At 46.1% G+C, this 72089-nt stretch overlaps 2 protein-coding genes across 2 annotated transcripts in view; both read left to right on the forward strand.

Moving 5' to 3' along the window:
- Nucleotides 1-30798: 30798 nt before the first annotated feature.
- Nucleotides 30799-39679, forward strand: LOC126525301 (uncharacterized). The gene is made up of 4 exons (XM_050173321.3): nt 30799-30881; nt 33325-33380; nt 34519-34608; nt 37613-39679. The coding sequence occupies exons 1-4, from the start codon at nt 30806-30808 to the stop codon at nt 39623-39625; spliced, it is 2235 nt and encodes a 744-aa protein (XP_050029278.3). The 5' UTR covers nt 30799-30805; the 3' UTR covers nt 39626-39679.
- A 31127-nt stretch (nt 39680-70806) lies between these two features.
- Nucleotides 70807-72089, forward strand: part of LOC129383145 (uncharacterized) — a 7902-nt gene continuing 6619 nt past the window's right edge. The window contains exon 1 of the mRNA XM_055067460.2: nt 70807-71057. Within this exon, the coding sequence (XP_054923435.2) occupies nt 70991-71057 (67 nt within the window). The 5' untranslated portion in view covers nt 70807-70990. The remainder of the gene's footprint in view (nt 71058-72089) is intronic.

Consider the following 72089-nt stretch of genomic DNA (forward strand, 5'->3'; position numbering starts at 1 on the left):
ACATCCCTCGAACTGTGGTTCCAATCAGATGGGAATCATTTTGGAGGTAACTGACTATTCAGCATTGTTCCTGAAAGCCTTACCAGGTGTACTAATGCGTTTGTGTAAATCAAGTAGTTGTGTGCGTGAAGCAACCGGACGTGTGTGGGAAAACATCAGCAGAACTACGATGACGGTGATGATTATCAAATGACGGCAGTAGCATTGTTTTAAATGTGGCCGTTCGAATGAATTTATACCACATGACAAATATTGGATTCTGCATAGTACAGAACGGGTATAAGCGAAATATTCACGGATACTGACGAGATCTACGAATATATCTCACACCATTATACGTATCTATGTCTCTGTCGTGTTATCTATGCTGGACAGCCAATTAAATTTCGCAAAACATGATCAACCTGAGGCGATCATGAAGTTGGTAGAGCATCACAAAAGCATTAGCTTCTACGAGGACGGCATAGAGAATGTGGGCCGATACTGTAGACAGAGATGCGTAACACAGCGTCACAAAGCGCGAGTTGTCGTGAGGAAAGACACGAAAATGGGACACGCTACGCAGGCACCAAACGTGTAAAAGAGCTAGTCAGCTTTGGCAATGAAGGACTATACATGCGGTGCAGGCCTAAAACGAGTTTCTTCAAAAAAAAATATTGCCTGCACTACAAAATGTACAAACTTGCTGCGTAATCGCACAGGGCACCTCCACGCTTCTTTCATTGATAAATACATCAAATGACGTGCTTCACTAGATAGCAAAGGCAACCCTCTGAACAACAGTGGGGACAATGCGCACCCTTGCTTTAACGATGGGCGAAGACGAATTGACCCACAGCGAGAACCGCTAACTACTATCTTGGTCTAGCCATTTACAGACAAAATCTTGGCCCTTTCAATAATCCTATATCCAACACTTACGTGCTTCAGAACAGAGAAAGATTGAGGGCCAAACCATATCAAACATTTTCGTTAAGTCAGTCTGAACCATTGCTGCTTGCGAAAAAGCTTTCCGCTGCGCACTGTGGCACCTGTCGTGCAGCGTGTATGTTATTCCCAATAATGTGGCCTCTAATAGTGCAATACTGATGAGAACCCACACATAATTGAAGTAATCCTTCGAGTAGATGCAAACATTCAAGTTCGTGTTTCTGGTGCAACATTTTCCACAATTATTCTTAGCTCTGTCCTTTTAAACAGATATGATACACGCCTCCTCAATCGCTCTCATTTGAAGCTCTTGCTTAAACTTTTCCCACTGCGGAATTATTTAATTTTATTTAGTTATCAATTACTGACGGCTGCCCATTAGCGGCCCAGGCAGGATTCGGTACAAGTGGAAAGTAGAGCAAAAGCAAACATACACTATTAGCCATAGCATAAAGTTACAAAATGAATACTGTCCATGACAAAGAGCAAACAACGTTGACTGAAGTTCAGCCACACCTTACAATTCACCAATGAGGACAGCATATATAGTTTATGAAAACTAAACAAAAGCACTCATGCCCGAACAAACAAAAAAGCAAAAAAATAATCACAATAACTGAGCACAATTGCGAACAGATTTTGAACAAGAGCTCAATGATTTATTCTACAGGTCGCTAAAATTAAGGCATGCTTAGCATACGCTGTGTCACATAATATTTCAAAGCAGTAAGGAATGAATCGATTGATGGCATGTTCACAATCGCTGCTGGCAAAGCGTTCCATTCTGCTATAGATCGGGGAAAGAAGGACAAGAAATGTGTATAAGTTCTTGTCTGAGACATTACAATTGTTGTCTTATGTTTCCATCTGGTTGCCGTGGCTCTGTTAAACTGCACGTAAGTATTGAAGTCTATTTTAGTCTTATTGTTGATTATATTATTACGATATGCTCCAGCGACGCTCAAGAAATGAGCCGCCGCGAGAACGACGACGAAGTTGGTCGGTGCGCGTGGCGCGAGCGAGTGTCAGCCTGGCTGCCTGGCTCCAGTGTAAATAGCCTGTAATTGGCCTCTTCTGTCTGTGTCTTTCCACACGCAACATTCTGGTGGAGGTCAGCGATCCCCGTCCTCACCACAGAACTAAGAAGTGGTCGGCACACCGAGCTTGTCACCATGCCTCCCGGTGACGCGCCCACCTCTGCAACGGCTTCGGCATGTCCCACTGCTCCCATCGTCACGGTCGCCCCACATCGCGACCCAGGTGTGTTCTCTGGCCTGGAGGGCCAGGATGTTGACGACTGGATCAAACTCTATGAACACGACAGTGCTAATAACAGGTGGGACCCAACGATTATGCTCGCCAATGTCATCTTTTATCTCGGCGGCACCCCAAGCGTGTGGCACCAATCACATGACGACGAGATAACTAGTTGGGACAATTTCTAAGAGAAGCTACGGGAACTGTTCGGCGACCCCATTGGGCGCAAGGCTGCCGCGAGAAAGGCTATTGCGTCTCGTGTACAGTCATCTACGGAGCCGTACGTTTCCTACATCCTCGACGTCTTAGCTCTATGCCGCAAAGCTGACGATGGTATGTCCGAAGCCGATGAAGTGTCACATATTCTAAAAGGCATCGCCGACGACGCTTTCAATTTGCTTGTTTTCGGCAACGTCTCGACTATCGACGCCATCATCAAAGAATGCCGTCGCCTTGAGCAAGCTAAGAGCCGCCGTATTACACACCACATCACACGGCTACCCAACACTGCTGCTACGTCGACATGTGAGGGTCGACCACGTCAGACCACCACCTCTGACGACGTCACCAGTATTGTTCGCCGCGAACTCGAGGCCACCTGTTCGCGAGCTTTCTCCACGACGCCTCCCGATCCGCCAGCACCCACCATTGCGATGATCCAAGCCGTCGTCCGACAGGAATTTCAGAACATGGGTCTGAACTCTGTGTGTTCCACGTCTCAACCCAACGTTTCCCGGTTCTCTAGCGGCCCTCCTCGTCCTCGGCAGTCCTTTTCCGCCACATCTCGCCGCAACCCGTCCGATTGGCGTACCCCTGATGACCGGCCGATCTGCTTCCACTGCTGTCGCATCGGCCACGTCGCTCGTCACTGCCGCAACCGATGGCCACCAACTCCTCGGACATACACCGCCGCTTATTCCCGCACCTTTGGACCTTCCGTTCCCTATACCAGCCGCCATGAATCCACTGCCGCTGATGCTCCTGCTCCGAACCTTCGGTACAGCCGCTCGCCCTCACCTCGACGCCATCAGTCTCGTTCGCCCCAACCCAGTCGCTTCTCTTCGCCGCCTATCGCCTCCCGGATCCAGCCGGAAAACTAGGCACTGCAGCTTCTGGAGGTGAAGCTGCTTTATCGACCCTGCCCTCAAATCCTCTGCTCACGTTACCCACGAACCGAAACCTTCTTGACGTTGACGTTGACGGCTATCCTGTCACGGCACTCATCGATACAGGAGCACATCTTTCAATTATGAGTGCTGCCTTCCGACGACGACTCAAAAAGCTCCTCACCCCAGCGTCGGCCCGCGTCGTACGCGTTGCGGATGGCGGTACTGTGCCTATCATCGGCATGTGTACGGCACGCGTCAGCATCGCCGGCCGCCACAGTCCTGTCCTCTTCACCGTAATTGCTCATTGCCCCCACGACCTCATTCTCGGCCTCAATTTTCTCTCCGCAGATTCTGCTCTTATTGACTGCTCTTCCGGTACCCTTCGCCTTGAGTTGTCGATGCTCGCAGAACCTTCTGACGCACCCCACTGCCGCTTACGTCCCACCGGTTTGCTTCGCCTGCAGCCAAAGTCAATAGCCTACATTGAACTGTTTTCTTTCCCACCAGTTCCTGATGGCGAGTACCTCGTCACTCCTCTCCCGACATTCCAATAAGGTATGACGTTACAGTGCCTCACAGTGTACTTAATATTACTGGGAACCGCACTCGAATGCCTGTCTGCAACTTTGGATTAGTAAAGCAAATTCTACCGCAAGGTATTTGCCTTGCCACCGTTGATTGTCTCGGCGACCAATACGTGGCAGCGTTAGCGACCGATCATTCTCGCGAGCTTCGCAGGCCCCTCGCGTCAGCCTCGGGTGCCGATCCCAATATAAAGAAAATGGTTGCAACGGACCTGTCCTCGGCGCAGGCTGAAGAGTTTTGCCAAGTATTATCGTCCTACCGAGATATTTTCGACATCGACGATCGCCCTTTAGGCCAGACGCTCGCGGTCAAGCATCGTATTCTTACTGGCGATGCTACGCCTATTCACCGACGACCGTATCGAGTTTCTGCGTCAGAACGCCGAGTAATTCAAAACGAAGTAAACAAAAAACTCGATAAAAACATCATTGAGCCTTCTTCGAGTCCCTGGTCGTCACCTGTGGTGTTGGTTAAGAAGAAGGACGGCACGTGGCGCTTCTGTGTAGACTACCGTCATCTGAACAGCATTACAAAGAAGGACGTCTACCCGCTCCCACGTATAGACGACGCCCTTGACTGCCTGCACGGTTCCAGCTATTTCTCGTCTATTGATCTTCGTTCGGGGTACTGGCAGATTGCTGTTGATGATATGGACCGCGAAAAAACCGCGTTCATCACACCTGACGGCCTATACCAATTTAAAGTAATGCCGTTTGGATTATGCAACGCCCCTGCCACCTTCGAGCGTATGATGGACTCCTTGCTCCAAGGTTTCAAATGGTCCACATGCCTCTGCTACCTCGACGACGTCATCGTCTTCTCGCCAACGTTCGACACTCACCTTGAACGTCTCACAACTATGCTTGATGTATTTCGAAAGGCGAAGCTGCAACTTAACTTGTCCAAATGTCGTTTTGGCCACCGGCAAATTACTCTTCTGGGCCATCTCGTTGATGCTTCCGGAGTACAGCCTGATCCCGACAAAACTCGCGCTGTCAGAGAGTTTCCGGTTCCGAAGACAGCCGCAGACGTTCGAAGTTTTGTAGGGCTATGCTCGTACTTTCATCGTTTTATTCAAGATTTTGCGGCAATTGCTAGACCCCTCACTAATCTTTTGAAGAAAGGCGTACAATTCTCGTGGGGTACTGCAGAAGCCGCCGCCTTCTCCGCCTTCTCTCGTCTCGTTACTCTTCTCTCCTCACCACCCATTCTCGCCCACTTCGACCCTGATGCCCCTACGGAATTGCGTACAGATGCCAGCGGTCATGGCGTAGGTGCCGTCTTAGCCCAGCGTCAGCGTGGCCAGGATCGCGTAATTGCTTATGCGAGCCGCCTCCTCACACCATCGGAGCGCAACTATTCCATTACGGAACGAGAATGCCTTGCTGTAGTCTGGGCGGTTGCGAAGTTCGGTCCTTACCTTTACGGTCGCCCTTTTTCCGTAGTAACTGACCATCATGCTCTCTGCTGGCTCTCTTCGCTAAAAGATCCTACAGGTCGGCTTGGTCGCTGGGCTTTGAGGCTACAAGAATTTTCATATTCCGTGGTGTACAAGAGTGGCCGCCTGCACCAAGACGCTGACAGCTTGTCGCGTTACCCTGTTGACGACTCTGACTCCTCTAATATTGCCAGTGCTTCTTGCGTATTCTCGGTATCCCAGCTGCTTCATTTCGCCGACGAGCAACGCCGTGACGCCTACATCAGAGCACTCATCGACCGTTTTGAGCACTCTCCGGCCGATGCTACTCTACGCCTCTTCGTCCTCCGCGACGGTACTCTGTACCGTCGTAACCTTCATCCGGACGGCTCTGAGTTCCTGCTTGTAGTACCTAAACACCTCCGCTCCATCGTTATAGAAGAGCTCCACGACGCACCAACGGCAGGACATCTCGGCGTATCTCGAACCTATGACCGTGTACGTCGCCGTTTTTTCTGGCCTGGTCTTGCCCGTTCCGTACGACGTTACGTCGCCGCTTGTGAAGTTTGCCAACGACGCAAGAAGCCTTCCCAGCTCCCCGCTGGTTACCTGCAGCCGCTCGACATTCCTGCCGAGCCCTTTCATCGTGTCGGCTTAGACCTTCTTGGCCCATTTCCGGAATCTACATCAGGAAACAAGTGGGTTGCAGTCGCGGTGGACTACGCGACCCGCTACGCCGTAACCCGTGCTCTTCCGACCAGTTGCGCAACTGATGTTGCGGACTTCCTCCTACATGATATTATTTTGATGCATGGTGCTCCGCGTCAATTGCTAACAGACCGTGGCCGTACGTTTTTGGCCAAAGTCATCGACGACATCATGCGTGCCTGCTCAATACGTCACAAATTTACCACCTCCTACCATCCCCAAACGAACGGCCTCACTGAGCGCTTGAACCGCACCCTTACAGACATGCTATCCAAATACGTTTCCGACGACCACCGTGACTGGGACCTGGCTCTACCTTACATTACCTTTGCATATAACTCTTCCCGTCTCGAAACTGCTGGCTTTTCCCCGTTTTACCTCTTGTATGGCCGCAAACCAACGCTACCACTGGACACTGTGCTTCCGTCCGCCACAGCTTCCACTAGCGCTTATGCCCGTGATGCAATCGCCCATGCTGACCACGCTCGCCAACTTGCGCGCAGTCGTCTACAAGTGTCCCAAGACAAACAGAAGCAACGCTACGACCTCCGTCACCGTGATGTCCATTTTGTGCCCGGCAGCCTCGTGTTGCTTTGGTCACCTTCGCGTAAAGTTGGCCTATGTGAAAAACTCCTTTCTTGTTACACAGGCCCATATCGCGTGCTCCGCAAAGTGACCGATGTCACCTATGAAATGTCACCTGTGACAACCAGGGACATCATCCACGTCGCCCGACTCAAGCCCTACAACTCTCCACGCGCCTTGGATATTTAACAGCACCGTGACGGTGCTTTTGCCGCCGGGGGGTAGTATTACGATATGCTCAAGCGATGCTCAAGAAATGAGCCGCCGCGAGAACGACGACGAAGTTGGTCGGTGCGCTTGGCGCGAGCGAGTGTCAGCCTGGCTGCCTGGCTCCAGTGTAAATAGCCTGTAAATAGCCTCTTCTCTCTGTGTCTTTCCACACGCAACAATATTGTAGAGAATTTGTCGTTGCGTTTCGAGTGTTGGAATGCCATTTATTTTCATGAGATTGCTAACCGTTATGTGCCCGCCGTATGCGTTGAAGATGAATCGTATCGCTCGTCTCTGAACACTTTCGAGCGCGTTAATGTCTGATTTGATATGCGGGTCCCAAACGACGTCAGCATATTCCAGTAATCGTCTTATTAGTGATGTGCAAGCGGCCAACTTGGTTTGAGATCTGCAGTGTTGCATGCGATGTTGTAGGAGCCAGAGTTTTCTTAAAGCCACCGACAGAATGCGTTTAATGTGACCTCTCCACTTTAAAGTTGAGGTAACATATATTCCTAGGTATGGGAACTAAGGCAGAGTTTTGAGTGGAACCTGGTTTATATTGTAAGTGTGGGCTAGCGAGTTCTTTTTACGAGTCATGGACATTTGGGTGCATTTTGATATATTTAGTTTCGTGAACAATGAACGCCAAGAAATCATTTAGGGTGAGCTGATGTACCGGGTGTTTGTATCTTCAAATACGCTGTGCAGTCATCTGAAAGAAACGACAGCTCATTGTTGAATAAAACTGTAAGTCGTTGACGCAGATAAGAAAGAGAAGCGGACCGAGTACCGAACCCTGAGGAACCCCAGAAATAACTGGTGCTAGATGCGAAGGAGTGTTGCCTATGTGAACATACTGTCTGCGTTGGGAAAGATAAGCTTCGATTGGGAAGTTGGTGATTTGACCATTATGTAAGAGACTGCGAATTTTTGATAATAAGTTAGTGTGGGATACCCGATCAAACACTCTTAAATCGAAAAAAATTATGTCAATTTGCTCACCTTCATCTAGTAGTTCCAGTAATTCACTTATCGCGTGTATAAAGCTGCGTTACTGTCGTTGTTACCTTCAAGCCTCTTCAATTTGATATATCAGATAGCAGTATGCACCGCGAGGTCGAGCGACAGGTGGCAGCACCATCGACGCGCTAGTGCGCGGATAGGCAAAGTTTCTGCACGGTCTCTGTGTGCACGGTCGGGGGCACGCATTGAATGTGAATTATATGGCCCGATTTTATGGCAATAAAACGCAGTGACTGCAGTCAATAATAATTTCATCTTCGACGCCGCATTTTTAGCGAAATGCACCGAAAGCTTCTCATTACCTGAAAGAAGAGCTAACTGCCACTCAATGTGGCACCAGTCGTGGTGGCGTAGTGGCTTTGGTGCAGCCATGCTAAGCCTGAGGTTGGGAGATCGAATCTCAGTCGCGGCGGCGACGTTTCCATGGGGGCAAAATCTATAAAACACCTTTGTGCCGCGCATTGGGTGCACATTAAAGAACCCAAGAAGGTGAAAATTAAGCCGGCGTGTCTCATAATCATATCGTGGTTTTGGCACGTAATACCCCAGTATTTTATTTTAATTTTATGCAGCAGTCGCACTAGGCCAAATAATGTATTTTTGGGGCACTTTATTAGGGCTTCTTGTGTATGTTTGGCAAGCGTTCTCACTGTTCTTCTAAAAGTGTCTTTCAGTGTAAATATTACCTCATTCTCAGCGAATCTTGCAATTTCTATAAAAAGCCAGCATTACTGTACAACGAAGTTAAAGCTGCAAGACAATGTGCTCTTCACGTGACCAATTTTAAGAATACGTCTCACTTTGTTTTTACCTCGCTGTAAAACTCAGAGTTAATGCAGTTCCCTCAACAAGGTAAGATAGTAAGTTAGCAGGATTGTCAGATTGCTGCAAACGAGGACATCGCTATCACAGGAAATAAAAAAAACGCGTAAATTTAGTATAAAGCCGCCCTTGCATGGTTGCGCGCAAAGGTTGTATTTGTTTGAGATGCTAAAATCATTAGGTTGCCTTATTTCAGGTAAGAATGGCTGTTGCTTTCTGGCCAGAAAGAAACTGCACCCTGAAGAGCTAAAATAAATCATAGAAACCTCGGTTCAATTGAATTTTGGGACGGTCTGCGTCTAGAGACTGCTGTAACACTTTAACTTCATATAATACCCTACTTTGAAATTCCTTTTCTAGAAGTGAGGTAAAACAGATATGCCCAGGATTTCGTTGAGAGGCAACGCAATCGCGCTTATATTGCATCAGAATCATAGAATGAAAGAACAGATCAGGCCACCGTTTAACCGCTAAGCGACAATCATGCAATTATCGCAATTATCACGATGCAGTCATCATAATATACATTGTGTAACTCGATAATGATTGCTTTGGGATTAGTTTTTATTTTACGTCTAAGTGATATCCATGCTGCCTCATTCATTTTGCGTGGTATCACAGAGATTGCAGGGTGATTAACAGACCGCAACGAGTCGCTTAAATCGTGGCATCCACTTATAGGTGCAACTCCTTGATTTCATAAAAAACAGGGAAAATGCTTTCAATGGTTTACTATACTTACAAAAGGCGACAATGAAATTGATATGTTTTTGGCAAACGGTGGGTGGACGGTCGCAAGTCGCGCTCAACACGGGCCGTTACTGATCTCCCTACAGCACAACAACGATAGCGTAAGGCCAAATGTCTGCATCCGTGGGAAAAACATTGAGACGCGCTTTTAGGGCCCTGCTACAAACAAGGAAGCAATGCTTTTTAACGATACGCTCGTCGTAAGCGCGCGTGTAAACACGTAGGGAGTAGCAGACGACACGTGGCGAAATCCACACCATCCGTGGTTCAGCCAGTGTCCGCCAAATGGTAACTTTATTCAACCTTGCAAACAATAGATTTTTCATTATGGCCGTTGTGTACGATGAAAGATTAATAAAGGAGTGAGGATTTCTTTGCTTACCCAACGAAAAACCGTCCGTGCATCCGTCCCGTGAAACGATCGCTTTCAAGACAGAGCCCGCAGCCACGAACAAATTTACCTTCGCGCTGCTTCTCGATTCAACGCGAACTAAGGGAGAGAACACAATGAGCACGAAGCTATCAGCACCAGCTGCACTCTCTGCCCCCATCGCCGATCGCTTTCAAGATGGGGGCCCCCACGACCGTGCCAAACGTAGCCGCCGACGGAGTATGCTTGATCATGGTTCATAACGACTCGACGCAGATGAACAAGGCGCTAAGCAGCGATAACAGCTGATTATGATCGGAACGTCATCACTGCCCCTGGCGTCGCCACCTGGAGTACTTTGGTTGCGTCATCAATTCACCTTGCGCTGTCGTCCGGAGCTATTCGTGTTGCCGCAGCGCGCTCGTTTATACTGGTCGGATCAAATTTTATGACATTCATAATGACAACGGGCTGCGTGGAGATCAGCAAGTGGCACAATGCTTACGCGTTATTAGACAACTCCCAGAGGAGTTTCTGCGTGACTTCTTGCGGTAGTGTTCAACGGAAAGATCGTCCGCAGTATTTGGAAATACTGCTCTAACAATACTAAAGCAGCGACCGTCATTGTTAATAAAAGTCTAGAAGTACAACGGAAATAAAATTTATGACAAGGACGGAAGATGCCAATATTTAGCCGCGCTGATGACTGTAACACGTTACTTGTTCCCGTCTATTGCATGGGCTACAAGTGCTGCCTTGTTAACGGGTTTATCTCGCAACGTTTATTTGGAGTACTCACTGTGAGTCTATGCAAGAGACAAATTCTTTCTTCCCCCTCCAATCTAATAGCCTCCGGTTGAATCAACTTTTCGTCAGATAGAGTCTTTCCTGATGAACTTGTAAAGCGTTAACTTTTCTTAGCTGGTTACTCAATTACGTGCCGTCGGCGTTGGCGTCCACTAAGGTGCTCCTCCAGCGTGCGCGAGAAAGCGCTTTCGATGATGGAAGCGCACATGACAACGCATGTGCGCTTCCACCAGCAACAGTTCGAACACGGTTTCTTGCAACACCACCAGATGGCGTTCCCCTCAGCGCACCAGGTGGAGGAAAAGAACTAGGAAGCTTACCAGCAAGTATGCGGCCTGTAGTGTGGGCAACACAGCAACAAAGAACGTCAACCGGAAAATCTGAGAGGCTGAAATAATCTCATGGGTGACGGAAATGGAAAAGAAACTTGCCATGACTAACTACTTAATAGGAAAAGAACGAAATCAGGAAAGAAATAATTTATAACCACTCAAAGGCAAGCTCGTTACTTTTTGAAGCGATATCGGGATGCCACTGTGGAACATATACTGTGGAACATTGGTCATGCTCCACAGTGTATGTGCGTAGTGCGTATGCGGCGCAAGAGCAGCCGCCAGATTTGACGTTCTTATAGCGGAGCTGTTAGCGTGTAGTTGGTCAGGATTTTTCGTGTCTCTCAGAGAAATATACTAACCGAAAAAAAGTCCACATCCCCTTTGGAATCAGGCATACAAAACACATCTCAGTATTTTTTTCAATAAATAAATGTTCGAAACAATCGTCAAAACCACATGACGGATGGTAAGGCGCCTGTGAACAATGCGAGGCACGTTCCTTTCGTACGCATCTGTTTTTCGGTAGAGATTACGGTTGCATAAGCTGCTGCGGTGGGAAAGGGGCAACAGCAGCATACGAATCAGTGAGCAGCGTCACCAAACTTCATATATAAAAAGGACACTTGCCTAACAACTCATTCTGTTCATTGCACGAGCGCTGTGCGCAGAGCACGCAAAGTTAAGAATCTCAAAGAGCAGCGTGACTACGATGAGTGTCGAAGTGTGCAAAATCGCAATGCTCAACAACGGTGTCGTGCTAAGACTAGGCAGAACAATAAAACATTTCTTACCCCCATCGACGGCATTTGAGTGGTTTTCTAACACCTTCGCTTAGCATGAACTTTCGCAAGGTCGGGATGGCGAATCAATTTTTCATTGAACACCTGTTTTTATCTACCTCAGTATTTGGTGCCCTGTTCTTATGCAGTTTTGAAGACTTCTACATCTGTTTTTTAACGTATCAGCAAAAAAAAAGACTGTGATTTTGGCTTAGCCGGTTTAGCCCAATGCTGCTTGGCTCGAATGTAGACCTTTGCTTACTGCGTCAGTTACACATTTTCTTTAATAAAGAGGCCTTAAATCAGGCTACAACGGAAGCTACCCATTTACGTACGTTGCAATCGCAAAGTAGCCTTGAACGATGCCGAGAATGCTTCACTTTAGAAAAGGCGGAATACAAAAAAATTGCAGATCAAACGCACACGTTGGAGACTATGTAAAACCAAGCATTAGTGGAGCAGGATATATCTAGCGTTAAAACTAAGGATAACTACTATGGTGTTTATTACACCGTTCTACGTGTAATCTGATGGAATCTTTGTTTATCCATCACAATGGTCAAAACTTTTTTCCCATAGGATGCTTATGATAATGCTGAAGAAGCGATAATTAATGCTCGAACCCAATGACCACTGAAATCCACGAACGAATGACGATGACGAAATGAGGACACTCGCATTCGGACCATGACGAAGGCATGGGAACACTGCAATTCCGACAATGAAAGACGGAGAGTGATGACGATCGAACAACGACGGTATGACGACGTGGACACAATGGCAGCAATGGCACCATTACAATGGGATGACAATGCTGGAATGACAACCACGAAATGGTGTCAAAATGACGACGCTGGTATCACAGCGGCTGTACGAAGACAATTGCATGACAGTCTTGTATGACAATGGCAGAATAATGACGACGGTGCGACAGCCGCATGCCAACAATGGAATGACGGCGGCATGAAGACAATAACATTACGAAGACGTAGTACGACGCTGCAAGGACCACGTCTGCATAAATACGACGCAATAACGATGACATGGCGATGATTTACTGAAGAAGGAGAAATGACTGCATGTGTCAGTGAGTGCTTCATGACGTAGGCGTGAAAGGAATAATACGGTAAAGGTAGAATTTCGCCGAAAAAAGGACGATGATGAAGGGACTAAGTTAGTTTCACGGTGAGAGTACCAGCACAAAGGCATATCACGACTTACGAAGACAGTGGTATGACACTGTTGGAAAAGCAATAAGGGGCGACAGAATTACGAAAAAGGAATGATAATAGAATGATTGTATAAGCCCCTGCTTGCTGGTATGTTTGCATTCGGAACGCAGAAACGCTTCGTATATATATCTGAAAATATATCCTACGAATAAGAAAAATGGCAAATGCGAAACCCACAGGAAGAGCCAAGAAATTGTTTCGCTTTCAAAAAATTCACAGGAAAGCTACCAGAGGGCAACGCAAGCGCTTAACCACTAGCTATGGCATGGGTTGAGTATTTTGCTCAAAATTTTGGGCTTGAAAATTCTTATGGCAGTCTGATGGTCCTGCTCCCTCTATAGCAATTACGTATAAAGAATAATTTGAAATGTTCTAACTAAAATACTACGCTCTTCTCTGATGCTCGAGGGCTGCACTGATTTCTAAGCAATCACAGAGTATCGCTTTAAGCAGGGGCTTCCCACTCGCACCATTGCAACATCTTTATGTTCCTGTCTTTCTCTTGTGTTGCGATAAAAGATGGCATATATTTCTTTTAAATAAAATTTGTCTTGCAATTGAGCGGCGTGGCTGGGTGCGACACGAACGACATCAGACATCGTTGCCAGGAAATCAAGTGGGCGGTTCACGGATAAGTACCTATCTTCCCAACGTGTTATTAATATTGAAGGCACGTCAAACGATAGACCGGCATCGTATTGCGAATGGCGTTCGACCGGAAAGGAGAATGGGTGGGAGCGCTGGAACAACGGGTCCGCTATGCTAACAGCTCTTGTATTGCGGAACGCTTCGATCACCTGACGTTCGCATGCTGATCCATGTACAAGTTCTTAGTGGCGTAAACCGAAGATAAAATACCAAGGGTAAATAAATACTATAAAACAAAATATGACGGGTACAATTATGTTTACTTATGCCGGATGAAATGTGTAATCTCATGAAGTGTCAATATTGAAGCCCCACACCGGCAGCAACCTTATCTTCATACAATTTTTATATTGATGTATTACGCTGTTTACAAGCTGTCGGCATGCAAACAGCAGATCATCCGGATGCACAACATCAATGATCCAGGCAGAGGTAAGGAGAATGAAGGCAGTGTTTGCGCTTTGTAAATGGTGTAATGTTGATGACAGATGTATGCAGGATCATCACAGAGGGCTGCTCGTTTTCTTCCCGTTGGTATGCAGTCATAACCAGACGCTGTTGGCGCGTCATCGAAAGAAGACTGAACGTGAAGCCATCTTAGCGCACTACAGTAATTTCTGCTCAAATGAATGACTGAACAGAAACTGTATGATGGAGATGCTTTACCGTACGCGAATTTGCATAGCTGCATGATATTTTTTCATAATTGGCTGCCTTTCAGTTCACGTCGGGAAAATACAAACACTTCGTGCGCATCTTGCCGAAAAAAGTATTATTTGTTGGTCTGCTACAATTGTGTACATCATTACAATGGACACATCCACTATTAAAACTAAGTATATAGACATTCTCACTTTATTTATATAACTCGTTAGATGACTAGGACTAAACATTTACATTTTGTGTGCTCACAGGACTTCAACCAACGTGCGCGTGTTTTTCGTTGGGAAGGCTAATGTCTTATCCTAGAGCTCATGGTTAAGGTCCATGCAAGCATGAACACTTTTGCAAACAGATCAGAAATGTGGCGCACTGCAGAGTACCAAAAGCTGTGCCGCACACAACATGGTAGAAACATATTGCGCGTGGCCGACTGCCATATTTATCATGTGCAAAAGATGCTGCCAGTTCAACTGCCATGATAGCTCACTGTCATCGTCATCCACAAGCCGCTTTCGATATGTATGAGCGTGAAGGAAAATAACTCGTCGCCGAGAGCGGCAGCAACACGCGAAATGCATTTGGGTGACTCCACATTGCATACTAAAATAGCGCACATGAACACAGACGCTGCCGAGACTGATGACTACCGATCTGCCATTGCGAGAGACTGGGCAAACAGGCACACTCGGAGCCGTGCTTTGGTCGCCCAGCATTCCCCAAAACACCCAAATTAATAAAATAATACCTCAGAATCGCAGCAAGCAGTCAGTGCATGTCATTTATATCACGCGCGAAGCCAGGCGATCAGACGAACACAGTCAAGAGCCAGAGTCCTCTTGGAGCTAGGAAGCCAAATGCACATTCATTGAGTGCCTGGCCGTGCTGCTGAACGCGGTAACCATGTGGCCCGTGAGCCTGCCGAAGAGTTTCTTCTAGAATCCGAATGAGACCACTGCGAGTCAGCTCACAAACACAGAAAATATTCAGCAGCATACGAATTCACCGCCAATCAATACAATATCAACACGCCGAAAGAAGAGGAGATTGGTTTCTACAAGCAAGAACAACTTCAATTTGATGAATCTGCTATTGAGGAGCAGGATGAATGGAAAGACGTGCTTAAAGAACATGATACCCGTTGAAGAGGATGTACTTCCAAATTACTACGGCTGGGCAGCAATTTGAATGCGAAGAATCAGGACCGGTACAGTCATCACTCCACTAAGTCATCGCTATTCGGCTCCCATAGGCAGCAAGCCCACCAGCAGGAACAAGAAGATCCTCTTCCCTACCAGCCTGCATCGACAAAGCTCGATGAATGTCGCAGAAAAAAGAAAATGGAAACAGAATCATGCGCACACCAGGACGACACACGGCAGGGGCGACCGGTGGCAGTAGAAAAGGTAAACCTGCAGTATGTAATATCGAAGCGCTCAGGCTTTCGTGATATATGGCGCCGCGTAATCGAGCAACGACCACATTTCTGTGAGTGGATTGACGCCTTGGGACGGCGTCTGCAAATGAATAAAATACTGAAAAGCGTTTTCCATGTCAGTCGTAAAGCGTAGCTGCAGTATTTCATTTTGCCCTTTATGCAACTCGCGCAACAGACTCCGAGACGCGTTCTCCGCCAAAGGCCAACTATTACAGCTCTCTGAGACCTGCGTGCTGTCTCGCGAGGACGTTTCGGTGATTGAAAGTTTATATATATATATATATATAAATTATTTATTTATTTCAAAAATGACATACAAATACGAGCCTGCCCAAGCCAACAATGGGCTTGTGGGGCAGCGCTCGGCAGAATGGAGCAAGCCAGGGAGCGGCACAGTAAATCAATTATGTACAAGACTCAAAATAAAACTAAAGAAAGAAAGAAAGGAAGAAAGAAAGAAAGGAAAGAGACCAAATTACACATACAAATCAAAAATATAAGATTTAACTTCTTTCCGTGTGCTGGAAGATAAAACTTTATCTGGCAGGTCATTTAACACATCAGGTACATAGAAGGCACGGACACGTTTGCCATATCTTGTCCGTACTCTTGGTAAGGTAAAGCGGTCACGTGTACGTAATGCTCTGGCGGGGACATACGGGAGGCAGAACTCATTGTTCCATATATACAAAAGGATTACCGTTTCTTTGAATAACAGCCTGAACGAGGGCATGTGCGAGCATGAAAAAAGACTGGAATTGTTAGTAATGTGCACACCATACATCACCGCCCGAATTATGGATTTTAGTAAAGAATCAACTTTATTGCGCCAAAACACTGAACAGAAATAAAAAGAACAGATTCCATATCTCAGCACACTGTACGCTAATGCATGTGCTATTGTTTTCCTTACGTAAATTGGGCATAGTGCTTTAATAGAATGCAGTAGGCAGGCTATTTTGCGCAGCCTTTCACAAACGTTAGCCAAGTGAGTGTTCCAGGACATGTCAGAATCGAAATGAACACCGAGATAATTGACACTTGAGAGGTATGGAATAGGAGAGCAAGAGCAATTGTTACACAGAGGAGAATGAAGAAACAGTGGAGTGATGACAGGAATAGATTTCAGCGGATCGTGAAAACATACTAATTTAGTTTTATTCTGGTTAATAGAAATTAAGTTTTTACGGTACCAACTGATAACATTTGTAGTGTCAGTTTGTAATTCCGCCACGGCTTGATGGTAATTAGTATGACGGGATACTAAAAGCGTGTCATCTGCGTATTGAAACACCCGACAGCGAAAAATTGCTTGACTGAGATCATTAACGTACAAGTTGAATAAAAGGGGAGCTAAAATAGACCCTTGGGGAACTCCAGCACTCAACTGTCTAGGTTTGCTTTTAATATTTCCGAGAACTACTACTTGAATTCGACCGTGCAAATAATTCTCAAGGAAAGTTAGAAAAGGCCCTCGGAAGCCATAGCTATGAAGTTTACAAAGTAAAATTTTATGGTCGACGGAGTCAAAAGCTTTTGATACATCTAGAAATAATGCACAAGCGAATGCACTAATTGCAAGAGTACTATTAAGGAAATCGGTTAATTCATCTAATGCTAATCTAGTGCCACGCCCACAAGTAAATCCGTACTGATTAGGCGACATTATGTTGTGTGCATCAATGAAGCTCTGCATTACCTGAAAAATATGCTTTTCAAGTATAAGAGCAATGCACGAAAGTATCGAAATTGGCCTGTAGTTTGTGACAACATTGACCTGTCCGCTTTTGAAGAGAGGAACTACAAGCGCTTCCTTGAGGCCAGGCGGTATTTCTTTTGTGGTTATAATGTTATTTATAATTGCTAAAAGAACATTCTTCAGGGCCTCGAAATTTCTGCGAAGGACGTCCACAGATACACCATCTAATCCAACCGACTTGTGCTGTTTTAAGTTAAATAAAATATAGCGAATATCATCCTCGGTACACTCAGGCAGGAATGCAGAGTCAACTACCGATTGTGGCATACAATAACTAGCCGTATTACCGGACAAGGTTGCTGCAGTAGAAGAGAAAAAGGAATTAAATTGGTCTGCTAACGTTATAGCATGGTGGAAAACGCCCAAGAAGGTCTGCCCTTTGCTTCTGCCACCGCACAATTCTTCTGTGGGGAGTCACATGAGAGGGTTCGTGCCGCAAAATACAATGATTGTGGTCGCTTTCTAGGAGGGGCGCTCGCGCCACTGGAGACGACGTATATATGACATCATCATCATCATCATCATCATCAGCAGCAGCAGCAGCAGCAGCAGCAGCAGCAGCAGCAGCAGCAGCAGCAGCAGCAGCAGCAGCAGCAGCAGCAGCAGCAGCAGCAGCAGCAGCAGCAGCAGCAGCAGCAGCAGCAGCAGCAGCAGCAGCAGCAGCAGCAGCAGCAGCAGCAGCAGCAGCAGCAGCAGCAGCAGCAGCAGCAGCAGCAGCAGCAGCAGCAGCAGCAGCAGCAGCAGCAGCAGCAGCAGCAGCAGCAGCAGCAGCAGCAGCAGCAGCAGCAGCAGCAGCAGCAGCAGCAGCAGCAGCAGCAGCAGCAGCAGCAGCAGCAGCAGCAGCAGCAGCAGCAGCAGCAGCAGCAGCAGCAGCAGCAGCAGCAGCAGCAGCAGCAGCAGCAGCAGCAGCAGCAGCAGCAGCAGCAGCAGCAGCAGCAGCAGCAGCAGCAGCAGCAGCAGCAGCAGCAGCAGCAGCAGCAGCAGCAGCAGCAGCAGCAGCAGCAGCAGCAGCAGCAGCAGCAGCAGCAGCAGCAGCAGCAGCAGCAGCAGCAGCAGCAGCAGCAGCAGCAGCAGCAGCAGCAGCAGCAGCAGCAGCAGCAGCAGCAGCAGCAGCAGCAGCAGCAGCAGCAGCAGCAGCAGCAGCAGCAGCAGCAGCAGCAGCAGCAGCAGCAGCAGCAGCAGCAGCAGCAGCAGCAGCAGCAGCAGCAGCAGCAGCAGCAGCAGCAGCAGCAGCAGCAGCAGCAGCAGCAGCAGCAGCAGCAGCAGCAGCAGCAGCAGCAGCAGCAGCAGCAGCAGCAGCAGCAGCAGCAGCAGCAGCAGCAGCAGCAGCAGCAGCAGCAGCAGCAGCAGCAGCAGCAGCAGCAGCAGCAGCAGCAGCAGCAGCAGCAGCAGCAGCAGCAGCAGCAGCAGCAGCAGCAGCAGCAGCAGCAGCAGCAGCAGCAGCAGCAGCAGCAGCAGCAGCAGCAGCAGCAGCAGCAGCAGCAGCAGCAGCAGCAGCAGCAGCAGCAGCAGCAGCAGCAGCAGCAGCAGCAGCAGCAGCAGCAGCAGCAGCAGCAGCAGCAGCAGCAGCAGCAGCAGCAGCAGCAGCAGCAGCAGCAGCAGCAGCAGCAGCAGCAGCAGCAGCAGCAGCAGCAGCAGCAGCAGCAGCAGCAGCAGCAGCAGCAGCAGCAGCAGCAGCAGCAGCAGCAGCAGCAGCAGCAGCAGCAGCAGCAGCAGCAGCAGCAGCAGCAGCAGCAGCAGCAGCAGCAGCAGCAGCAGCAGCAGCAGCAGCAGCAGCAGCAGCAGCAGCAGCAGCAGCAGCAGCAGCAGCAGCAGCAGCAGCAGCAGCAGCAGCAGCAGCAGCAGCAGCAGCAGCAGCAGCAGCAGCAGCAGCAGCAGCAGCAGCAGCAGCAGCAGCAGCAGCAGCAGCAGCAGCAGCAGCAGCAGCAGCAGCAGCAGCAGCAGCAGCAGCAGCAGCAGCAGCAGCAGCAGCAGCAGCAGCAGCAGCAGCAGCAGCAGCAGCAGCAGCAGCAGCAGCAGCAGCAGCAGCAGCAGCAGCAGCAGCAGCAGCAGCAGCAGCAGCAGCAGCAGCAGCAGCAGCAGCAGCAGCAGCAGCAGCAGCAGCAGCAGCAGCAGCAGCAGCAGCAGCAGCAGCAGCAGCAGCAGCAGCAGCAGCAGCAGCAGCAGCAGCAGCAGCAGCAGCAGCAGCAGCAGCAGCAGCAGCAGCAGCAGCAGCAGCAGCAGCAGCAGCAGCAGCAGCAGCAGCAGCAGCAGCAGCAGCAGCAGCAGCAGCAGCAGCAGCAGCAGCAGCAGCAGCAGCAGCAGCAGCAGCAGCAGCAGCAGCAGCAGCAGCAGCAGCAGCAGCAGCAGCAGCAGCAGCAGCAGCAGCAGCAGCAGCAGCAGCAGCAGCAGCAGCAGCAGCAGCAGCAGCAGCAGCAGCAGCAGCAGCAGCAGCAGCAGCAGCAGCAGCAGCAGCAGCAGCAGCAGCAGCAGCAGCAGCAGCAGCAGCAGCAGCAGCAGCAGCAGCAGCAGCAGCAGCAGCAGCAGCAGCAGCAGCAGCAGCAGCAGCAGCAGCAGCAGCAGCAGCAGCAGCAGCAGCAGCAGCAGCAGCAGCAGCAGCAGCAGCAGCAGCAGCAGCAGCAGCAGCAGCAGCAGCAGCAGCAGCAGCAGCAGCAGCAGCAGCAGCAGCAGCAGCAGCAGCAGCAGCAGCAGCAGCAGCAGCAGCAGCAGCAGCAGCAGCAGCAGCAGCAGCAGCAGCAGCAGCAGCAGCAGCAGCAGCAGCAGCAGCAGCAGCAGCAGCAGCAGCAGCAGCAGCAGCAGCAGCAGCAGCAGCAGCAGCAGCAGCAGCAGCAGCAGCAGCAGCAGCAGCAGCAGCAGCAGCAGCAGCAGCAGCAGCAGCAGCAGCAGCAGCAGCAGCAGCAGCAGCAGCAGCAGCAGCAGCAGCAGCAGCAGCAGCAGCAGCAGCAGCAGCAGCAGCAGCAGCAGCAGCAGCAGCAGCAGCAGCAGCAGCAGCAGCAGCAGCAGCAGCAGCAGCAGCAGCAGCAGCAGCAGCAGCAGCAGCAGCAGCAGCAGCAGCAGCAGCAGCAGCAGCAGCAGCAGCAGCAGCAGCAGCAGCAGCAGCAGCAGCAGCAGCAGCAGCAGCAGCAGCAGCAGCAGCAGCAGCAGCAGCAGCAGCAGCAGCAGCAGCAGCAGCAGCAGCAGCAGCAGCAGCAGCAGCAGCAGCAGCAGCAGCAGCAGCAGCAGCAGCAGCAGCAGCAGCAGCAGCAGCAGCAGCAGCAGCAGCAGCAGCAGCAGCAGCAGCAGCAGCAGCAGCAGCAGCAGCAGCAGCAGCAGCAGCAGCAGCAGCAGCAGCAGCAGCAGCAGCAGCAGCAGCAGCAGCAGCAGCAGCAGCAGCAGCAGCAGCAGCAGCAGCAGCAGCAGCAGCAGCAGCAGCAGCAGCAGCAGCAGCAGCAGCAGCAGCAGCAGCAGCAGCAGCAGCAGCAGCAGCAGCAGCAGCAGCAGCAGCAGCAGCAGCAGCAGCAGCAGCAGCAGCAGCAGCAGCAGCAGCAGCAGCAGCAGCAGCAGCAGCAGCAGCAGCAGCAGCAGCAGCAGCAGCAGCAGCAGCAGCAGCAGCAGCAGCAGCAGCAGCAGCAGCAGCAGCAGCAGCAGCAGCAGCAGCAGCAGCAGCAGCAGCAGCAGCAGCAGCAGCAGCAGCAGCAGCAGCAGCAGCAGCAGCAGCAGCAGCAGCAGCAGCAGCAGCAGCAGCAGCAGCAGCAGCAGCAGCAGCAGCAGCAGCAGCAGCAGCAGCAGCAGCAGCAGCAGCAGCAGCAGCAGCAGCAGCAGCAGCAGCAGCAGCAGCAGCAGCAGCAGCAGCAGCAGCAGCAGCAGCAGCAGCAGCAGCAGCAGCAGCAGCAGCAGCAGCAGCAGCAGCAGCAGCAGCAGCAGCAGCAGCAGCAGCAGCAGCAGCAGCAGCAGCAGCAGCAGCAGCAGCAGCAGCAGCAGCAGCAGCAGCAGCAGCAGCAGCAGCAGCAGCAGCAGCAGCAGCAGCAGCAGCAGCAGCAGCAGCAGCAGCAGCAGCAGCAGCAGCAGCAGCAGCAGCAGCAGCAGCAGCAGCAGCAGCAGCAGCAGCAGCAGCAGCAGCAGCAGCAGCAGCAGCAGCAGCAGCAGCAGCAGCAGCAGCAGCAGCAGCAGCAGCAGCAGCAGCAGCAGCAGCAGCAGCAGCAGCAGCAGCAGCAGCAGCAGCAGCAGCAGCAGCAGCAGCAGCAGCAGCAGCAGCAGCAGCAGCAGCAGCAGCAGCAGCAGCAGCAGCAGCAGCAGCAGCAGCAGCAGCAGCAGCAGCAGCAGCAGCAGCAGCAGCAGCAGCAGCAGCAGCAGCAGCAGCAGCAGCAGCAGCAGCAGCAGCAGCAGCAGCAGCAGCAGCAGCAGCAGCAGCAGCAGCAGCAGCAGCAGCAGCAGCAGCAGCAGCAGCAGCAGCAGCAGCAGCAGCAGCAGCAGCAGCAGCAGCAGCAGCAGCAGCAGCAGCAGCAGCAGCAGCAGCAGCAGCAGCAGCAGCAGCAGCAGCAGCAGCAGCAGCAGCAGCAGCAGCAGCAGCAGCAGCAGCAGCAGCAGCAGCAGCAGCAGCAGCAGCAGCAGCAGCAGCAGCAGCAGCAGCAGCAGCAGCAGCAGCAGCAGCAGCAGCAGCAGCAGCAGCAGCAGCAGCAGCAGCAGCAGCAGCAGCAGCAGCAGCAGCAGCAGCAGCAGCAGCAGCAGCAGCAGCAGCAGCAGCAGCAGCAGCAGCAGCAGCAGCAGCAGCAGCAGCAGCAGCAGCAGCAGCAGCAGCAGCAGCAGCAGCAGCAGCAGCAGCAGCAGCAGCAGCAGCAGCAGCAGCAGCAGCAGCAGCAGCAGCAGCAGCAGCAGCAGCAGCAGCAGCAGCAGCAGCAGCAGCAGCAGCAGCAGCAGCAGCAGCAGCAGCAGCAGCAGCAGCAGCAGCAGCAGCAGCAGCAGCAGCAGCAGCAGCAGCAGCAGCAGCAGCAGCAGCAGCAGCAGCAGCAGCAGCAGCAGCAGCAGCAGCAGCAGCAGCAGCAGCAGCAGCAGCAGCAGCAGCAGCAGCAGCAGCAGCAGCAGCAGCAGCAGCAGCAGCAGCAGCAGCAGCAGCAGCAGCAGCAGCAGCAGCAGCAGCAGCAGCAGCAGCAGCAGCAGCAGCAGCAGCAGCAGCAGCAGCAGCAGCAGCAGCAGCAGCAGCAGCAGCAGCAGCAGCAGCAGCAGCAGCAGCAGCAGCAGCAGCAGCAGCAGCAGCAGCAGCAGCAGCAGCAGCAGCAGCAGCAGCAGCAGCAGCAGCAGCAGCAGCAGCAGCAGCAGCAGCAGCAGCAGCAGCAGCAGCAGCAGCAGCAGCAGCAGCAGCAGCAGCAGCAGCAGCAGCAGCAGCAGCAGCAGCAGCAGCAGCAGCAGCAGCAGCAGCAGCAGCAGCAGCAGCAGCAGCAGCAGCAGCAGCAGCAGCAGCAGCAGCAGCAGCAGCAGCAGCAGCAGCAGCAGCAGCAGCAGCAGCAGCAGCAGCAGCAGCAGCAGCAGCAGCAGCAGCAGCAGCAGCAGCAGCAGCAGCAGCAGCAGCAGCAGCAGCAGCAGCAGCAGCAGCAGCAGCAGCAGCAGCAGCAGCAGCAGCAGCAGCAGCAGCAGCAGCAGCAGCAGCAGCAGCAGCAGCAGCAGCAGCAGCAGCAGCAGCAGCAGCAGCAGCAGCAGCAGCAGCAGCAGCAGCAGCAGCAGCAGCAGCAGCAGCAGCAGCAGCAGCAGCAGCAGCAGCAGCAGCAGCAGCAGCAGCAGCAGCAGCAGCAGCAGCAGCAGCAGCAGCAGCAGCAGCAGCAGCAGCAGCAGCAGCAGCAGCAGCAGCAGCAGCAGCAGCAGCAGCAGCAGCAGCAGCAGCAGCAGCAGCAGCAGCAGCAGCAGCAGCAGCAGCAGCAGCAGCAGCAGCAGCAGCAGCAGCAGCAGCAGCAGCAGCAGCAGCAGCAGCAGCAGCAGCAGCAGCAGCAGCAGCAGCAGCAGCAGCAGCAGCAGCAGCAGCAGCAGCAGCAGCAGCAGCAGCAGCAGCAGCAGCAGCAGCAGCAGCAGCAGCAGCAGCAGCAGCAGCAGCAGCAGCAGCAGCAGCAGCAGCAGCAGCAGCAGCAGCAGCAGCAGCAGCAGCAGCAGCAGCAGCAGCAGCAGCAGCAGCAGCAGCAGCAGCAGCAGCAGCAGCAGCAGCAGCAGCAGCAGCAGCAGCAGCAGCAGCAGCAGCAGCAGCAGCAGCAGCAGCAGCAGCAGCAGCAGCAGCAGCAGCAGCAGCAGCAGCAGCAGCAGCAGCAGCAGCAGCAGCAGCAGCAGCAGCAGCAGCAGCAGCAGCAGCAGCAGCAGCAGCAGCAGCAGCAGCAGCAGCAGCAGCAGCAGCAGCAGCAGCAGCAGCAGCAGCAGCAGCAGCAGCAGCAGCAGCAGCAGCAGCAGCAGCAGCAGCAGCAGCAGCAGCAGCAGCAGCAGCAGCAGCAGCAGCAGCAGCAGCAGCAGCAGCAGCAGCAGCAGCAGCAGCAGCAGCAGCAGCAGCAGCAGCAGCAGCAGCAGCAGCAGCAGCAGCAGCAGCAGCAGCAGCAGCAGCAGCAGCAGCAGCAGCAGCAGCAGCAGCAGCAGCAGCAGCAGCAGCAGCAGCAGCAGCAGCAGCAGCAGCAGCAGCAGCAGCAGCAGCAGCAGCAGCAGCAGCAGCAGCAGCAGCAGCAGCAGCAGCAGCAGCAGCAGCAGCAGCAGCAGCAGCAGCAGCAGCAGCAGCAGCAGCAGCAGCAGCAGCAGCAGCAGCAGCAGCAGCAGCAGCAGCAGCAGCAGCAGCAGCAGCAGCAGCAGCAGCAGCAGCAGCAGCAGCAGCAGCAGCAGCAGCAGCAGCAGCAGCAGCAGCAGCAGCAGCAGCAGCAGCAGCAGCAGCAGCAGCAGCAGCAGCAGCAGCAGCAGCAGCAGCAGCAGCAGCAGCAGCAGCAGCAGCAGCAGCAGCAGCAGCAGCAGCAGCAGCAGCAGCAGCAGCAGCAGCAGCAGCAGCAGCAGCAGCAGCAGCAGCAGCAGCAGCAGCAGCAGCAGCAGCAGCAGCAGCAGCAGCAGCAGCAGCAGCAGCAGCAGCAGCAGCAGCAGCAGCAGCAGCAGCAGCAGCAGCAGCAGCAGCAGCAGCAGCAGCAGCAGCAGCAGCAGCAGCAGCAGCAGCAGCAGCAGCAGCAGCAGCAGCAGCAGCAGCAGCAGCAGCAGCAGCAGCAGCAGCAGCAGCAGCAGCAGCAGCAGCAGCAGCAGCAGCAGCAGCAGCAGCAGCAGCAGCAGCAGCAGCAGCAGCAGCAGCAGCAGCAGCAGCAGCAGCAGCAGCAGCAGCAGCAGCAGCAGCAGCAGCAGCAGCAGCAGCAGCAGCAGCAGCAGCAGCAGCAGCAGCAGCAGCAGCAGCAGCAGCAGCAGCAGCAGCAGCAGCAGCAGCAGCAGCAGCAGCAGCAGCAGCAGCAGCAGCAGCAGCAGCAGCAGCAGCAGCAGCAGCAGCAGCAGCAGCAGCAGCAGCAGCAGCAGCAGCAGCAGCAGCAGCAGCAGCAGCAGCAGCAGCAGCAGCAGCAGCAGCAGCAGCAGCAGCAGCAGCAGCAGCAGCAGCAGCAGCAGCAGCAGCAGCAGCAGCAGCAGCAGCAGCAGCAGCAGCAGCAGCAGCAGCAGCAGCAGCAGCAGCAGCAGCAGCAGCAGCAGCAGCAGCAGCAGCAGCAGCAGCAGCAGCAGCAGCAGCAGCAGCAGCAGCAGCAGCAGCAGCAGCAGCAGCAGCAGCAGCAGCAGCAGCAGCAGCAGCAGCAGCAGCAGCAGCAGCAGCAGCAGCAGCAGCAGCAGCAGCAGCAGCAGCAGCAGCAGCAGCAGCAGCAGCAGCAGCAGCAGCAGCAGCAGCAGCAGCAGCAGCAGCAGCAGCAGCAGCAGCAGCAGCAGCAGCAGCAGCAGCAGCAGCAGCAGCAGCAGCCTGGGTACGCCCACTGCAGGCCAAAGGCCTCTCCCATACTTCTCCAACTACCCCGGTCATGTACTAATTGTGGCCATGTCGTCCCTGCAAACTTCCTAATCTCATCCGCCCGCCTAACTTTCTGCCGCCCTCCGCTACGCTTCCCTTCCCTTGGAACCTAGTCCGTCACCCTTAATGACCATCGGTTATCTTCGCTCCTCATTACATGTCCTGCCCATGCTCATTTCTTTTTCTTGATTTCAACTAAGATGTCATTAACTCGCGTTTGTTCCCTCACCCAATCTGCTCTTTTCTGATCCCTTAACGTTACACCCATCATTCTTCTTTCCATAGTTTGTTGCGTCGTCCTCAATTTAAGTAGGAACCTGTTTGTAAGCATCCAGGTTTATTCCCCGTACGTGAGTACTGGTAAGACGCAGCTGTTATCCAGTTTTCTTTTGAGGGATAATTGTAACCTGCTGTTCATGATCTGAGAATGCTTGCCAAACGCACCCCAGCCCATTCTTATTCTTCTGATTATTTCAGTCTTATGATCCGGATCCGCGGTCACTACCTGCTCTAAGTAGATGCATTCCCTTACCACATCCAGTGCCTCGCTTCCTATCGTAAACTGCTCTTCTCTTCCGAGACTGTTAAACATTACTTTAGTTTTCTGCGGATTAATTTTTAGACCCACCCTTCTGGTTTGCCTTTCCAGGTCAGTGAGCATGTATTGCAATTGGTCCCCTGAGCTACTAAGCAAGGCAATATCATCAGCGAATCGCAAGTTACTAAGTTATGCTCCATTAACTGTTATCCCCAATTCTTCCCAATCCAGGTCTCTGGATACCTCCTGTAAACACGCTGCGAATAACATTGCATATATCGCATCTCCCTGCCTGACGCCTTTCTTTATCGGGGTTTTGTTGCTTTCTTTATGGAAGACTACGGTGGCTGTGGAGCCACTATAGCTATCTTTCAGTATTTTACATACGGCTCGTCTACACCCTGGTTCCGTAATGCCTCCATGACTGCTGAGGTTCCGACTGAATCAAATGCTATATATATATATATATATATATATAACAAATAGGCTTAGATTTCTCGCGTACTATACTACCACTACTGATGTTTTCATTAACGTCTGTGTTCTCTACGGTATAATGTAATCAAACAGCAGAGGCTACCTCGATATCTTCACTCTAGCTGCTACAAGCCTTCGGTTGCCCTATTGTGGTAAAGCAATGATTAATATGTTAAAGAATTCTGCCTTCGGCTTGCACTGAAAATGACAGTCGATAATTGCTGCATGGTATTATACAGTGCCTGTTGGAACGTGAAAGTGTGCATTCATCACGACAAGTTCTTCAAAAACAAACCATTTGTTTTTAAACAGGGCCAAACAAGCCAGCGTGGTTAAATGCAGGATGTCCCTATTTCTCGATTTCTTTTTCGCAATTTTCTGTCCAGAATAGACGTTTTTTTAATGAAAGATAATGAAATCAGGGCCCGTGCTGCTCTATAATAAGCTACATACATGCTTTATGCGAACCTTTCTAACAACTCTAACTGTATGAGACTGCGAACCAAGGCACAATGTTTTTTTTTTCTTTGGGGGGGGGGGGGGAGGAGAGGCGCTTCAAGTTCACAAAACTTATTACCGAAGTACGCATTGAAGAAGAGGCTCAGCTGGAACCGTGTTATCTGTCATGTGATTCTTCATGATATTTACGCTCGCTAACAATGGTTCACATATGAAAGGAACTTCTATGAGCGTTCATATACATAAGGGTTGAAATCTGGGTCAGTTGGTACATACTTGAACGAAAAAACCAGTCAAAAACACAAAGGGCAAGAGCAGAGGTTCACACCACAACGACTGGACTATCAACTGAGGTTTATTAGAATCGGTGTAGTCCCAGCAAGGCCAGCAGAGCATGCGCAACTGCGAATTTCTAGGTCGGTCACGATAGAAGCGTTTCTTGTCTTTTCATGCTATGTGATTAGCGATGATGCAGTTGCGCATGCTCTGCTGGCCTTGCTGGGACTACACCGATTCTAATAAACCTCAGATGATAGTCGAGTCGTTGTGGTGTGAACCTCTCCTCCTGTCCTTTGTGTTTTTGACTGGTTTTTTCGTTCATATACATGGCGATTAGATAATGCTAGGTATAGAGCGTAGGCTGAACAAAATTCAAGCGATAATGAGCTTCTCACTTGCCATACCTACACATGAAGCAGTGCGGCTGATTGGGGTGTAATTCGCTCGCTTTCATCGCTGAATGCCCCGTCGTGCGCAAGATCTGTTTTCTTTAGAAATTACTCTGCCGATTTTTTTAAACGTTCCTTGACACTTTTTACACATTAAGTATATGCTGTATTCGGAAACGTTTTTCTCGCTTAATTTCTTGCTTTCGAACGTGGACATAGCACCCTTCTAAAGAGTGGGCTTTGTTCACATTTGATGGTGCTTAGACAAAATTATACGCTGTGTAAGGTAGCTGCAGGCACGGGCAGCTGCTTCTTGAACCTCTCCTTACTGAACCGTTGATGTGGCTTGGCATGTATTGCTCCTCAGGTTGCCGTTAGCTGGGCGCTATTAGCTGTCGACCTAGGTTTTTCCAGCCACCTGCTCGTGAAGCCAGTGGGGCTTCACGAGTAGTCTATATCTGGTCAGACCATTAGATACGCAGGATCTCATAAAGCAAGAAGATTCGACGCAATCGTGATTAGGAACAATGGGCGAAACCTCTCTTGCCTCTTTATTTCTTCCAATTGAAACAGTCATCAAGCTTCTCATGACAATATAGGTGCCTCACATGGTTTTTTTTTTCTTTATTCTAAACAGTAAGAGAAACAAGGCAGCGAGAAAGATAGGGAGGCTAGCCAGTGATATGGCACCTAGCGTGGTACCATCAGCGTAATTTTGATACGCCGAAGAAATACACCTACTTGTTTCTTTCAAAGTCTACTAATGACTAATAACGAAATAGGCCTAATTGCTATACCGATGTGGCATGCTGCAAATAAATATAAGAAAACTTCTATTCTATAAAAAACTATAATTCTATAAAAAAACTATTCACTTGGTGCTCGGAGGGAGCAATGGCGTCACACACATTCCAGCTTGTCCTGACTTCGCTCGCCATCGCTTACCTTACATGCGCACATTTGCCGGAAAGGAAGGGTTATGCAACTGATGCAAGACCTTTTCTTGACTGCAGGCTTGTAAAATGTCAGGGTTGTGAACTCCAATATGCACCTTTATGAACCAGTGTTTCTTTGTGTGCGGAACAGTTCATCTGCTGGACAAATGCTTTGTTCTCATTTTCGCGGTGATCACTTATAACTTCTGTCTTGTTCTCTCGTACACTCCTTTGCCAGCAACGGAATGGATTGGGAGTATAAAAATGAATTGAGTGAGAACGATAAACACGCAAGGGTGAATGTGTTCTTAATTCCCCCTTTATAATGGCACCTATCGCGCATTTGGAGAACGTACAAACAGAAATTGTAGCCTCAGAAATAGTGATAGTTCCTCATTAAAAGAGAGAGGAAGACAGAGAGAAGAAGGGTTGTTGAGAAGTTTGAATGAGGCAAGATAGAATGTGGCAATAAAAGTTGAAATGAGCTTCTCGCGTCCACCTCTGCACAAAAATGGGGTTGAAGAAGACCATTCAAAATGTGTTTTCTTTTCATTCGCGTTCGTTTCATTAAACGTCAGCGTGTTTGAAGCGATGAATGAATCATTTCGGGGGCCAACTTGGGAAATACGTGGAATACGAGCTGAGCGCTGCATTCACATTCAAAAACGTCTCATGAAACGCATAGAGGAGGAGGTACATACTATGGTTTTGTTTAGTACTACATCAACTCACCGAAATTTTATCTTAAAGAGACCAAAACGCAGGCCACAGGATTAGCCGAGAAATGTTTTCCTAATTTCTAGCAAGATTTTACAAAAATAGAATAAACTGTTTTCAGTGTTTAGCATATTAAATTTATTGCCATTTATGTTTAAGGGCACCGAAGGCATTTTGAGGGATCTGCATCTAACAGGAAACTCTGAAGCGCTTGGTTGCCTATCAAGTGAAGGAACCGTGATCGCAATACTTTGAAGCACCCATTTGCTTGTGTCACTTGGTGATTGGGATATTCTTGCCATATCGCAAAGTTTCAAGAAAGCTGTTGTTGGCTCAGTATGTATGAAGTCCATAATCACCTGAATTGGACACTACTATAATTCCTGTAACATTGTAAAAGCATAAGTGGTTAAGCCGGAGGAAGTCATAGCGCGTGAGTGCTCCGTTGACCGACCTCATAGAAAATTTTTCGGATGCATCCTATGAACTCAAGACACTGTTTCCTTTTAGCGCAGTGCCATATACGATGGAACGTTTTAAGCCGTTCTGTCTGAGGCTTGGTCATTCGCAAAAAAGCCCATTATTTCTTGTTTACTATACCTACTTTCCGACCTCTCCACATCTCCGTCAAACCATTCTCACGCAACCGTTCTTTCGAGGTGTAGTTAAAACATGTAACACACAGGTAGATAAAAACTACGCGGATACCCCAACATATGCATAAATAAGAATTTCCTGCAAGAAATGCAGTTTTAGAACAAGCACTAATAGACGTAAAACGACAAAAAGAAGCCATTGGCGTTGCAATAAGTGTCTGGAACCTTTCGTGGGTGCTAGTGGCGCTCATGGGGGAGGAGAACAAGAGAAAGCGGATAGTGAGAAATCGAGAGCTACGCAACCTTGAAACATATGCAACGAGGCTAACAAGCTTCACCACTGGCCCGCCGACGGATCAATCAGCCAGATCCGTAGAGCATTCAGTGACTTCTATGAATAAAATTATCTCTGGTAATTTATGGAAATAGCTTTACCGGATTAAAAAAATTCCATTGCAAGAGGGAAGAGTGATAATACCCTAAAAAAAAACACGTGCAACGGTGAATTTGTGCTGCATGATATCTGAACATCAAGTGCAATATTTGCTAAAAAAAAGCAGCACTGACGATATGCTGTCAAATTTATCGGTGAAATCTAATATGAAACACGAGCAATGCTGTATCCGTTATCTAAGTTCGTTATTGAAGTTTGACCTGTGGTGGCGTAATTTTATATATAGGGTACAATGAGGAAACAGCACTCGACTCCACAGCGATTAAGAGCGATATCCCCATGTTGTGTTTCTCTCAGCAATTCCAACAGTTGCCATGCTTGAGGAGCTTTATATTGCTTGTAATTAGGTTTTCTCTAATAAAGAGAGTGAAATAACCGTGTTATCTGCTTGAGCATCGTGCCACTAGCCTCATTTGCAGGCACGTGGAAAAAATGGCCTTCTCATCTTGCTCAAAATCTACCACCAACGGTTTATCAAGATATCCGCCATGTTTTCGTGCCGATAACGAGCCCTGTATTGATACATAAGTGAAAGTCTGCATTCTCTTTATTCACTTGGTGCTTGGAGCGAGCGATGACGTTACTCAGGTTCCAGCTTCCCCTAACTTGGCTCACGCTCGCTTACATTACGTGCACACTTGTGTCGAAAGGTATAGTTACTTTTTATGGATGCATGAACTTTTTTGAACTGGCTGCTTAGGACATTTCAAGTTTTTGATGTGCAATATAGGATGTATCGCGTTACTTGAACGAAGAACTTTTTAAAAATATAATCGTTAACCCCAGTTGAATGAAACCAACAATGTACGGTTCGCCGTCACGTGGCGCTTCTTCGAATATTTGATTATATTCCGTCTAATTGGTTAATGAACTAATGTAGGTTATGCAAAATTTTCACTATTGTCATTACGGCGAAGTTCGCTTCTTTATGTTGTAGAGGGGATTTACAAACGACCGATCAATTTTTCGTGGCAACGTACCAGCGGCGTGGTGATATTTTTCGGCATTTAAAGAAATCACGCAAGATATGAAATAAAGCAACGTGACTACCGTCATTGGCTATCGTATTGGACCGCTTTCGACCGTGTTTCGAGCGAAAGAACCATGCATGCGGTCTATGGCGATCTGAGCGGCCGCTACTCGAGGCACTGGCTTCAAAGTGAGTCGCCATCTTTAACGGTGCAGACTGAAAGGAAGCGCCGTCGTCCCTGACAAGCGATATGCTTGCAGCATGGTGGAGAGAGATTCAATGCGATAGAGTTTGAGCGCAGTCGCGTGCTTTTATTTAATATTTCGTGGGCTTTCTTTAAACGCCGAAAAACATCACCACTCATCATGTAGGATGCCACAAGAAATGGATCGGCCATTTCTGAGCCCCCTCAACAACCTAACACTTTTGCAGTAAAACCAATATAAAAAATAATTAATCTTGGTTGCTTGACTTGAGGACCACGACATCGTGGAATACCATATGCCTTTCGTTTCACCCAGCCGCTGGTAACTACTTTCTTTAATATCATTGGTTGAAGTTGCGTGAAACACCCTGCATACCTTTACGACGCAGTATTTATTGTGCAGCGCGCTGCAGCTGCAGGCCAAATGTGCACATTTTTTGTATATGATTACTAACTGTAGCTCTTTCCTTCTGGTTGCAGCACTGATATCTATAACTCAGCAAGGCATAGAGACGATGTAAATAAATTGAGGGACATTGAGTAAGATGCGGGGCAGCACGCACTTTTTATTCCAGCATCTTTTAAGGCATCCTCTGCACAATTAGGGAACATCCAGGCCGAAATTCGGACCTATGAGGCAGCGACTTGCTTCATTGTGATTTTAAGATGGTATGATGCACATCAGCAGCAGAATATAGGATTAATTTCTCGCTTTCACTTTTGCTCAGAAATGTACGTAAAATTATGTGTTGAAGAGCATGTTGCCTTTTTGTTTGCACTTTTTACACTTATCTTTTGCACCTTCAAATCTATCTCAAACATTTTCGCAGTAACCTAAGAAATATTGTCAAACATATAGAGCAGGTCGACAGTGAGCAATGTATTAGGCTTTGCTGCCAGTGGCATGGTTACGCGGCCAGTAGCACTTTCAGATTTTTTTTTCTTTTTTTGCTAACTATACCTCCTTCGGAATCTCGTTACGAATATGTAAGTTAATCTAATGCAGATGTTCTTTTGAGGTGTACTCAAAAAACGCAACACCCAGGTAGACAAAGCACATGCGCCATTTCCTGTCTTCCTCTGCGTAATATGATGTGACGCTAATTACTTCCATTAGATTATTACTAGAAACACATTCATGTTTTATGACATACTTTTCAGCCGCAGTTGTTGCAGCTTACTCAGTGCGCATTTGCCTGTATACGCTTCACCCGATTAGTAAAAAAACAAAAAAAACAAAAGAAAACCACAAAAAAAAACGTTTGCCTTTTGCAGCATTTCTTTTGTTTGCCGCAGCGTTCAACATGTCGAAGAGCTTCTTCATTCTCAGCACAACACAAGGCAGAGTGGCGTGCCTACACTTCTATAGCATACCTTAGAAATATATTCCGGATACTCATTACGCTCCAGTTGGGGACGTTTGCTTTGTTTAATAAGCACTAAAAGAGTCATTGCGACTTACGAGATATATAGCGGCTTTATTTTAGACCAACACTGCTAACAACTCAACTGAGTCTGAGGTATTGTACTTACTGTGCAATCCGTAAATCAACGTTAGTGAAGTTTGAACCATCCGCATTAGCGTAACCTAGAAAGAATTCTCGCAATGTCTGTATTTCATTGCATAACTGTCTTTGGCGGCTCTTGATAAGTGAGTTTGTAGAGTGCTAATGGATACGATATGTTCGAGCACAGGCGGTGTAGATGGATGCTGCGATTGCAACATTACTTCCGTACCACGTATTGGCTATCGAGTGATTACGAAACTAAACGCTACTTTGTTCAGAGTTAATATTTTTGAACTTTGTCCTTTGTCAATATGTATTTATTGTTATTTCGCCATTATTTTTAATTTGATAACAGTGCTGTCAGTGATGCAAGAAGAGAGTAAAACTTACAGCCAATCCTTGTTTCGCAGCCCAGCCAGTAGATGAATCGGGAGACAGAAGAAAATGTGAAAGAGCCTTTCCCTCGGTAAGACAAGAGAGGAAACGTTACCTGACACGTTGCTCATACCACCTTTTTATAGCAGAATGCTGGTAAAATTATTATAGTAACGCGTAAGACTACCCTTTTCCACCTGTGCGCACACCCTGATTTACAAACGGGGCTAGTACCTCGAAGCATCGCTTTACCGCGGACGGTCATCTATGCATGTCAGTATAGTAGTCGCAGTACGAATAAGATATCTCAGGCGTGCATAAAGTTTCACCCATGCTCTTCTTGTGCGCCTTCTGACCTTCGATTCCCCATTAATCGGCACAATGCCATCGAATGACACGTCGCGATGGTGACTCTTCTTCTTGTGCTTATTATATGGCCAATCCCACCTTCAGAGCGCTATTCAATATTTCTTCCCCGCTTGTACATGCGGAAGCGAAATGTTTACTCTTCTCTTCTGCCAGACAGCATCTCTGATGGCATTTAGTCTGCTACGTAGACGCCCCAAATGTTGCAAAAATATGCTTTTGTATACTCTGGTCACTCCTCTATCCTTGGCTTATCAGGTCGTTGGTTTGTTTCCCCCTCTACACGTAAGCGAAGCGTTATGTTTCTTCTTGCCGCGGTCTCAAGGCCTGAGCTCAGTTGCAGTCAAGCTTACTGTATTCACATTGCTATAAAATGTTGTTTCTTAAACTATATTTGTTGCATTTCTATTACTTCTACGAAAACGCTCACAATTATCGTAAAATAGCTTGTACGTTTGCAAATGAAAACTCACTTATTAAACGAGATGTTAGCTGATCGTCACGATGAAACTACGAAGCTGTTATCTCAGAAGTTAAAAAAGATCGTATCTGACTAACGGATTTTGGAGGACGCTGTTCCAATTGAAACGCTCTTATTTCGTTGTGTGCGTTGTTCATGCGCATATACCTCGTGACACGTACTGACGCAGTTGACGAATCGTAAATAAGGGAAATCAACTTGTGTAGCATCACTGAAGCTTAACATGACATAATATACTAGCTAGAGAAACTGTTAGAGTCCGATGCTTGACGTTGTAGCTTGGTTCGAAAGTAGGGCACGTATGACTAAAATAAGACCTGATGACACAATTGTATTATAAGTGATAATGTTAACGAATATTATCTGTTTATTGCCTGCCCAGTCAACGCCGACCTTCACCTTCAAGTGCACGTATAAATGCAAAGGTTGGAACTTCCACTTTGAAAATGAACCTGATGGTATTCCTTGTGGGGTAAGTCTTACGCTATGCTTGGTGTTATTTACCCTATCACGCTTGGCGTTATTGTCCCTATCAAACTACAAGAGATATTTTGTAGTATTTGATGAAGACAATCCCTATTTCGAGAGATGTGAATACGCGACAAGGATGATTAGTTAACAAAACCACGATTTTATATTCGAACAGGGACAATGATGACAAATTCGGTTGACCTTTATATAAGAAGCACATTTCTACGATTCCAAAAAATCCCCTTTAACCTTAGTAGGGGGCTTCATAACATGCAAAGTAAACAAAAAAGCAAGGACTGCGCCACCCGACGCCATCATGCAGTCCCAGCAATAGATAGCAGTGATGCCATCAATTTTAACGGTGTTAGCGTTGGCCCGGTTAACATGTTATTGGTAATGATAGAATGTATTGTAATGCAAATGGTTAAATTTCTGAACTTAAGAGGAAGTTAGAGCGCTGGAACTCCTACCTGTATACATCGCAACGGATAAATTACTTTTCTCGGCAACCACAGCAGAAATTCTGATAACATTTTGTGGATATTAAACTAACAGTATAATAATGATTGCAGGAGGCACACTTATTATTAACTCTATACATCCGCAATAAAAAGAAAAATAACGCCTTCTCATAGACGGTACCTAATAATATATTTAAGTAGGAAGAAACGATATGTTACACACTGTTCTGAGATAATTGACTGATGTGTGAGTAAGTCTAATTCCAGAGCTTTGCAAACGTTATATTAAATGAACCTTGTAAATTCATATATCAAGTTTGTTATCTTTAGATGGAATAACAAATTCACTTTACAGAACTGCGATGTATGATTTTGTTGGAGTGTTAAGAATTCAACAAAAAATATGGTTTTATTTTTTAAACTTTACCAATATTTGGGGATTTCCGCAACAATTCCATGCCTGATATCAAAACTGCGCTACAGAGTTACTAGAAATTTTAGTTCTCTTAAATTGCAATAAATATCTTTCAAATCATTCCCATCGTGTTTAAAACGTTTTCTTCGTTTTACATGTACTTGGAATGGAAAATTGGTGGTAGTTGTGTGTTTGGGTTAGCGCTTAAGATGTTTTCAGAAATTTTGTGCATCACAGTGAACCAAGTACCGAAAATACATTGAAATCTGCAGAATCACATTAACGTACAGCATAAAGGCTCTGGCGATGAAATTGAAAAGAATGAGGTGTGGCCCCCGTCATTTATTTTCGAATTTGTCCAAATCCCACCGCAAAATTATCTAGATGTGGTGCGCTACAACACCAAGCTTTTCCAAACATTTCCATTCCACTTCTGCAATCAGCCCTTCAAGATTGGCCCAAAAAATTGTTGGGCCACGCCCGCTTCACCTGTCTGTCGCACGACGTCACGAAAAGCGCGAATCTGATATCATTTGATATTTCGGCAATGATTGCGCATGATTACACCAAATAAAAGAAAAAATAATTCCTGATTCTACTCCCTTTCCACCATTGACTCCCTGCTATTGCTCAAAAGCTTTCGGGCTGCGCCCACTTCGGCTTCCACGCGACTTCACAAAACTGCGAAAACTCCCCGCGTCAAAGTGATGTGTACGTGGTAGAGATACATTATTATGCCGAACAAGACTGAAGTTTCTTCTGAACAGCCGCAGGCTGCCCTATTCCAAAAGGAATAGAAGATGGCTTCGCCACAAGCTACACGCACCTGCTCGACAGCATGTTTTATTAGCGTATGAATAAACATTTTGCGTGGCAGTATAACGTTATCGAGCCTTTTGGACACGTACGCGACATCGCTCTGCCAAGTTTTCTTTGCTGAGGATCGATATTAGGGGCATTTTTAAACTTTCCTTGCACGCCGCAGCAATTTTCGATCGTCCACCGCATCCTAAGTAAGGGAAAGTGGGCCAACCGCAGGCGCCGGCAGAACCCTCCTGATCTGGTTGTATACTTCCACTGTGCTTGCTCGTCCTCATCGGAACCCTCTGGACTTGAGTGTGCTCCTCTCCGCTTGTCACCCAATCCAGATAAGAAAAAAAAAAAAACGTTCAATCCAGGCAATGCTATTCGCTTCGAAGGCAAACAAAACTGACCTCCTATAAACAACGGGAGCGTTTCGTTGGGCTGCTCAGAAAACACCGCGGGTCGCCAGCCGAGGTTGCGTAAATTGTACTTCAGGAGATTACAATTAAACTAGATTGGAATAGTTTTACTTTATAGGGCCCATAGTCAACAAACAGCGCTTTTTTCGTCTAAAGCGATTTACTGTTCCTTTTTAGTTCCCTTACACAGCTTCGCAAAAGAACTCTGGTATATGACAGAAAACTGTTCATCATAGTTGTTGCGAAAGACCGAAATAAAAGCAAAAAAAGAAAGGATCATCATAACCGTAAATCGTTTTTTAAGAAAATGTATTTCCAATTAAATTGATATTCCGTGCATGCAATGATGGATAGTGCCTGCAAAGCTCTGCGTAGGTAATGAGATCCAAAGCGCGCGTTTTTTATCTTAGTTAATGAGTCTGATATTGCGTTTCTTGCCTCTTTCCAGAAAGAATAAAATTTTGTGATTTGCACGCGCAGGCTATATTATTTGAAGTCTTCGTATTGATAGGGGATTTTGGTTGTCGACACCGTCCTCAACTCTTCTTGAAAGATACATAGAACTCATGTCAAGTAGTATATATCAGAGAAGATAAAGGTGGTTGCTGAGACATTTGAAGTTTTGTTAGTGAAGGAAGGCAGCAAATAAGGGAAAGATTTGTTAGGTTATAATGGACATTTAGAAATACGAATGTAATGCTAACTCAATGTGAACAAACATTAACTTGCTACAGGTACGAGTCTCTCTATTTGTCTTTACCTTATAATTTGTAGTTTTCAGTGCGCACAAATTTAATTCATATATGATTGCTCATGCGATGTTGTAAGTGTTATTGTATGTTACAGATCTTGTTTTGAAGAACTGCACTGAAGACGTTTTGTTATTTCCCCTACCCTCTTACGCAGGTCTTTGCAATCATTCGAAGAACAGGTGTTTGCAGAGGTGGAAAATGTGTAAGCGTTGACGATTTCAGAAAAGCATCACATGGCGCTGTTCAATTATATTCGACAACAGTGAGCACGGAACAGACGTTTCCTACGGTCGCACGTGTAGCGTCTGCTAGTAATATTACATCTGACGTACCTTCTACCGTAGATATGGTTAATACAGCTCGTATTACAAAAACGGTTGAGGAACTAGTAACCAAACTGGCAGCCGTAAATTCAGCATTACTTGGAGCCGAGCAACGCACCACTTCAATATCCCACACTGAGGAGTGGAGAACGACAATAAACGAAGGATTAACCAACGACGATATCAATAGATCGCCGAATGACGCAAATGCAGAAACTTCAACGCTAGCTTCTGCAGAACACTGGGCTCCGACAGCTTCACCTTCAACACCTCGAGTTAATGCCACATCTGAAGTACTTTCTACCGAAGATACGGTTACTACAGCTCGTGTTACAAAAAAGGTTGAGGAACTCGTAACCAAACTGGCAACCGTAAATTCAGCATTACTTGGAGCCGAGCTGCGCACCACTTCAATACCCCACACTGAGGAGCCGACAACGACAATAAACAAAGGATTAACCAACGACGATGTCAATAGATCGCCGAAAGACACAAGTGAAGAATCTTCAACGCTAGCTTTTGCAGAACACTGGGCTCCGACAGCTTCACCTTCAACACCTCGAGTTAATGCCACATCTGAAGTACTTTCTACCGAAGATACGGTTACTACAGCTCGTGTTACAAAAAAGGTTGAGGAACTCGTAACCAAACTGGCAACTGTAAATTCAGCATTACTTGGAGCCGAGCAACGCACCACTTCAATATCCCACACTGAGGAGCCGACAACGACAATAAACAAAGGATTAACCAACGACGATGTCAATAGATCGCCGAAAGACACAAGTGAAGAATCGTCAACGCTAGCTTCTGCAGAACACTGGGCTCCGACTGCTTCACCTTCAACACCTCGAGTTAATGCCACATCTGAAGTACTTTCTACCGAAGATACGGTTACTACAGCTCGTGTTACAAAAAAGGTTGAGGAACTCGTAACCAAACTGGCAACCGTAAATTCAGCATTACTTGGAGCCGAGCTGCGCACCACTTCAATATCCCACACTGAGGAGCCGACAACGACAATAAACAAAGGATTAACCAACGACGATGTCAATAGATCGCCGAAAGACACAAGTGAAGAATCTTCAACGCTAGCTTCTGCAGAACACTGGGCTCCGACAGCTTCACCTTCAACACCTCGAGTTAATGTCACATCTGAAGTACTTTCTACCGAAGATACGGTTACTACAGCTCGTGTTACAAAAAAGGTTGAGGAACTCGTAACCAAACTGGCAACCGTAAATTCAGCATTACTTGGAGCCGAGCAACGCACCACTTCAATATCCCACACTGAGGAGCCGACAACGACAATAAACCAAGGATTAACCAATGACGATGTCAATAGATCGCCGAATGACACAAGTGAAGAATCTTCAACGCTAGCTTCTGCAGATCACTGGGCTGCGACAGCTTCACCATCGACACCTCGAGTGAATGCCACATCTGAAGTACTTTCTACCGAAGACACGGTTACTACAGCCAAGCTTACAACGGGAAACGAAGAAGTGGTGACTGAACTGTCAACCACAAGTGCATCTATACTCGATAATGAGTACCAAACCACTCAAGTACCCAGCAACGAGAAGACAACGACTGGAAAGATAGGATTACTTAGCGACTACGCAGCCCCCACTCAAGGACGCATTGATGGTGAGCTCACGAGCGCCGCCACACAGCCGGGCACCTTAACCCAAGACCCCACCGAAGAAAGTCCAACGAAACCGGAGACGATTTTGCCTTCCTCGATTACTATCAGTGGATCACACATCCCTATCCTTTATGGCGGCATACAAAGTACGATTTTCCTTTGTTCACTGGTGTGCTACGCACGGAGGAACTTGTTATGAAATTCATTGCGCAAATTCTCAATAAATGGTGATAAAAGTTCGAATTTCCTCAAATGGCGTGGTGTCAGTACTGTAGGAAAGAAACCAGCTTTCTGCCGACATGGCGTCTGTAAACAAACTTACTACTTAAGCCTGCAGCACAGGAAGAAAGCTGCATAAGACCTTTCTGTTCTGGAAAAAAATTAACTTAATGAGAATACCTCTATGTATTTTGCAGTGATCTGGAAGCAAGCACGTCACCTTGAAAACATTCGCAATTAGGTGTCTTGAATTGAATGCAAAACACAGTACACAGATAAACAGCGGTACATATCAATACTGATCAAAACATTCTTTCTTAGTTTCCATAGGATGTGCTAAAATTTCCCCTGTAGCCAAGATATAATTTTATTTCATTGACGTCCCGCTGTATTTAAGTGTAACAAAATATCGCCCAAAGATATTCATTTTCGCTGTACGCGGATAAAACACTTTAGCAGCCGTTAACGAGAAGAAACAGAACCGAGAGGCCCGATTTTTCTTAACCCATTAGCGCACGGCGTACTTTTAAAAGTAAAGGAACATTTTCATTTTTAAATTATTAAAGACTAACCACACGGTGTTCTTTGGGACGCTACATTGCTAAAAAGAGTCCAGCGAAGACGACCGCGTTGTAGTTTTTTTGTCAACAGCATTATGTGTTTGATCTGTTCATCGCTGAACTTGGAAAAGTGCTGAACATAGCAGGTGCTTTTCTACATGCAGCTTCTTAATTTTTTCAAACATAGCGTACGCTTCTCGAAGCTGAAATATTTGGCTAACAGAAGGGTGCCAACGATGAACGCATGACATTCTATACACAAGACATGTTTATACCACCGCAAGACAATTAATGCAGGTGTACTTTGTAAAGCAGGCTGGGCCTATGTGAATGCCAGAGGGGTGTGCTTGATCTCGAAGCAGACACGATGTTTTGTCCTTTACCTGTATTTCTTCAATATATTTTTGGCTGGCTACAAGAACTTCACAGACTGTTACAGGAAAAAAATATATTTAGAATTAAATCAACTTTGCTATTATTCCTCCCGTTTCCTTTCCTGATGCCGACAAAGATGACGAAGCTCTTCTCTTCTCAGTCATTAATATAGCGAGCAGGGTTCGAGTAAATATATATAAGTAGAAACCATTTATATATTCTCTGAAGAATATATAAAAAGAAAGATGATTCATGTCTCCTTTTAGTACAAATTGGGAAATGAGTGGGAGGAAACAAAAAACAATAAAAACTATGTATATAACCATGTCAAATGACAAGAGTTGTGCAATAACACTAGGGCAAGCCAAATTAAGGAACCAAACGTAGACCCCACTTGAAGTAACTGAACATTCTAACGAAAATGACACCTAACAATCATAAAACAGGACTGTAATGATGTTTTCAATGTTTCAATTACCATTGAAATGCTGCATGCTTTAGTTTCGGATGCCTGCATTCATCGCCAATTATCGCGTCTAGATCTGCGTCAATAATATACTGCGTGGCGCCCTCCTCAGAAAGCGACAGCAAAGCCCTTCCTGATTACTTTATGAAGTCAGGTTACAGACTTCATAAGTAATGATACCTCCATAACAAACAATGTTTTGCACTAAAATGCTAGATTTGCTCCCATAAGGTTATGCAGCTTGCCCAAATTTTTTTTGAGTCTTCGCTGCAAGCCTTTCTGGTTTTGGAAGCCCCAAGATATAACATATACATTTCGAGACCTACGTCAAGATTTGCTCCCATAAAGGCCCAGTGTACTTATAAAGTACAATATCGTAGCATCTCAAAGAATAAAGCGCCACTCACAAAACATTCACAATGTATTTACAGTGTGAAAAGATATTATGACACGAAATTCAACAAAATATAACTGGTAGATTTTTCTTGGTCCTTAATGGGTTAATCATATCATATAGTTTCTTAGGATATAAGCAGTCATATTTATTTTGGACTCCCTTTCTCAATACGGTGACCTAAATATAAGCCATGCTCGATAGCATACGCGTGCGTTCAGAATAATTTTTCGATTATCCATTTTTCGATTACAAAGGTTACCTGATTAATGTTATTATTTATGTATTTGGGCGTATAGCGGGCTTATGACTGAATATAATAAAGCTCAAGCGCACTTCGTCTGGCCCTGTTGGAATTTTCGTTCATACACTGAATTTATGATGCCCCAACTAATTAGCACACAACCATATACAATTTCAAATTTGCGTATTCAGGGGTGATTACGAAAAGATGAAGTATAACGAAACCATCTTGTCAGACAGTGAGTGGCTTTCATAGCAAATATGGACACTCTTTGCTTGTGCCCGACTTGCGTCCGCAAGTGCTATTCTTTCCTACCAGTGCTTCCTTACCGCCTCTCATCATAACAATGTAGTTCGTGCAATGTGGTCATATGTCTCTCGCTAAGGTCTCTCACCACCGTCTGATAATGAAACTAGAGATTCTTAGCAAAAATCGAAGCGCTACCTTCTGGATGAACAGTCGTTTTCTTTAATAGTGGCTATTAGATTGTTCTGTTAAATGAATCTTCTTCGTTATCTCAAAGTAAATCCCGCTACCACAAGACGGAGTGCTTGTAGAGCTATGCTTAACAATACATTGTTAACGATACATTAACACTTCAGCCAAAGCCTAACATGCACTGCACGTTTAAATGCTAATGACTGCGTTATTTATAGGCAGATACGCACAACGACGTCTGCACTGCTTTGCAAGACACTTTGACAGCATTGTCATTCTGTATGATAAATGGCAAATGAAAATTGAAATGAAAGCAAATGAAAATAGTATTGTTAAACTACATGAGTGCTGCTAACCCCAAGGCAGATTTTTTGTCATAATTGCGATGCCATCGAGTACGTTTTTTAATAAGAATTATTAGCACATTTCTGCCAACCTCACATGTGATGCCTACATCTGCTCAATTACTACTAGACCAGTTAAAGCACCGATTCATTGAAGGTGATGAACATCGAGCTCACCGACACACAAATGTTTTAGCATACAACTCTCTAGATTGCAGTAATGCAGAATATGCGCCGTTCACTTCGAACCTTACATGAAATGCACTTAATTAACCCATTAGGGACTGGTTTCTTTTTTTTTCTTGCTATCTTGCAATAAATCTAATATATTAGCTTACCTTTATACTAATAATTCACATGCAAGAATTTATTACTCTTGCCTAATTAGTTTTTGAAATATAGCTCGTGACCATATGGTCACACTGGGCCCTTACGCTACGGCAAAATACGCAAGGTAAAAACATTTATTTCAAGCCATGAAACATCACAAAAAACATACATAGCGAATAGTCGAGCACTTATTTAGAGTGATATGGCTTAAATCATGGAATACACATGCCGACGTCATACTTTGTGCATTGTGTGTGCACCGCACTGTTGCAATTATCTCACGCACACCTCCGCCTCTTGCCATTAGGTGTTGTTGTAACAAAGTGGGCCACTTGGTCATGCCGTGTACCATTCAGGACATCACCAGTCTTTGGGATTCGGCGTTGACCAGGTCCTCTAGGCTTATTGTCCCATCGCATCAGATAGCTTTGTGCAATTTGCCTGCGGAATTCCACCTGCGTGACGTTGAGCCCTGTGCTACGAATTAGCGCCCAAGCGTTGCTGATAGATACATTACAAAGTCAAGTAAAAATCGGCCACCAACACTTTTTGCCACGGATGGCAATCCAATATGCACGTACATTTGCATCCATCTGGTCCGCACCTCCTATAAAACTTGTACTGAGCAACAGTGTTTGGACGGGCGACCTTGATTCGCTTCTTCTCAACACGAGAGTACCTGTCTGCAGATGACATTGGCTCTACGCCGTGAATGGTGCTTACGATCGTTACTACAAAATCGTCCATCCAGCTGACAGCAATTATCCCATTGTCGCTCAGCGCAGGATCTTCGTGCCCGCGAGGTTGGCACTTGAATTCTGGTCAAGCGATAGGGTTCTCTTTGGGAACACGGTTCTGCTTCACTGTGCCCATGCCTTCGTAGCCCTGTGCCTTGAGATGCCTGAGTAGCTTCATACTTCTGAATAAATTATCAAAGTAGGAAAAGAAAGGAAGGTCGTGCGTCTCGGCTGCGAGTTCTTTCACCATTTGAAGAAGTGGCGCCGCTGCTCTTCCGAAGTCCTTTTCATGTTTTTCAGATGTTCCGGGACCTCTCCTGCTTGCCTTGATACACTTTGAAGTTTGCAAGGTATCTGTTCTTGGCATTTAGGCACCATACTTTATACCCGAAGCGGATAGGCTTTCCGCGTTTCAGCGTTAGCTCATAGCTGCCAACTGCTTAGATTGTCAATGAGCCCACCTGAGTATTCATCGACCGAGTCTTCATCCGAATAGCTGCTAGCCTCTGGCGGCTCGATATAAATCACTGGCACGACGTCATCTTCCTCTACGACTATCCTCGCTATTTTTTCCAACATCAGCCTATTCAGACAATAAAATAAAAAATAACCACTGCGAGAACGCGGGAGCAGACGTGCAAGAGATGAGAATGCAGTTAAAAAATAAAAAGCTCGGTAGCCTAAAGGCCCAGCGTGACCATATGGCAACGCGCAAAATAACACGTTCGTTCATGGATAAATCAAACATTAATCTTTTACAAATGCTCATCGAAGGTCACATATTGAAAGGGCAATACGGAGGTAAGGATATCTGACTATTGCTTAAACAATTAGTGGAAAAAAAACACACTTACCACTAGGAGCGATGCATGGCAACGCTACTCGCAGAGCAACACTTATTCCCGCTTTTGCTAGGGGCTCCCACAAAACGACTGACAGCTGCTGCCACTTGGTATCCATAAAGGGAACTCTAATATGTCAAATGGCACGTCAAATGTCATTTTGGTGCCGCTTTGTTAATCTTAATTAATTGAAATACACTGTGAAGACTAACGTGACCATATGGTCACGCTGGTGTTTAATGGGTTAATTAAAATAAAAAACAAGAGTCACTTGAACGTAAAGCTGCGAAATTTCTAACAAGAAATTACTCACGTCATTCCAGCATTAGTGACATCGAAACATTGTTTACACATGCATCATTTCAAAAATGAGAGTTCTTGGCGCTATCTCACCTTCACATGCTTCATCATAATCTCCCTAAATTCCGAGCGTCTTATGTACGAGCCGCCCACCGGCTTTTTCCGCGCCTAGAGCATAGTGTTAACGACCGAGCACAATTCCCGTGAACTAACCTTCGAAATCACACACCGCTATTTCTCGCAATACGTCATTGGTATAATTTACTACATGTGGTCGTCTCCATTATAAACCATGAGAGATTTGTTCGAGAGCTAAATAGTGTTTTCTACCATACCAGAATACCTAGGTTCCAATTGCAATGTTTACTGCTTTCTATTATATTTTCCTTTGTGAACGCTTATATTTATTTATCTCGGTTGGTAGTATTAGTGCTGCTGTTAACGACTGCCCATCTTATTTACTGCAACACCACTATGTAATACCCGGAATGGGCTTTTAGGCTGTGTGAATAAAATATCCAGGGACACCTAAGCACTTATGAGATGGGAAGGCGAAAGCAATAAAATCCAATTCAACGGCGCCGAGTGGTTCTGCGATCTATGAGCTCATCACGGGCAAGCGAGTGCGTTAAGACGCTTTTGACAACTCTTGCTAGACAGCAAGACGCCGGTGCACATCGATTCGTGACGTAATGCTGCCTTGCCCGTCTGCCATAAATCCTTATAGAGACGTTGCTGAGTAAGCCGTGGTGGTTTTGACGTCACCACTTTCGTCACGCCGTACTTGCCAATGAAAATTTAGATCCAAGTAACATGACGTCATGAGGTAAAGTGCAAAGGCCTGCTACCTGGAAGGCGCTGGTATAGCGCAGGGGGTAAAAAACAGCCTCTGAGCTTCGGGGAACCTACGTTTTTCTTTTCTAAATTTATACTGGTTTTATACATGAATTTCTTATATCGATTACCGAGGCGAGATCTGGTGCTGGCAAGGAATGCGCGGATAACATGGTTTCTGAGAGCAAGGTTAAGGTAGGTTACTGAGAGCAAGGGTAACGTGGAGTCACAGAGATGCACTCTGGCCTCGCGCAACATTTGGAGCGCCAGGAAACATTTAAGGAAACATTCTTCATTATATCATCTAACAAATGCATCATATCTAATATACTTGCTTCGACAGCCTCACTATGTAATTGGTAGTGAAACATTAGAAACTGCACTGTTTTTTTTATATATTTAAGAAAGATCCTTCCGCATTTTTGTTCTCAAGAAGCGAAATAATTTTGCCCCTTCTTTGCATTATCTGTAACGGATGAATGTCCCGTAATTTATCTTACAAGAATAAAAATGTTATTTAAAACTGTATACTTGCTTTTTCTCAAATAGTTTAACCGATGTCAAAACATACAAAAATACGAAACTAATACAACAAAAAAAGTAAATGTCAAAACACAATGCTTTATAAATCATTCATAAAAACACTACAACTCCAGGCTTGGAGTGGCGCCTGACACCGGCAAAAGATGACAAGAGCCAGCGGGACCATACTAATCCAGGTACGACCAAATTAGGATGACCCACTAGGCTTCCTCAAAAGAACTCCCTCACCAGAACAGGAATTGGCCTCCCTGGTGCACTATTCGGCCACTCCCACCTTCATGATTCTTACAAATAACCCATGGCCCTCAGTCCACAGCAGCTGCGGAGCACATGACCAAGGCGGCGGTCAGACCTGTAACGCAGCAGAGGGCGCTAAGAATCTCTGGACCTGTGCAGGCCGCCAATGGAAACTAACCCGGCCAACGTATACCACCCGAACTCTTCCGAGTGAAGCAACCTTAGCAGGTTTCTTCGAGTAACAATCAGGCATTGTTTGGGATATCATAGTCCTTAGTGAGACTAGAACTAGTGAGGCTTAAACCGTTCTGACTAACGGCCAGGCCCTTTTGTATAGAAGTCACCTAGATAAGAAGCAATGCGGGGTAGGATTCCTTATCCATAAGGGCATAGCGGGAAACATTGACGAATTCTACAGCTGTAATGAGAGCGTAGCAGTAGTCATAATCAAACTTAATAAGATGTATAGATGACAGGTAGAACAAGCCTACGCTCCAACATCCAGTCATAATAGTGGTGATGAAGTTGATCAGTTTCATGAAGAAACTGAATTAGCGATGCGAAAAGAGCAGACTCAGTATGTAGTAGTAATGGGCAACTGCAATGTCCAAGTAGGGAAAAAGCAGGATGGTGGGCAAGCAATTGGCAACTACAGCGACGATTCTAGGAGCGCTGGAGGAGCTCCGCTGGTAGAATTCGCTGAAAAAAAATGACGGCACTAATGAACACCTTCAGGAAGCATAGCAACAAAAGTGGACCTGGAGAAACCCTAATGATTAAACAAGAAATGAAACTCATTTCATACTTAACGCTAATCCCAGCATAGTGCAGGAAGTAGAAGTGTTAGGGTCGGTAAAGTGCAGTGATCATTGGTTAGGGAGGTGTAGGATTTACCTCGATTTGCAGAGAGGACAGTAAAATTGGTCGGAGAGAAACAGGCCAACCTAGACACAGTACGGGCAAAAGCAGATCAATTCAGGATGGTACTTGGAAAGAAATATGCAGCCTTAGACCAGAGATGAAGACGACATAAACGGAATCTAGGTTGACATAACTAGGTTGGATCGGCAGCTACAATTGAAGGGGGAGGTAAGGCACCTGGTAACCAGTAGGTAAGCTCTCCTACGTAAAAAAATGACATATTAAAGAAACGACAAAGAATGCGTCCAGCTCAACAGATCAGATATAATTCTTGAAAATGTCAAAACTTATCAACAAGGAGAAAATAAGGCATATTCAATATTATAACGCGAGAAACACTTAAGAAGCACTAAAAATGGAGGCAGCATGAAAGCAGTGAGAACGAAGGTTGGCATAAGACAAACAAAGATGTATCTACGGAAGAAAAGTATGGTATATCATCAGCAATCTCGAAGATAGGGAAAAAGCAGCGGAACAATTTTCAGCGTAAGACCCTTTCCTTTCCTTCTTTCTTTCTTTCTTTCTTTCTTTCTTTCTTTCTTCCTTCCTTTCTTTCTTCCTTTCTTTTTTTTTGTTTGCTTCTGCTAGATGTTTGTTATGGTTCCTAATGCCTACATATATTTACATTGTACAGCTTTCACTCATGCTTGAACTTTTCCGTCCCCCCCTATGTAATGCCCTAACGGGCCCTTAAGGTACTCAAATAAATAAAGAAAGAAAATAAATAAATACGCACCTGAATGTACTGAGAGCAGCCATGATACTTCCATTCGAAGTATTAATGAACAGGTTACAGAGGCTTCACCTATATCTAGCGATTAAGATAGAAAGGGATTGCAAGACATGAAACGCAGAAAAGCGACTGGAGGAGATGGAATAATAGTCGATTCATTCAAAGCTGGAGGAGACATAACGCTCGAAAAACTGGCGGCCTTTCATACTAACTGCCTCTCAACTTCAATGGTTCCAGTGAAGTGGAAGAATGTCAACATTATACTAATCGACAAAAAGGGAGACTTTACAAAAATTGAAAAATTTTAGGCCCATTAGCTTACTTCCAGTATTATGTCAAAGATACACCAATATACTTTCCAACAGAATAAGAGCAACACTGGGCTTCTGTCAACCAAGGGAACAGGCTGGTTTACTCTACAAGGAGGGATACTCTACAATGTATCACACCCACGTCATCAATCAGATAATCGACCAATCCTCAGACTACAATCAGGCTCTGTATATGGCGTTCGTAGATGACGAAAATGCTTTTTATTGAGTAGGGATACCAGCAGTCGTACAGGCAGCAGGCAATCAAGGAGAACAGGATGGTTACGTGCGGATTTCCTTAACGTGCTGGATATCGCGGAACAGTCAATGGTTCTGGAGCATAAAATAGCTCAGAATGAACTGCAGGATTAGCTAGTTCTTCGCGGACTCCTACTGCCTGCACAAATCATGCTGTAGGCAAACTGTTCGACTCATTGGGGCGGAAAAAGACTGCAGGACATCTGGTTTCAAGTTCTCGCCGCACTATCTGTGTCAGGTGATCTGATGATGATGGCCGCTACACTCCAAGCTAGTCTTCGCAATAGGACGTCATTGCTGTGTTCGGAAGAGGTGTGAACGGCATTGCAATGCGGCGACTCTTGGCCTGCTCAAAGCGTTAGCACTCTTTTATGATGTCCTGTACTGTTCCACAATTTTTTACACGAGCAGATTGAAAGCATTGTCAGTGATCTTCTTCAGTACATACCCAACTTTGTCTGACTCATCCATATCGCTGTCGACCTTAGGGTGCAGAGCCACCACGTTCTGTATGTAAGAGACGTATGACTCTGTGGATGTCTGGGCGCAGGTCGCTAATTCTTTTTTAGCGGTGCTCTTCCGCCTGGCGGGACGGACAAACTAGTCCCACAGTTTCTGTTTCCACGTGTCCCAGTCGTCAAGGTCTTCGTGGTAGCTATACCACACCTTCCCATGCTTTGTAGATAGAAGTTACCCAACGTAATAGTGTGATCCCATTTGTTGTGGGTACTTACACGCTCACACGTGGCGATCCTGTCTTCCACGTCGAGGTGGTCGGTGCTGCAGAAGATACCCGCATCCTGCGGCAGAGCCAGCGCAACCGTCGGGGTTGTGGGCGATGATGCCGGCCGTGCCATGTAAGGTCCTGCGTTGCCCGCCATGTTTTCCCGTCCGAAGTGAAGACCACTACGGAGCTCCAGTGTGGTTTCTCGCGGGTAACTGACATTTCCACCAGTTTGTTTAAGTTGTACAAGTCGCATATCATAATGTATTTACAATATTTACAAGAGAAACAACGATGCATGAACGAGAAGTCTGTCAAGACCGATTCCACCTACACATGTTAAATCACCTTTGTCTGACTGGCGCCCTTCTTGGTTGCACCTAACATAATCTTGGAAAATGTCTGCAGAGATTCCACAGCTACCTTGATTCCGCCCAAGAAAAGCAGGGTTCCAGGCCTAAATAAAGGGGTGAGACAGGGAGACACAATTTCACCAATGCTATTCACTTTGTGCTTGCAAGAAGTATTCAAGCTATGAAAGTGGGAAGGCTTCGGAGTGGTGATCAACGACGAATATCTCAGCAACCTTCGGTTTCCATATGATAATGTACTGTTCAGCAACACTGGGAACTATTTACAAAAATGGATTGGGGACCTTAACTGAGAGAATGTAAGAGTGGAGTTGAAGATTAATATGCAGAACACAAATATAATGATGAATAGCTGGGCAGGGGAACAAGAGTTGAAGATCGCTAGTCAGCCTCTAGAGTCTGCGCTCAGTGCATTTCACGGGTGCTACCATGAGGGGCAGAAAGATGGAGACTGACAAAGAAGCTTGAGAAGAAGTTAAAGACCGCGCAAACACCGATGGAAGGAAGAATGTTAGACGTAACGTTAAGAGACAGAGAGAAAGCGGTGTGCATCAGAGAGCAAGCCGGGATGGCCGATATTCTAATTGACATTAAAAGAAAAAAATTAAGCTCGGCAGGTCATCAAATGCGTAGTTTAGGTAACCAGTGGACCGTCAGGGTTACACAATGGGCGCTAAGAGAAGGGAAGCACAGTCGAGGATCGCAGAAAACTAGGTGGGGCGATGAAATTAGGAAATTTGCAGGCACTAGTTGGAATTGTTTGGCTCAGGAGAGGGATAACTGGAAATTGCAGGGAGAGGCCTTCGTTTTGCAGTGGACATAAGATAGACTGTCGATGATGGCGTTGCAAAATGGAGGGCGATACAACGAAAAGTCATATTTTGCCATATTTTAAATGTTTTTCTGTGATTAATTATCTTAGGGTGCTTCACCCACTTTCCGGGTAAAGGTACCCTGAATGTCTATCCGTCTGTCTGGTAATTTTTCTATCAGTCGGTCACTCTAATCATTTCCCCGCACGCATGGGTGACGGGAATTCCATATTGTTCATTAATAGAGAATAAGCTCCTGGTGCTGAGGCAAGAGGGTTTGAAACGTACCGCCAGACCAACTGGGCTAATTGGGTGTGCGGCAGGGGGAATGTGCCGGTCTCTAATAACAAAAGCATATTTTATATTTCCCTGATGTTTGGTGGAATCAAGCACTCGTTCTGCAAGTATTTCGACAATCCTCTCAGAATAAAAAAGTTACGCAAGTGCCACGTGTGGACTTTGTGGCGGCGCCGCTAGTTGGCGCAGCATGTTCTGTTTGTAGGGTAAGAGAAGATTCGAGCTGCATATACGCCTCATATTTAACGGACATCTGTGGTAGCAGTATGGTGTCTGGCTGCACCGATTCGCTGGTAGTCGCTATAAAATCGACGTTAATCATGAGACGGATCGGGCAAGCTTTTTTTGTCAAGGTATGTTTTCGTGCCACCTGCAAAAGCAAGGAAAGGGCTAGAAGCCGTACAAAATTTTTGCGTCGAAAGTACGCTGCAGAAGCGCTTCTCCGTATACAGAGATTTAGGACAGCTTTAATGCTTCGGCATTCTTAAGTACTTCATGCACATTGAGCGATATCTATCTATCTATCTATCTATCTATCTATCTATCTATCTATCTATCTATCTATCTATCTATCTATCTATCTATCTATCTATCTATCTATCTATCTATCTATCTATCTATCTATTTATCTATCTATCTATCTCTCTATCTATCTATCTAATTTGTCTGTTTCTATCTAGCCCTTTTCCCGTCTACCTGATTCACTGGATAATCAGTGGTCGAATGGGCCAGGCATCCTGTGCTGTTTTTAGATAAAAGTATTCCAAAAAAACGTTGGATGAACTTGGGTCACGAAGTATGTGCCAATGCGTAGATGTGGGACTGGTTAGGAACCGTCGTTCAGAAAAAGTCTTTAATAGACAGTTTATTTTAAGGCTAACGTGACAGCAAGGATGAGAGAAATAGCTTTCCCGTTCTGTGAAGAAACCTTGCTGTGAGGGAGTTTTAGTATAGCGTGATGGCGCAGGTTACGTGCGGGGAATTATTCGATTACGCTTTTGAATTTCGCATACATTATTGCCATAAATAATTTTATCTATTCCGCACGCCGTGCGTGTGCGTTCGAAAAGTTCGAGGCAGCACGATGAAAGCCGGGAGTGAATTGTGCAGTGTACTGTCCATGTCTGCCTATTGGCAGCAAAATCATTACAAGCAGCGAACCATGACTTCCGAGATTCCCCAATTTTAGAAGTCATATGCCGACGCCCTGGTTACCCAAATTCGCCGATAACTGGCGTTACCAACCGGGAAGTTTCTCTTTTCTTTCGTCAGGCCTGTACACCTTCGAAACGAGAACCGACCTCCAAAACTACGAATGGTTATCCGTTATACTCTGTCGTCAAGGAGGCCAGACACTATAAGCGAAAACCGTTTGCACAATCATATGTCACGAACGAAGTGAATGCTACAAAAGCAACACCAAATTCAGTTCGAAGCAGGCGGCTGGTACCGCCGCCGTGTTTTACATAAACTACGTGAACCACGCAAAGACGGTAAGGTTAGATCTGAGAAATGACGTGCGTGCGCTAAATGTTACGGGACGTATAGCGTTCTGCGCATGCGCATTTTGATCCCACTATGTCATTCAGCCCGCTATTAGAATAAACACGTTAAACTAAAACTGGCCAATTCCAAGTTGGGTCGATGGGTTTGTGGCAGTGGATGGGTTCCATTCTTCAATGAACGGGTAGAGCGCACTTTGTTTTGCGCGGCGCTGGTCAACCAGGTAAGCTGTGGTGAAAATAGGCAAGAACGAGGAGGAAGAGGAATGGAAGGTTATTGGATCTGCAGTTAGGTCTCTCGCAACTGATGAAATAAAGTCGCCAAGGTTTAACCATGCTTAGCAGCCCAAAGGTACATTGGACACCAGCTTGGCTAACTGGGTATTTTCCACTCGTAATGTCGTGTTATTCTTTGATGAAAAACAACATGAAGTTTTTTTTTTCTTTTTTTTCAATGCTGAGCAGATTGGAACTTACGTCACCTGCATAATTCTGGGACAGCATACGGACACCTACCAAGCTGCTCTAGAAACGCACTGGGTATGAACCGTCTTCAATGAACGTCTCTCACCCGATTGCTTTAGCGAGCGCCATCAATTCACTGGGTATGTATCACTCGTCAATGAACCTCTTGCCAACTTGGGTCACTGAGTATGCGCCGCTCATTTCTCAGCGTTGCCAGGCACGGGCACCCCGCGCTGCGTATCCGGAAAGAAGCGTGAGAGAGGAGCCCGGTTACCGCAGGACGTGCTCCTCAGTGCTCCCACCTATTCAAGCTTCCAAGACCTGCTTTCGTCATGAGGTCCCTGCTGGGCAATCTCTCTGGCGTGACACCCATGGATTAGCCTGCCCATTCTGGGTGGACCACACTGAGCTCACAGTGGCCAGTTTGCTTCGACCTCTCTTTTCCCACCTTGTATTCCACACACACACACAGGTGCACACGCGCACACACGCGCACACGCACACGCGCACACACGCGCACACGCACACGCGCACACGCGCACACACGCGCACACACGCGCACACACGCGCACACACGCGCACATACGCACACACACGCGCACACACGCACACACACGCACACACACACACACACACACACACACACGCACACACACACACACACACACACACACACACACACACACGTGGAGACGCGCTCACACACACGTGGAGACGCGCTCACACAATCCCGCTTCCACATGTGGTAATACGCACGCGCGCACGCATAATTCCGCTGACGAAGCCGCACCCACATGGGCGCATATACAAAGGCACACGGACGCACGCACTATTTAACATGCACTCACAAACCGGCATACACACCACAATCACGCACTCGCGCACGTGCACACGCAAACTACGAGCATGAATGAACGTGTTCACACACAAACGGACGCAAAAACTAGCATACACACACACTAAAACACACACACAAACACACTCGCAAACACATGCACACACATACACACTGCCTATGTGTAGTATGCATGCATAAAAAGACACGCACACACCAACACGCGCACGGGAACAAACGCACACAGGAACAAAAATGCATGCACGTGCACCTACAGGCACCTGCACAAACACGCAAAGACAGACACGAGCACTCACAAGCAGGCGCTCACACACCAGTGTAGCCCAAACTACGCTGACGAAACGTATCCGGCAGGAAGAAACAGATGTACAAGATTGCGCCAGAGAGTGCCAGTATGGCCAGGCCGCTTCGGCAAGGCAATTCGTCAAAGGATGTCTCAAACCCTGAACGGCTGTGCTGCTATCGAGGCGCCCTAGAGCCGTCGAAGCGGTGCAGCGACCTGATGGCGCATAGCACGCGGGCCGTGCCAGGATGGAGCAGTGTACTAACACATACAGAAATGAACGTGGCTTTTTTCATACCACCCTTACTCTTCATGTTTCTGCCCTTTCCTCCTAATCATGAGCAAAGAACAAGCAGCCTTGTTTTAAGAAGGAACATCGCCCACTGATACCATTGAAACGTATTTCTGTCCCCGAGGTTTATTTGTTTTGCCATAACGGAAGGCAATCGTCTCTAGACCATTTGTCTCGGAATAGGGGTTGGCAGGAAAGATGATAACATAAGGTGTTGACAGGAAATCAAGTGGGTGGTTTGCTGATAAGTACGCGCCATTGCGCAGCGTTATTAATATTGAAGGTCTGCCAATCCATAGTCTGGCAGCGGTGTGTCGAAGCGTTCGACGGGAAAAGACCATGAGCTGGAGCGCTAAAGCAAGCGTGCCCACTGCGTCAAAGGACATTGTATATCTAAAGGCTTCTATCACCTTAGTTTTGCGTTATGAGATATATATATATGCGTGTGTGGGGGGGGGGGGGGGAGGTGTTTGCGCTGATCCAACAGAAATGTTGGAAGCTGCGGGAAGCGAAGCCGGTGAAAAGCCTGTAAATAACATAATTAAGCTATTTCTGGCATTTTACATGCCCGAATCACGGTCCGATTATGAGGCACGCCGAAGGATGGAATGAATAATAATTTTAAACAGCTGGAGTACTTTACGAGTGCATAAATAACTGTTCTGCGTGAAAACGCGGTTCGCACGATATTGTTCATTATGGATTTACGCATCCCGTAATACCACGTTGAGATTTGTGGCCCGCACATGTCACAACACTATTTTTATGCTATACTTATATTATTTTACTACATTGTTGAGACGCTGTACCTAAATGCAAAAACCAGATGGGCGGATGCACAGTTTGGGGCATTTAGGCCTATGTAACGACCATGAAGGCTATGTTTGAGCTTGTCGACTAAAGAGAATCGGAAGCATGTTACACTCCTGCAAGATGTGAAGAAGAAAGCCTGCTGCGCACGTGGTAATGCATTCAGCTATCTGATCAGATGGGTGAGATTTCTTGGGAAGCCGAAGTGGGAAGTAAACGTTTTGCGCTGAAGCTCGATTTCCTCAATGCAACATGCGAGCACATAATGCACTATCTAAACGTTCTTTCGTTATTTTTTTCCTTTCCGTCGTTATTCTTTCTGTCTCTCCTTCCTTCTTTCATTCTCTCTTTCAATTTTTCTTCTTTCTTTCTTTACTTCGTTCATTTCGCTCCATTTTCGTTCCTTCTTTTTTTTGTTTCTTTTTTCATATTCAGCCACTGCATCTTTGCTGGCTTAAGGAGTGTTAGTCATTCCTGATTTAGATGTTTCTTTCTTCGTTATTTTTATTCCTTTAATTTGTCCATGCATATACAGCCATTGTATGTTTGCTTGCTTACGAGGGTCTGATTCATTCCAGGTTGTGGCATTTTCTTTCTTGGGTATGAGCAATTGCTGATGATATTTATTGTACCATTCGTCAACAGTTTTTAAACCACTCGACTAGACGCCGCTTTTTTCGGGCTTGATATATCGCAATGACCACTTAAGGCTCTCGCCTTAATATAGCTGCTTACATGTATAATGCAGCGTCTCCAGTCAGTGCGGTCCGCACCCTTCGTTTCGGCACGCAATATTCCCGGCGAGCTGTTGGCGAGTCCTAGAAAGAAGAGTAAACCTGGAACCATCTTACTGCGGTACAGGGGTTTCTGCTCAGCTGAACTAATCAACTGAGGGTGTAGGATGGCGCTGCTAGCTCGTAAGCGCGTTTGCTTGACCACTTGGTATCTCTGATAATACGTGGGCTTTGTGTTTTTGTCGGAAAAGAAAAATATAAACGCATTATATGTACTTTGCTGTAAAAATCTTATTTTGAAATGCCCTGCTCTTTGGTATATTTCTTCACTTGACACAGTAGGTCACTTCAATGGCTGAATGCTGTCTCGTATACAATACGTCATTTCTATTGCGATAGCCATTCCACGCGACACTGCAAGCAAACTTATTTTACATTCCTCTGCTTGCCATTTCATCAAACGCGCCACGAAACGTCTGATATAAATTGAGCGCATGCAATAATTATACGTGTCTTTTTGTTGAAATTGGGTTTGTAACGTGCACATTGAACCTTTAGAATGCTGTTCAGTGTACGTTAGAGGGTGCTTTGGCCACGTTATATGTTATACCAGATAAAGGCACCACAGAGCTGCTTGAAACTGTCTCTTCAACCTTTCGTTGTTCTAGCGTGGCTGTGGCTAGCCGTTCATTGTTCCTACTAGCTCTCGCTAGTAGCTGTGAACTTTAAGTTTCCAAGATAACAAGTTTCCAGGTAACAGCATTGTTTCCTCCAGCCGCCATCAACCTGATGCCCACGCTCTACCGCCACTGCCTGTGCATGATTCGCTTAGTGCGGTCACGTAGGATTATCACGTGACTGCACTGATCACATAGCCCCACCAAAACTTTCCAGCTTTGTTCACGTAGGATGATTTAGGCCATTATATGGATGAATGATGATTTCCTGCATGAAATGCCGTTTTACAAAAAAAAACGTTGATAATGAATATAAGGCGACAAAAAAAAGGAAGCCATTTGCATTTGCATTACATGTTATGAACCTTTCGTGGGCGCCAGCGGCACTCAAGTAGGAGGAAAATAAAAGTAAGCGGACAGTGAAAATTGGAGAAATGCGCTACCATTAAACATATATAGCAAGGTAAACAACCTTTTCCATTCGCCTAACGACGGATCCAGCAGCGGCAGCCTAGAAGTATTCAGTGACTTCTGTGAATAAATTTATATCTGGACGTTTTCGCAAATAGTCATCAGATTAAAGAAAGATTGCCTTGGCATAACAGGCCACTAATAATACCACTGAATAAGAAAGCGAGGACACCAGTGAATTTGTGCTGCATGATACGTGAACAGCAAATGCAATATTTGCGAACAAAAAAAATTTGCCGACGAACTTTCTGATTATGTGGTACGCCGTAATGGAAGACTCCGGAAATTTTGACCACCTGGGTTTCTTTAACGCGCACCTAAGTCTAAATACATGGGTGTTTTCACCCCCATCGAAATGAGGCTGTCGTGGGCGGGATAGGATCCCGCGACCTTGTGCTCAGCCGTCCAACACCACACCCACTGAGCAACCACGGCGGGTAATATTTGGGAACAAAATCAGAGCAGACGATATGTTGCTGAATTTTTCCTTGAAATCAAATAATAAACTGGAGCAATCCGCTTTCCGTTATCTAACATCCGTATCCGTAATCCAAGTTCGACCTCAGGTGACATACTTCTTTATAAGGGATGCAATGAAGAAACAACCTCAACTGGGACTCGACTCAACAGTCATTAAAAGTGATAGGCCAATGTTCTCTTCGTCCCGGCAATTAGAACACCTTGTTCTGAAAGTAGTGTACGTATTACTGAAAGAAGAGCCGATCGCACTTTTATATTCTAAGTGCTGATTTTATACAAAAGTGCCTGTTTATTGTGTTGCCAGTCCACGCCGACCTGCACCGTCAAGTGCACGTATATGTGCAAAGGCTGGTCCATCCGTTTTGAGAATAAACCTGACGGTATTCCTTGTGAGGAAAGTTTTATACTGCGTTTGCGGTATTTTACCCTGTCAAATTACATGACATAGGTTGTAGTATTCGATGAAAATTATGCGTGTCTCGAGAGATTGGAAATTGAGACAAGCATGATTATGTAACAAAACCACGATTTTCTATTCGGAGACAGGCAATAAAGTCAAAAGTAGGTTGAGTTCTATTTAAGAAGCACATTTCTAGAATTCCAAAAAAAGCCCCTTTAACCCTGGTATCTGGCTTTAACACCCAAATTAAATAAGAAATAAAGATTGTCACCCGACGGTGGTCGTGCAGTTCCAGCAATAGATAGCAGGGATACCGTCGAATTTAACGGCGATCGCGGGGTTAAGATATTGTTATTAATGATAGACCGCATCGTATTGCATGTGATTAAAATTCTGAACTTAAGAATAAGTAAGATCGCAGGAGCTGCTATATATACAGACATCTCAACGGATTTATTGCTTTTCTAAGCAACCATAGCAACGATTCTGGTAACGTTTTATGCATTTAAAAGTAGCACAATAGTGATGGTAGGAGGGATATTTATTTTTTAGGCCGCGAATTCTCAAAACCTTTAAATGTAAGAAAACGCGTCTATCAAATTCACAACGCTAGAAATCAGCAATAAAAAACTATAACACTTTTACAAACCGCCATATCATAGCAAATTTAAGTGCGATAAAAGCAATGTGTTACACAATGTGCTACACAATATAGGACTATTTTCAAACCATTACAAAGATTATAAGTATTTGACATTCTAAATTCTTATATTAAATTTGCCAGCTTTAGGTGCTATAGCAAATCCACTTAACAAAACTGCAATATGTGATCTTGTTGCAGAGTTACGAATTCATAAACTTTATGTTTTTGTTTTTTTAACCTAGGAATATTTTGAAATTTCTGTAGCAATTTGATGCAAGATATCAAAGTTGTGCTCCATAGTCATAAGAATATGTCGCTCTTTTCAAATTGCAATAAATTTTGTTTGAATAACTCCAATGGTTGCCTCATATAAGCTTTTCTTCATTTTTCACACATTCATATGGGCAATTGGTGATAATTGTGAGTCTGGGTTAACACTTAAGATTTTTTCACAAATTTTGCACCCCACCGGGTCAAACACGGGAAATGCTTCTAAATGTGCAGAATCACAAAGACGCACCAGCGTGCACGCCCGGACGTTGAAATAAAAAGTTTGATCTGTGGCTCTCCTAGTTTTACTTTCGTAATTGTCAACCTCTTAATACAAACTTATGGACATATTGCTTTGAAATAGCACTCTTTTGTGTAAGGCGGTTCGCTGTTCCTTTTTAATTTACAATACACAGCTTGGCGAAGAAGTGCCCTTATAGAAGAGAAAACTGTTCAGAAATTCCTGCTCCTAAAATTCTTCAGGAAAGCACCCGCCAGAATCATCTACTTCTATTGCATGTCGAAATACATTTACTAGTTGCAGCTGTTCAATCCAAAAAATGAATATATATTCTTCAGCTCCAATTGTTGCCATGCTGGAGACACTTGCACACTCGGATGGCCAGATGAAAAAAAAATGAGTCATTATAAATTAGCACATTTTTGCACTCCAAATTCAAAGGAAAGGAAGTTACAAGAATATTTCATCCACGATGCCATTCAAGAACCATCATGAACAGATAAAGTGATCGATCGTTTGAAAACGCTACCCACGTGTTTGGTGGAAACTCTTCAGGCATAACCTAGAAAATGCGTAAGATGCTCATTCACAACTTAGGTGCGATTTTAATTTGTTTCGATTGGCGGTTTCGCAGCCCGCTTGAAGAAATGAAAACAGTTACAGAAATAAATTAACCGCCAATTATAACAACAGGTGGCTAAGAGAAGTCTCCATTTGCTTGCAAGTTATTTACTTTATTTCGTGAACTATTATCGCAGAATTATCATTGTATCGTTACGCTGCTCCAGTGGACTCAGAAATAAAATACAAAGCGTAACCTATTTACCAGAGACAACTTTTTATAAATCGGATTTATACCATGCGACGATGATTTCGTATCTATCCAGAACTTTAGCGCGGTGGACGTGAGATGCTTGAGCAGCCGCTGCAGTCCGTTGGCTGATTCGCTATGGTTGCCTAATTACGTTTTTACTTGCAAATTTTTTCTCCAACGTTGCAATTTAGGCATTGGAGGAGGACGGACGCAGGCAGCGTAAGCAGTTTCTGTGGTTTTACAAAGAGTGCGTGGATATTCGTCAACGACAATTGATGTCTTTATTCTTTGAAATCACAACTGAGCACATAAAGAGTGCGGCAAGATTAAGACCTGTGGTGCTTCAAGTCTCTTTGGTTTCATCACGTGAAGGAATGAAATACCTGTGGGTTTGTTACATCATGTTGTGGGTTTGTTACATCATTTCAACTCCCGTATATTATGTCTCAGCGACCTACTTTCAATTGCATACAGTAAGAGCGCGCGACGACGGATTCGACACCTCAGTGGGTCACCGCAACGAGCTGCTACAGGTCATGAAATTGTCCCAAAAGAACATGGGCAATGCGCCCAGAATTGCTCGCGCATGTTGATTTCGAATCGGAGAGAAATAAAAAAGAGAAATTTTTGTCTAATACTGAAGCACTACAAATCTCGTGAATGGCTTTTCAGTTTTGCGATGACCATGTACAATTCTACTAATGCAACGATGGCATGGAAACCAGTACTAAGAAGTAGCTGAATGAATGATGTTATAAATTCGCAAGCGGACACTACAGCGACTACTCGACTATGAAGTTTTTGAAGTTGTGAACGAGCGAAAAGGCGAAAAACTATCATCGCACTGGTAAAGCACATTTTGAGACGATATGCTTCCATTAAAATTGATACCCCAGTATATGAAGTTATTGATAGTGCCTGCGACAATTCGTCGTAGGTAATGCAGATGAACGCACGCATTTTTGTCTAAGCTTCTGAGTAAGATATTGCATTACTTGCGTCTTTCGAGAATAAAATTTTGCCACTTGTACCTGCAGGCCGTGTTCTTTAAACCAGCAGCGTAGACAGTCGATTTCTGCAGACTACACCGTGCTCAACTCATGTTGCAAAATATTTGGACCTCGTGTCAAGCAGTATACATGACAGGGGAAATGACGGTTCCCGAAACACTTTATGTTTTATTAATGACAACCATTCAACAAAACGCACAATCAAGGAACGCAAAGCACATGGCAACATAATTGTTATGTTGCAACAGAAATGAGAAATACCGAGATAAAACTAAATGAATATGGACAATCATTTACCTTTCTGCACTTAGGAGCCTCTCTTTACCATATAATTTGTAGATTTCTGTCACAACAAATTTAGGTTTATATATGCTTTTCAGTGCTGTACTGCAAGTTCTATTGCATGTTATACATTTCGTTTCGAATACCAGCATTGAAAATGTTTTTTTTTTTTGTTACCCACCCCTTCCCTCTTACGCAGCTCTTTGCATTCATACGAACAGCAGGTGTCTGCAGAAGTGGAAGATGTGTAAGCGGTGACGATGTTAGGAAAGCGCAAAATGACGCTGTTCAATTATATTCGACAACAGTCAGCCCGGAACAGACGTTTCCGACGGTTGCACGTGTAGCGTCTGCAGGTAATACCCCACGTGACGTGTCTTCTACCGGTGATATGGTTCATACAGCCCGCGTTACAACTAAGGATGACGGATTCGTAACCGAACTGGCAGCAGTAAGTGAAACTGTACTCTATACTCAGTATCGCACAGCTCGAGCGCCCAGCACCGAGGTGCCAATGACTGGAAAGATAGCATTACGCAGTGACTACACAGCCTCCACTCAAGGCAGCACTGATAGCCAGCTCGTGAGCGCCGCCACAGAGGCGGACGCCTTAACCCAAGACCCCACCGAAGCAAGTCCAACGGAAGCGGAGACAATTTTGCCTTCCTCAAATTCTATGAGTGGATCACGCAACCATGGCGTTTGCGGTGGCATACAAAGTGCGATTTTCCTTTGTTCGCTTGTGTGCTACTCACGCAGTAACTTATGAAATTCATCGCGCAACTTCTCCATAAATGATGCTAGAAGTTCGAATTTCTTTATTTGTCGTGGTGCCAGTACCACAGTAAAAAAACCGGCTTTCTCTAACATGGCCTGTGTAAACAAACTTGTTACTGAAAGCTGCAGCACAAAAGAAAAAAAATCTAGACAAAGCCATTATTTTCTAGAAAAATGAATATGAAGAGAAAGCCCGTACGTCTTTTTCAATGATCATGAAGCATGCAACTTACCTTGCAAGTGTTCGCACGTAGGTGGCCTTATATGAATTCAAAACGCAGTACACAAATAAACAATACTACACATCAATACCGATCAAAACATTCTTCCTTAGTTTCCATAGGATGTGTTTGAATTTTCCCCATAGCCAAGAGATACTTTTGCTTCATTGACTTCACACTGTATTTAAAAGAAGTAAAATATTCCCCAAGGATAGGCATTTTACTTTGTGAGGAAACAAAATACTTGAGCAGCAATAATTATTTTCAATTCGCTTTCTCAATATTGTTAACTTTATATGCGCCATAATCGTTAGCATATGATTGGTTGAGATGAAATTTTCCACATTTAGAAATGTCACTCGAATGAAGTTATCTTTATTTTTGGGTTTATAGTCAGCCAATAACTGAATGTAATAAAGTCATCCCCGCCCCCCGCACAACTGGCCCAGTTCGAATTATTGTTGATGCACTGAAAATGTAATGAGCCCGCTGGGCAGCGAACAGCTGTACGAACTGTTAAAACTGGCTATTTGGGTTATGGTTACGAGAACCTGTAGTATAGCGAAAGCATGTTGTACGGCTGTCCACTTCACAGCTAATGTGGACACCCAATGCCCGTGGCTGACTTGCGTCTGCAAGGGTCGTCGTTTTCTAGCATTTTCCTCCTGCCAACCCGTGCCATAACGATGTCGTTGTGACACTGTGTTTATGTGTGTCTTGATGGGGTCAATCACACCAGTTTATTAATGGAACCAGCCAAACTTAACATGACGCGAAATGTTACCAGCTTGACAACCAGTTTCTTCCGTGTAACAGCTATTAGCTTGTTATATTAAATGAGTGTTCATCCTCATTATCCCAAGGTAAATGCGGGGCACCACAAGATGGAATATTTGAACCGATATTGTATTCGGTTGAATAAAAGACACAAGCATTAATCTACCGTGTACTACTCATACATTTGCTGCCGATTGTGTGGTCTGCCGATCGATTCTTCACAGTGACGTCAGTACTGCTTTGAAAAGGACCTTCACAGTGTTGCCATTTGCTGTGATTAGCAAATTAAAATTGAAACAAGTCTATGTTAAAACAAAAGCGATAACTTCAATGACTGCTACTTGCCCTCACGCACATTAAAGTCATAATTTCGATGCCTGTTGAATAGTTTTCTTGTGAAAATACTTAAGCGCGCACGTTTCTGCTTACTCCACATGTAATGTCAGTATTGGCGCAATACCTAGTAAAGTAGTCAAAGCACTGAGATTCATTAAACGTGGTTTACGTCGAGCTATCCGACGCGCCAAACTTTTCGCATGCAACTCTCCTCATTGCTCCATTGCTCCATTGACAACAAATGCACTGCATTAAAAAAAAAACTAGTCTGTTCAAGACAAGGCTACCCATTATTAGCAAGAAATTACTCACAATATTCCAGCAGCACTGATGTCAAAGCATCGCTTACCATTCCATTATTTCAAAAACGCAGGCTGTTGGCGCTATCTCAGTTTAACAAGCTTCATCACCATTGCTCAAAATTCAAAATGCCTTATGTACGACCCGCCCCCCGCCTTCTTCCGCGCCTAGATCATAATGGCAACGATCAAACACAGTTCGCACGTATTCACCTTCTGAAGCATTCACCACGATTTCTTGCTGTGTACGCAATTGGAATAATTACCACATTTCGTTGTCTCCGCAGTAAACCACGAAAGATTTGTTGCATGAGCTGAATACTCCATTCTACCTAAGTATTTGGATAGCAATTCTCATGTTTACCGCTTTCTATTATATTTTCTTTTCTATACTAGTGTGTTTATTGTATATCGGTTTTTATTATTAGTGTTGGCGTTAACGAACGCCCATTTTATTTACTGTAACCCTTCTGCATATGGCCCGTAGTGAGATTTTAGGCTATAAGAATAAAAAATCCTAGGACACCTAAGCACTTCTTATGAATTGGGAATGCAAGAACATTAATATCCAATTCAACGCCACTGAGCGATCCTTCGAGTTATGAACTCCTCGTGGGCGAGCCAGGTCGTTGAGACCTTTTTCCAACCTTTCTTAGATAGCAAAATGCCGTTGCATTTTGTTCCGTGACGTCATGCTACCTTGCCCGGCTGTCATAGAATCTAATGGAATCTTATAAATCTAATGTAACTGCAGATCATACGGAATGAAACATCGACTTGTTAGACAATACCTTCAACATACAAACACCACCAGACGCGCTAGCACTGCAGAAAAGAGGAGCAATAATTGCCCTTACAGGAAAAAATACCTACGGCACACCGATCGGCGTCCAGGTTGCCCCTTTCATAAGCATGGCCTTCAGAGACATGCAGGGCGACCCTCCAGTAGCAGCAAAATACACAATCCATGCGGAAATCCTGTTTGTACCGAGAGTTGTGCTAAGCACATTCATACTAAATATGCGTAGCTCGCCCGAGCAGCAGCGCGACAGATTCGATTAACTTTCCAACTGGGCCCTCAGAACCGCAAAGAGCAGCATCCCTAGTTGCCATGGACAGGAATGAAATTATTCGGCATTAGAAGCTAACCGACACTATGGGTGCTATAACTCAAAACTATTCCAAACTTTTCTATTCCACTTCTGCAATCAGCCCGCCACGATGGGCCAAAACATTTTTCGACCACCCCCACTTCACCTGTCTGTCACGCGAAGTCAGGAAAACCGTGATAGCTCCCCATCTGATATGACGTGTATACGCTTATTATGTATGATTTGGCCGAAAAAATAAAAATAGTTATTTTTGATTCGACGTTGTTTCGCCATTAGCCCCCCGGCTATTCGTCAAAAGTTTTCGGGCTGCAACCACTTCACCTGCCCGTCACGCGACGTCACAAAACCGCAAGAACTCACCCCGTCCATGTGACGTGTGCGCGTTAAAGATGCATTAATATGCCGAATGAACACTGAATTTTCTTCTTAACAGCCGCAGCCTGCCCCGTTCCAAAAGAAATAAAAGATGGCGGCCGCCGATCGGTCAGGCGCTGGCTACTCGCACCTGCCGCAGAGCATGTGTTTATTTGCGCATGATAAAACGTTTTCGACCACTTATGGTACGTTTACAACCTCATTCTGCCAACTTTTCATTGCTGAGGATCCATTTCAGCGTCATTCTTAAGGTTCCGTTGCATGCCGCCGCGATTTTCGACCAGCCACCACAGGCTAAGTAAAGGAAAGGGGACCAATCTCAGACGCCGGCGCCACCTTCTTCATCCGGTTATCGACTTTCGGTGCAGTGGCTCGGCCCTATTGAATCCCTCTCCACTTGAGCGTGCTCTTCGCGTCTTGTCAGCCAATTAGATAAAACAAGCCGCTCAGTGTAGGCAATGTTGTTCGTTTTTCAAGCAAACAAAGCGACCTCCTATGAACGAGGAAAGCGTTTGATTGGTCTTTTCAGACAGCCCTGCGGGTGACCGCCCGGTGCTTGCGTCGGCGGCCACGCAAATTTGACGTCAGGAGATTGGAATAAAAACATATTGGAATAGTTTTACGTTATAGGGCCTTATAACTCACACACGAGGCATGGAACAGCGTATCGAGGAACATGTGCCCACACCACATGCTAACCTACAGATGCCACTAGCCAAGAGGAAAAATTTAGACAACTTTTTTGGTGGTGATCACTATACAATAGCTACAACGATACTCAGTGAGTAGTGCAGGAGGACCTTTCTACGAGCAACCATCAAGGATGGGGAGGCTTTCGAAAGATGGGAGCAAAATAAAAGCAAACGCGGGGTAGATACACGACATAGAACAGTGGGTCTGAACATTGCAAAATTACCTAGAAAGACACAGCAAACAGATCAAAGACCTCCGGTTGGCTCCAGGCTTATACAGACGGGGGATGCCAGACGCGGCCTTCTCAAATTGTGGCGCAAGCAAAAGCACAACAGCAAGTTGAAAATCAGGGTTGTCAGGCTGACGGAGGAATTGGCGGCACATGCATACGCTCTCACCAGACACGAATTAACACAGACATGCAGCATAATGCAAGCGACCATAAGCACAGCAAAGATGTGGGCGCTGCTGAAACATCTACTAGATCCGACAATAAGCAGTCTAGCGTCACTACAAACCCCTCAGTAGGCAGTTCACAATTACGAAGGCGCGGACAACCAACTGCTAGAACTGAAGTGGACGTAAACATGCCTGGCTGCAACTCGTCCACCGCACCGACTAATTACGCCGACGCGGAGAGCCCTCAGCTTAATCGGCAAATATCAGTACATTAGGTGACCAAAGTCATTCACGGATTGACTCGCAACAAGGAGAGACTAAATCCAGAACCGACTACTCAAGAATCCGCATGAACCATGCATAGATGCTTTGAAAGTATGTCTAAACTCCCGATGAGGAAGAGGTGACATCCTTAAACAATTGAACCCCACAGAAATTTACTGCCAGAACCTGGCAAAGGCCCTTGCTTCAGCACTATAAGAACAATCTGACGCATTCATCCATCGTCACCGCTACGTGAACGTCACATAGTCATCATGCCTTCATGCTTAAGGGCGGAAATGGCAAGTAAGTGTCGTAGCAAAGAGGCATGATACTGTTGTATGTCGCTACGACCACTACAGATACAGGGATTTCATGAATACGCTGTGTCGCTACACTGCTCGAATGCAAATCTCATTACCTTCTACAGTAATCTTGAGGTTGCTCCTGCTGTACTTTTTTATGCCATGCAGCAACAATGCACATTCTTGTGGTGCGGGCCAAGCACAAGCACTGATATCTCGGATAGCACTTATATAAAATGCTGTTCCGTTTTCTTCATTTACTTCACTACACATGCAACAATTTTTAGCGCCGACGCCTTTGATGCACACAACGAAGGCACTATATATATTTTTTCAGTGTATTATGATAAACTCTAAGTCAGCGATAAACAGCCTGTGGTACTCTTGCAGGTATGAGCTATATGTTATTAGATTTCCAAAAATATGCTCCAGCTGTATGTCAAGGGTATCAACTGAAGCTAACTTGGATTCCGAGACATGTCCGCATTGGAATGACATATACGCCTATAGTCTAGCTAGAAATGCGTAATGTACCACTGATATCAGAATATCGCAGGTCATGAGGGCCTGTGCTAAATAGGAGCAAGAAATTTGCAAGATTTAGTGAAGTTTTTGGATTCGGCGCTCAATTCTAAACCTTCGTATGTATAAAGAATAACTTATTGAATGAAAGTTCTGTGATATAAAGATGGGATGTAGAAGCTAACTTTAGGCAAGCTCTTCAACTACAAAACAAAATTATTGAAAAATTTTGCGCAAGATAGGATTATCAAACCTATGGTGTACAGTCGTGAGTCCTTTGACAAGCGAATGCCAGAGTTCATCATTTTGTGTCTTGCACCATGTTTTTTCAGTGTTTCTTTTTCGTTCAAGAGCTCGGCAAAAGTTAGGTGGAATGCACTATATAGTGACACTTGGCAGTTCTAATAAAGGAAAAAGCAGACATCCACCCATTCGTAGCAATGGCTACAAAGGGAACCCATACGGGTTCCTCGAAAGAAACGCAATTCCTACGAATGGGTGGATGTCTGATTTTCCCTTTATTAATTACTTCTCACCACCTTGCGGGTTTCCGCAGAACTATTACGTCAAACTTGGCAGTTCTATGTGGAATTTATGTATTCATTCAGACTTCCTTTCTTCGTTTATTTCAGCTACAAAGAATCTATCTATCTATCTATCTATCTATCTATCTATCTATCTATCTATCTATCTATCTATCTATCTATCTATCTATCTATCTATCTATCTATCTATCTATCTATCTGTCTGTCTGTCTGTCTGTCTGTCTGTCTGTCTGTCTGTCTGTCTGTCTGTCTGTCTGTCTGCCTGCCTGTCTGTCTGTCTGTTTCTGTCTGTCTGTCTGTCTGTTTGTCTGTCTGTTTCTGTCTGTCTGTCTGTCTGTCTGTCTGTCTGTCTGTCTGTCTGTCTGTCTGTTTATCTATCTAGTCTTACGCCAGCCCAGGGGCCAAACAAGTAGACACGGAATAGTGCGCGTTATGCCGTCATAGCCTTTCCACTATTGTCATTCACGCTTTGTAATCTGGTTCTCCTCATGCCGCTATCGTCAAGCCTCCTAAGCCGATACAGTTGTCTAACAGTTTTGGCAACTAGTTAGGTGCTTATGGTTTAGATGCTGTCGTGGTCATTGCGTGTTCACCATTAGATAATTGTCAGTCGACATTCGTCATACAATCGTCGTCCCCCAAGCTTCGTTTTACAGGCTTTGTGATCGTTACGCCATTGCCATTATACACTCGTTGTCAGTGGATCGTCATCATTCCACTGTGACTCCATCGACGTCCATGCTTCGTCGTCATGCATTCGTTCACGTACAGTCGTGATGCCGTTGCGGTTGTTCAATCGGCGTCATTCCAACTTTTTATCCGAGTGCTCCTCATTCCATTGCCGTCATGCCATCATCACGCAGTTGTCGTCGTTATGCTGTTGTTTTATCATCATCATAACATTCGTAACGTCATCCCATTGTAGTCATACCGTCTTCGTCATGCCTCCTTGGTCATTGCATCGATACCAAATGTTTGAGATTGCACGGCAATTATCCTGTGCTCTTTCAAACGTGGTCATACCACTGTGGTTATGGAATCGTTCTCAAAAAGTTGCTATCATACATTCACTGTGATACCGTCATCATCTTGCCGTCGTGGTCGTGCAATCGTTGTCGCTGAAGCGTCATCCGACTCTCAATATGCCGTAGACATTGCGCCATTTTCATCACACCAGCCTTGCCATAAAGGCAGCGTGATACATCCACCATCACGACTTTGTCGTCCTGCCGCTGTCCCGTCATCGTTGTCATACGGTCGTCATCATACAGTCATACAGACAACGCATTCGTTGTATTCCTATCGTCGCGATGCCTTCGTAGTCGTTCCATTGTCGTCGATCTATCTTCAACATCCAGCTCTCGTCATGTAGTCTTCATCACGCACTAGTTTTCACAAACTCGTCATACTATGGTCGTTTTACTATGGTCACTATTTCAGTGACTTCATCCCAATGTATTCATTTCGTCGTCGTCAAAGCGCGTTTGTCGATCTATCAACATCATTCCTTCTTCGCATTCTATATAATTAGGCTGTCAACATTCGATGATAAGTGTGCCGCCATTGTCATGCCATCCTCGTAATTACGAAGTCGTCACACAGTCGCTATCACGCTTCGTTTGTCATACCATCGTCGTCTTGCTATGGGGGTCGTTCCATCGTCTTCAATACCGCATCGTCATCCGGCTGGTCGCCGCCACACCGTCATTGTCTCGCCATCGTCGTCATGAACTCGTCCTCATTCCATTCTCTTCATGTCGCCATCTTCATGTTGCCTCTTCATGGCATCGTTACACCATTCTCGCCATTTAAAAACCGTCATCTCATTGTTATCCTGTCGTTGTCCTCGTACCAGCTTTGTCGTTCCATCGGCGTTATTCGTTCTTCACCATTTCATTGTCATCAGTGTAACGGTGTCGGGCAGTTACCGCCACGCTCTATCCTAATGGCAAACTAAGACAAGTACGCGCTAATGCAACAAGGAAGGATACTAGATTACGACACGAATAGATGAAACAACCGAAGTGTCGGAATGATAAATGCAGTAGTTTAGTAAATATAAATTGAGGAATACGGTGTGGAGGTACATTGCTCAGACACTGATCGCATTACCACCGAAAGTGATTGTGAAATCAGTTCTCCATTATTTTGTATTTATTTATTATTTCTTTAAATAGATATTAACTTCTTGTGCAACACTGAATTCAATGGCATCTAAGTACATAAAGTGCAGGAAGTGCTGCTTAATTACTACATTCTCATATTTCTTGTTTCAGCCATGTTTTCGAAAAGTGCATTGTGCTCGGAGTATACGCTCATACGATGTTACCTGGCAGTATCATATTTTAGAGATTGAAAAAATTATTGTTTGTGGAAAACACACCAATGCAAGAGTTGGCAATAGTCCCGGGTAAAGGAAACATTAAACCAAAATATTTCATAAGCTTTTTATGAAAGGCGCTACAAGTAGTTACCGGATTTCTTGTCCAAAAACACACCACTTTGATTTAATTGGGGAAAAATAACTTAATAAATGATAATATAACGACAAACTGTGGAATTTAAAAATAATTTTGCCATCGTGGAGGTGGCACTTAGAATCGCATAATTTGCTAAAGCTTGCTTTAATCCTTCATATTTCATTCATTGTCAAAATAAAGTCCAACTAGTTTTGTGTTGTTCAAGCGCGCATGGATGCAGTATTCAGAGTTTAAGGGTGCTAGCAAACTACGCATGTGCTTTCTAGACAATCAAACATGACACTGTCACACCCGAACACATTATCAAAATGCATATGCTGCGTTACAAGTTTGAGCGCTGTCATCAGCATGAAAAGGCGCTTTTCCCAGTCATGGCCTACACCGGCAATTTATTCTTATTCATATTGGGGCGCACGGTATTTTTAAGAAGAGGCATGAAGCCAGCAAATGTTTGCTGATGAAGGTAAATTGGCCATATGCAGCAGAAGAAAGACAGTGCTGAACACATTGCTCAAGTAACATTTATGTAATCATGTGATTGTGCTTTTGGGATGTAGTACTCATAGCAGGCTTCACAGCAGCTAATCTGTGACTGATACATGTGAATAGATAAAGCATGGCCGGAAATGGCTTCGATAAGTGACACTTGAGAACGTCATAGGCTATTCGCTATCACTTCCTGTGATTTCCAGTTCCCTCTTATACATCACAGAGACATTGCACGACGGAAAAATGGGCCATTTTCACATGCCATTGTCCACCAATCCAAAAGGCAGAAACACCGGTTGGGCAACTAACCCGAACGGAAACACGTTGAAGTACTTGATGAACCATCTCTCCCGGCAGCATGGATAACATTAAATTCTTGATCTATATAAAATGAGGAGACCAGCAGCCCTTATATTCACTGCTTCCTGAAGTTCGGACGAAACGACTTCGAAGATGAGGTTTCTGGTAGCGACGATCCTAGTCATTGCGGCATGCGCAACCCTCGCTGTTTCTTCTGAAGGTATGTCTATTTATTAGACTCATCCATTCTTCTCCATAGCGTAAGTGCTTTACTAAGCTTGAATTTCATGAATGCATTCACTCCTTCAATAGCAACGAGAAATAGGTAGTAACTTCACTTAGGCTTATGTGTCCACTAGTCCACCGGAGAGTCCGTGAAGGACCATTTCCTACTGGCGCCTTTTGTCACTTACCAAAGCCCAAAAGAGGACGCAGTAGTCCAAACTTACATGCCAGTATTTTGGTCGCAGTTATACAGACGTCACAGCAAACCTTTGACTATTTGAAAAAGCCTTTATAATGCGTCGTAAATTAAGCTGAGCAAATTACTTTCAAGAATATGAGTTGAGCTTTTACGCACATGTTTCTTCACAGATTAACTGCAACGGTATTCTTCCATATAGTTGCTCTCAGAATAATTGAGCCGTTAACTGCAACGGTATTCTTCCATATAGTTGCTCTCAGAATAATTGAGCCGTGCAATTGTTGCACAAATGGCATTACTCCGCCGAAATATGCGACACACATTTGCCTGGGAGTCTGATATAAACGTACAGAAGAGGCAAAAATGTATAAAGTGAACAAACGCCTGCACGAAAGGAACAATAAACAAAGTACGGAAATAGAGTTTCCTGCTTTGATATTAGAAATGTAAAGCTACGTACATGAATACGTGGAGACATTATTCCTGCGCTTGGTCTTCACCGGCTCCCTTTTTTATATACCGTTTTTGCGCACTCTCCAAGCTTTCACCTAAACATCAAATATATATGGGTGCATTTCTTTGACATTATATCAGCATTTTCTCGCCTGTCATTGTCAGTGAAATTTCATTCGTTTTGGGATTAGGAGCGAACTTGGTGGATCAGAAGTATCAGAAGTATCTCTACGTCAGGAAGTTCTCCATTCCCTTAAAGAGATGGCCGTTGCTCCTTTAATGCATTGTGGTGAATGTAAAAGCACGCAAAAGTGAAGGTGGAAAATAATGATAATCCGCTTGCTATGCTTGTGAACTTGATCAGGTTGAAACTAC

The sequence above is a fragment of the Dermacentor andersoni genome, chromosome 3 (assembly GCF_023375885.2).
Source record: "Dermacentor andersoni chromosome 3, qqDerAnde1_hic_scaffold, whole genome shotgun sequence".
In the NCBI taxonomy this organism is placed as follows: domain Eukaryota; kingdom Metazoa; phylum Arthropoda; class Arachnida; order Ixodida; family Ixodidae; genus Dermacentor; species Dermacentor andersoni.

Bases quoted from the DNA above. Each gene is read 5' to 3' on its own strand.
- LOC126525301 (XM_050173321.3), top strand. From the start codon at position 30,806: ATGACGTTACTCAGGTTCCAGCTTCCCCTAACTTGGCTCACGCTCGCT. The intron at 30,882-33,324 runs GTATAGTTACTT...CTTGTTTCGCAG, and splicing joins GTGCACACTTGTGTCGAAAG to CCCAGCCAGTAGATGAATCG. The intron at 33,381-34,518 runs GTAAGACAAGAG...TTGCCTGCCCAG, and splicing joins GTGAAAGAGCCTTTCCCTCG to TCAACGCCGACCTTCACCTT.